This window comes from Phaseolus vulgaris, chromosome 6 (genome assembly GCF_051622355.1).
Source record: "Phaseolus vulgaris cultivar YP4 chromosome 6, ASM5162235v1, whole genome shotgun sequence".
Lineage (NCBI taxonomy): Eukaryota > Viridiplantae > Streptophyta > Magnoliopsida > Fabales > Fabaceae > Phaseolus > Phaseolus vulgaris.
Window position 1 is genome coordinate 35,231,309 of NC_143503.1, and position 50,634 is coordinate 35,281,942.

The following is a 50,634-nucleotide window of genomic DNA, read 5'->3' on the forward strand; positions in this document are numbered from 1 at the left end:
TATATATATATATATTAACTTTTAATGCATGTTTAAATTATAACATTCCTTCTCTAAAAAAAAATTCTGAATATTTACTATATTATATCACTATTGGAAATTTTGGTAATTAAACATTTAACTTGTCTAGTGAAAAATTCGTCTAAAACTTCAATGAATAATGATATGTTGAATTTCAACGTGATTAAGTTTTTTTTGGTATTAATACTCGTAGTGGTAAAGTTTTTCATCTTCTCCCTATTAGATGAGAGTTTTCTTTAGGCTGGGTTAAAATTAACATTGATGGATTGATAGGGTATCCTGGTCTTGCTATTTTTGGAGGTATTTTCTTTGGGAGTATGTGAAAGTTTATTGGTGTTTTCTCTGTGTTTCTTGAAGTTTAGACTGTTATGAAATTATACATGTCATGGAGGAAGCTCAAAAGATGAGGTTTACTAATGTCTGACTTGAATGTGATTTTGCCTTGGTGTTATGCTTACGCTTAGGATTAATGATTAATGTTTTGTGGATCCTTCGTAATCGATGAAATACTGTCTTAATTACTGTGGAAAAATCAGGTTTAGGGTTACTCATATTTTTTGTGAAGGGAATGCGTGTGCTGATAAGTAGTTGGTTATTTATGATTTATTCATAGATAATCATTTCATTGGTATAATATATTAGGCTTTTACCTAATCTGTTCTTAGAATTCTCTATGAATAGATATAGTCTATCTATGTATCGTTTTTGTTAACATATGAGTTTTGGTCTAGTTTTCCCATATTTTTTTATTTTCTTTCTTGTTTTTTTTAATAATATTTTTTCATGACAGATGGTTTCTGACTGATATGTCAAGTTGCATAGTGATATCTAACATGAAAACTTTTATATAAAAAAACTAAATTAAATAATATTTTAAAAACTAACAAAAACTATTAGTATCTAAATTAATTTTTATTATTGATAAATAGTTTTTAAATTAGTATTTAATTAGTTACTAAAATTTTAGTTATTAATTTATTTAAGTTGATAACTAAATTTTTTGGTATGCGACTAATTAAATATTAATATAAAAATTATTTATCAGTAATAAAAATATAACTAATTACTTTAAGTGATATTTTATTTAATCAATATAATAATTAATTTTTTTTAATTTTTTTCTAATTAATTATCTTCTTGACGCGTGTATATTTTAATGTAAATAAAAAAAATATAAAAAAAACATCACATGCATGTTCCCAGGATGCATGAACTGGAGCATTTTTGTTCATTTATAACATTTGTACTTATATTTCTGAGGGAAAAAACTACGTCCTCATAAAAAGAACATTAAAATAATTGATTGAAGTTCTGTTTGGTTTATTCTACCAAACCAATATGAATGGTTACAATCACAAACTCACACACGTTTTGCAGTCAATCAATTTCAAACCACATATTTCATCTACTGATATTTATTTTCTGTTGTACTCAACGCTTTCCACGTTTTCATAGCTTTTCATGTTTTCATAGTTTTCACTAATTCAAAAATCTCACAACCACAATAATTAGTTTACTATTAATAAACCAGATATTTTTCCTTCTATGAATATTTTAACTGTTTTATCATTCTAAAAATTACTTCACAGTGACACTAATTATTATAAAAGTAAATAAATTAATAGAAACAAGCCCTCACTTCTCAGTCTTTTCGATTATGTAAAAGTTAGAGAGATAATATCTTTAGACTATAAATAAGATATTTTCTATGAAAATATCGATAAATTGAAAAATAAAAAAATATATAAATTATTATTGATCTTAAATGATATTCACTATATCAGAACAATAATCGAAATTCTTGTTTTGTTAATTACATATTTTATTATTATTTTATTATTTTTACTATTTCAACTCTAATCCACTGTTAACAGTAACATTTTCTAAAATTAAATTTTGAAACTTTTTTTGCAATTAATTATAAAATTTCTTTAAATTAAAAAAAATTACAAAGATCATCGAAATTCTAGATCAGTTAAAGTATTTTATACACACAATTCTCGGTAGAATTTCATTTACAATTCTAATATTTAAAAATATCATTGCTTTGCTTCAAGTCCATTGCTTTTCTAAGAACCATTATAAAAGTGGAATTCTAAAAACCTTTTTTTACATATATTTTTATTACTAATTATAGAAAAAAAAATTGGTGCTTGGAATGTTCGTTAATCCATAACTTCTAATGAATATATGATGTAGGTGTTAAAAAGAATTTTTATCTTTGGAAATACTTAATTATTAAACTTCTAACGAATATCTTTTATCTCCATGGCACAATTCTGATTTAATAGTTTCTGTTGTAACTTTTTGGGCAGCAAAATATGTAGACAAGTCAATTTATGTTTTTTTTTAAATTCAAATTATGTTTTTAATGGCCACATAAATAACTTTAGATTTGTACTCTGAACTCTTTCATCTAGTTTTTTTTAAAAGGTTGAAACATCTCTCAACTGTTTTAATTAATTTAATTCATTTTTTTATAAAAAAATATTTAATATATAAGAATAAATGATATTACATATAACAACATAAAAGCTACACAAAGTTGGAGAAATATTTTCATAACGTATATGTTTCTATATTCATAATTTAAAATTATCACACATAAAAAAATATTTATAACACATAGTTTACATTTTAGATTTATAATAAATATTTTACATTATGATACAGTATATTATTTTAAAAAATTTAAAAGTATGAAATTAAGTTAGACTTCAAGATATTAAAAATGATATATTAAAAAGTTAAGAAATCTAAAAATATTCTCATTAAAGAATAATAGTGACGTTCTTGTTCAATATAACTATTTTAATTTTTATATATAACGATAATTTGAAGCTATTAAGTAGATCAGGAGGCATGAATTACACGTGTGTTATTTACATTTTAATAAAAAAAAATCTGGTTGTATTTTTGTCTACTTTCGCCATCCAAATAGTTTTCAATGTAATAAAAATGAAAAAAAAAAAATAATTGGAAAAATGCATTATCTAAAATTTAAAACATAACACGTAAAAAATACAATTTTATTTTAAAAAACAACTATTTTAAGTGCTTATGGAATCATTAAGAAAAGAAATAATTAACATTTATATCTAAACTCTAATTATGTAGGCAAGACAAGTATGTGATGTTGTTATTAAGTGAGGGGGTGAAAATAGAATCTGAGTGAGAGGTGTAGTTAAAAACATGTTGGGCTTAAAAGTGAGTTGAAATATGACTTCTTCTTTCTGCACCTCCATACCTCCTATTATATTATTTTTTGCTGATAAACAAAAAATAGTAGATAACACTTAAAAATAAGTGAATTTTAAATCTAACTCAACCATATAAAATTTACTTATAAAGTGAGGTTCTACTTATCTATAGTGATTGTGAGATATCCGATAAAACTTTCTTTCCTTGTGAAATGTAATAGTGATTGTGAGATATCCGATAAAACTTTCTTTCCATGTGGAATGTAATAAAGTAAAAATTAAAAGATAAATATTAAAATATGTGACTCTTATTTGTTGTTTTACAATCCTTTAAAATCTAACAAATAAAAGAGAGCCCAATGATTGCACATGAAAACCCCTATAAAAGTGAAAAGTGAATAATTTTTTGGACTCTCTGAATAGGAGATTTTCTCTATCAAAGATTCAAGACATTAGACAATCCTCTTCCATTTCTCCTACATTCTTTTATCTTCACTTTACTTTCTAAGCTTCTCGGGTTAGATCGGGATAATTTAAACCTCTACTTGAGTCTCTTTTTCATCCAATATCTTTTTAAACACACACCTATTCATTTGAGTCTTATCATGCTATATATATATAACTATATATATTTACATTTAACTTTTCTATATATATTTTGAGTAAACCTGCGACTTTTCGATTAGACATCTGAGATACCTTATTAAGATGCGGAAAGATATATTCAAACTTCTATTTTAGAGCTAAACATTAATTGATTATGTTGTATCGATTTTGATTTTATTTGGGTTAACAAAGAGGTCAGATATTGGAAGAATGAAGATAAAAATCTGTAAAACTAATGTCAAAATAAATAATGAACCAAAAGGCAACATTAATGGTTTCGGAGGTCAAAACGAAGGATAAAAATGTAAAATATTAAATGTTAACTACTTTTCTCCTTCTTTCAGTTTACTTCAGTGAGGGCACTCAAAGTTCTTTTCCTCGTTTTTCCTTTTTCATAAATCGTCACACATCACCCAAACACAAACTAAAATAATCTTTGTTTTTCAGTCCACTTCAACGTGAGATCCAAGGTAATTAACAGACTTGATGGTAGAATTAGGTGGAAGAAAGAAGCCCTGCTTCATAAAAGAAAGAACCAAGAAATCAGAGGAAAAACCCTAACGTGGCACCGAAAAGAAAGAGATAGAATGTGACAGTGATGAATTGCATTTGCAACAAAGAGAGAGAAAGAGAAAGATGTATTTTCTGTCACATGCTCGAAAGGTACAAGAGTGTATATAGGTGCTGGAAAGTAATAACCGAAACCCAAAAGAAAAAAAGCCCAAAATCCAGGCCTCAATAATAGAAAAAACAGAAATAAAAAAACACTACAAGTAGGACATCAGAGATAAGTAGAGTGATTTTTATCTTATAATTACATAAAATTGATTATGACTTTGACATTTGAACGCCTTATACACACACTCAACCGGGAGAGGAGAAGCTGAAAGGTGCAGTTGATCCAGCCCAGCTTAAGAAGCTTGCCAAACTTAGGTTTAACCTGAAGCAGGAGTTAAGAGTCCAATCCGAGAAGTCAACGCATTCTAATTGAAGAGAGTTTCTGACTCCTTTTGCAAGAACAGTATCAGAACAATTTTAAATCTATACTAACATTGTTTGTTAGACTTATCAGACCATCTGCTATCGAGCTATTATCACAACATCCATAATAATATATTGGTAGTCTGGACGTGAGTGATCCCATATGGAATAAAGATTAACTCAATTCTAAATGCTCAATAAAAATCATATGAAGATACATATTTTGGTAGAATTATTGTAGTTATAAAATATTCGGTCAACCAATGGTTGTGTAAAAGTCCACGCTGTCTACACCGACCTTCTTTATGCGTTAAAGCATTACGAAGCCTAGTGGTTCTATAATTCATTGGAATGATTATTTTAATAATAGTGGAGGCCCAATTCTAAACCTACCTTTCACTGTCTTTTCCTTACCCAATTGCAACTCAGAGTGTGGATGCACTAACTCGTAGGTTTAAGGGGGGAAATATATTGAATGCTAAGCTTTTCTCTTCAACAAACATTTTCTTTCATTTCCCAATGCAAAGGTTGTGACCAAATCAAATTGCTTCAAATAACTAAAGGAAAGTCTAAAATTGTTTTATGCTCTCTCACAGCTTCCTTAACATGATGAATAAATGGATCCTGAGAAGCTTCAAAAGTACTTCAATGGGTGGGGGTAGGAATAGAATTCTGATATGTAGCTAATTTCCTACTAATAACATTTATTTATAAAGTATATCTTCTTTAGTGCTAATTAAAGTATCATCTTAATTAGAAATTAAGAATATCCCCTTTTAGTTATAGACAATAAACAGCCAAACTGGGCACTTTTGTAGCAGTAGATATTGACAGTGTCTTTTGTTCTGAACCATTATTTATTTACCATGATAGATATGAAACATATTTTGTGGGCCATGATGACTGACCCTTTTGGTGTTGGACAAGTCCTCAAAATCTTGCAACTATGATCTCTAATTGTGTTATTTAACAGCAAGAACAGAAAGTTAGCATGAAAGGATGACATCAAATGGGATTTACTTTTGACAAGCTTGATGATATTTTAAAGAGAGTTTCAATTTGGGGTGTTGAACAGATTCAGGATGAGCATGAAAGCATTTCTTTGATGCACTTTTTAGGTGATGTTTTCCCCACAAACATTTACGTTGTTGTGATTTTAAAATCTTTATGAAAAGCACTAATGTGAAAAATCCCACCACTGATATGCAATATAGTGGTTCAATATTGGGAAGTAGCTAGAATAGTTCCCTATCCACCTTCATCGGTTACCACCTCTCCATTCTCATATGAAAATGCCGCACAAACACAAGAAACAAAACTGACACATACACACCCATTTCACAAATAATTTATTCTAATGCTGCACAGATGGCTCAATCGTGTTCTAAGTCTACACCAATGTGGAGCTTTCACCCGATTCCATGTGAAATTTGGCATCATATTCTATAAACTATATTGCATGCCACGAAAAAAAAATGTTACACAAGGAGGAATAGTCTCTGAATATTCCAGCATGTAGCAAAAAATCTCTATTAATAATAACCACTGGCAATTGGTGCAGATTGGCCTCGCTGGTTGTTTAATGCAGGGAATCCACTATGCAAACAATTTAATGCCAGAGACAATTTAGAGAAATTCAAAACTGAAGACAAATTATACACTGTAGATCCGTACAAGTATTTACTCCAATTGTGTATCAGAATAAAGCTGCTGTTAAAGATGTTTGATTCCCCCATCTTAATTAAAGAGCTGTGATAAAAGTAATACCTTGTGACAAACTACAAGTCAGAAAGTTCTTACATGTTCTTAAAAGCTCTGGAGTCTGAACCTCTGGTGACAGAAGCATTGATGTTTTTCCTAATGAAATTCAGAAGTATGAATGAAACTTGTGACCTATGATTTGATTAAGCAGAGATAGCATTCTTGTCTAGTGAGGATTATACTTTGTAATGATATAAAGTACACATAAGCTAGATAAGTCTGAAGTTGTTCTCACTTTAATGTTTATCTTCTATTGATATTTTGTAAACATTGACTTGGAGCATCTTATTAGGAACACCAGTTATACTTTTTAACACTTACCTAATAAAAAAGAACTGTAGTTTATGCCTCCATGGTTGACCCCAAGCAATCACAAAATATAGGACACAAAGCATGCAAATCAAAGTGGAAAAGGAAGTGGCAATATGAAATGACTTAAATCCACCCAACTGGAAAAAAGGAAAAGAATAAGGTTGAAATTTCCATATGGACATAGGAAGCTAGGAAAAGTGATAAGGAAGTTGTTTCCGAGTACAATAGACACACATTATTTAAGAGTTTAGGCCAAAATTTATATATTTCTTTCTTCCTAAATGTCTTTGAATTCTAAAGTAAATTTTAACTTGAATCTGAGGTCGAAACATTTGTGTCGGATGTGAAGATTGATCTAGCTATCACGAAGAATAAAAATGTATGTATTTTAGCTTTGATTTTGGTAGATAGTATCTTAATTAGTGCGGTTAGGGAAAGTCACATTCCTTGAACGCTTTTAGAATTAGAGAAGGAAATGATGTTGTTTTTTGGTTGAGTTAAGGCATCTATAGAGGCAAGTTGATTGGGCACTCTATTGAAGGAAAAGAAAAAGGTAAAGAGAGTTGTGTTTCTGCCAACATTCCTAAAGAATCGTTTCCCTTTTGATCATGCAATGCAATTTTGAAGAACAAAATATCTGTGATTTGACCGTGGAAAAGTAACATTTTTGTAGGATATCCGAAAGAAGAAACTTGAGATAAGCTTGCTTCATGGCTACAAATTAATCCTATTACGACTGCATCACTGTAACAAATAAAGAGATTATTTTAAAACAATTTGTTTATACTTATTGGATAGAGAGAATAACACTGAGATTTAGTGATTCACTTATTCCTTTTTTTAATGTCAAAATGCTTCTTTTTTTTAAGTATTATGTCTTAAAAAGGAATAAAACCTGTGAGATTCTAAATCCTCGTGTCTACCCTTTCACCACTACTTTTCTTTAAATGAATCATATTCTATGAATATGATTATGATAAGCTTATCTAATGCATAAATTATATACTTATATATATTCTATTTTATTTGAAAGAGACAATGAAATTAATATGTGTATCATGGAATCGTTTGTTTACATTTCTTCATATAAAAATCCTTTTTTTAAATATACTTTTGAAGTTTTCAATATGTTTATTCAAATTTTTGAAAAAGGTTAAAAAAATAATAATAATTTTAATTGGTTTTTTAAATAATATTTGGACTTAGGATGACCACTTCATAGTTGACGATCAAATGTATTTTTTTTTTGGATTTATGGTAATGAATAAAGTAAAACTACTCTATTGCTTAATATTTATATAAAAAAAAGGAATTATTTAAACAAACTCAAAAACGTGTTTACATTGAGAAAATATTTTTGTTTTCATTAAAAAATATTAAAGTATTTCCCTTACATTTTCTGTTTCTAAAATTTTCACGGTGAATCGTCATGTAAACATAAAACAAAAGTAGACTATCTTGATATATTATTATGAACAATAAAAATACAATGAAAAGAAAAGTTCTGTCCACGCAAACATGTTGAAAACTGTTGTATTTCGTGGATCTTAAGATTTGTTCTAATCTTAAGTTTCTCTTTGTGTATTATGCAATCAATGGAAAAATCAATTTGAGGAACAACATTCTATTATTTTAAAATAAAGTATATTTTTTATCATATTTATATTATTTGATATAGTGGTCGTTTCAATAAAATTCTTAATTATAATTTAATATATTTTATTATAATAAAGGTCATGATGAAGAAGAAAAATTGATCATATAATTATTATGAAAATGTATATATAATAATATTTATAAGTAGGTTTTATTTATTACTTTACATACATGGATCATGGATAATATACGAATATGATGTTTGATATTCTAGATTGGGGTTAATTGGAGGGCAAATATGTCAGTACAAGTAGTTTTTTCCCTAGAAAGCAAAGCAACCATTGGTTATGGTAGTCTCTTCTCTTTTGTTCCTTCTGTCCCTTCTCGTCTTTTTCCCAATAATGAAGTCCTTTTCCTAAATTGGGAAAGTATTTGGTCCCAATGAAATACACTTTAATTAAAATGTCAGACTATACCTTTTAATGTAATTTCTTAAAATCCATATTACAAAATATTTTGTTAACATTTAACAATTTAATATTAACTTAATTCAGTTTCAAATCAATATTAATATGTCACAGTATTACAGATAAATGAGTCGAGATGTTAATATTTTATTCTGGAAGGTTTTTTGTTTAATTACTCCAGTAAAACATGGCAAAGTTTAGCTTATTTTGTACGACAACAGTATCTATGTCTGACACTGTTTGTTTTCTAATATTATTTTGCTATGGTTTAGTTAAATAATAAGCAGTGCTATTGGTTAAAACAAAAAGGCAACATGTACCATCCAAATCTAAACTAGTTCCCACATCCTCTGGAACAAAGCATTTTCATAAGAGAAAAAACATGTGCATGTGTCCCTGAAAAATGGTTCCAAAACTTGGTGGCGGAGTGGATGATGGAGGGACTGGGCGTGGAACTAGGCCTATCTGAACATCACCCACCTTTTCAAACTGAAACCAAGCTTTGGGATTGACCCTTTTCAGCTTGTTATGTTCAGGATTCTGTTTCTTCGTTTTGGAGTTTAGAGTCATGGTGTTTCTTGGTCTTGGATCTTCTATAAGTGTGATATTTCATATGGTCCAACCTTCTGTGTAGTGCAAATGGTATGGTACTGCCCCTTGCCTCTTCAAACTCACCGTTTTTTTCTTGTTACTCTTGGGTTGGATTACTTATTTATTGGGGTTAATAGATCAGGTGTTTCTGTGTCAATTCTAAACTCATTCTAATGCTTGAACTTCGGTTTTTGAACTTGTTGGATTCATATTGTTGTTTTTCATGGAACATGATTAAGTTTGCAAGTCCTTTCATTCAAGTAATGTTTTGTCCTTTTCCAACTAATAGAAGCAACAAAGTTGTGCTTTTTTTTTGTTCTAAAAAAATTATCAGTTGTTTGATGAACATAGACTTTATTTTTCAATTTTTCATTTTTTGGGTTGCGTGTAATAGCCACCTTACCATTTGACTTCTATGTTTGATGCTAGAATAGATTTTATGCTTATGCAGAAAAACTGACTTGCACGCACCTTATGTGTATGAACCAATCTTCAGAAAATTTTTCTTGCCTCGTGAATTAGCATGATTTAATTCAAAATGTTGCCATCTTAATTATTATAACTGCTATCTCATCATGCAGTTTTTCCATTCTCTTTTTATACCGAAACTGATTGGAGAAAGTATTCACTAGTCTACTTGTGGCAGGTTTGAAATAAATTATCTGGTAACAGAAGCTCTTTTGCCTTCTGGCAATGTCAAGTGTCTTTCAAATTGGACGTTGTTCTTTCAGACGAGTCATCTGATAGCGTCACCTTGTTGTAATCAAGTAGCAGAAAGTATGTGCTGATGCAACAAAATAAATGTGTTGAATGATTCTTCTGTTGAAAAACATTCCTGTTAGACCACACCTGTTGTTTTAGCTTCACTGTTGGGCAAATCTCCTTTGGCAGCATAGCTTCCAAGTTCCAAACTTGACGAGGCAAATTTATTACCTATCTGGAATTTGTTTATGTTTGAAGACTCAGCTATATTGGGCAACTCTCCTTTGGCAAGTTACTTAATTTCCTTTGGTTGGACTCCTGGCAGTAAACATATTTTACACTAGGAACTCCTCACTTTCACCAGGGAAAATCTACTTTTACATCTTTTTTAATTATCTTGGTAAGCTTCCTCCTACTACCCTGATTTTCCATCCAGGCAATCACAGAGAAAGATCTGACAATAGTCGTTTCTTGATACTAGTTTTAGAAGGACTTTTCAAAAGGTTCTCTCAGTGGATTTTTCAGTTTAAACTGGGCAAATCTCCTTTGGCATTTCGGAGTCTTTGATAGACTCTTGTTACCCATCAGGTAAATCTCCTTTGGCGTTTTGGAGTTTTTGATCGACTCCTGTTATCATATCAGGCAAATCTCCTTTGCCACCAACTTTCCAGTTTCAGTGATCAAGAAAATATTTTGAAGAAACTGGCTTACTATCTGTGACAAACATCACTATCAATCAGACACAAATATCCTTTGAAGTCAGCATTGACATATCTGTTGTGGATCACAATAGCCCCTGGATTTCAATGTTTCTGTTTGCTTGAGAAGGTAAGGATCCTCTTAACTCCCTATCTACTGTAAATGATTCTTCATAGTCTATGCGGGATGGGCCAGCCCGCATTGTCACCCCTATTCATAGGTTCTGGTCGACTGACTAACAATTCTTTATTTGTTGTGTTTTGAAGTTATTTTCTTGTAATTATGTTAATGATGTTACCATGCACACACAATGACAGGCATCTACTTGATGGATGCTCACATTACTGATTTGGATTGGGAGACTTCCAGTGACAGCAGCAGCAGCAGTGAGGATCAAGAGGATATTGATTTTCAATATGGTGGACAAGCTCGAAGCATATTATCGAGTTTAGAGGAAAGCATTGGGAAGATTGATGATTTTCTGTCATTTGAGAGGGCGTTTGTCCATGGGGATGTGGTGTGTGCCTCCTCAGACCCATCCGGACAGATGGGGAGGGTCACAAGTGTTGATGTGTTAGTGGACTTGGAAAGTGTTCAAGGAAAGAAACTAAAAAATGTGAACTCCAAGAAACTTACGAAGATTCGCTCCATTTCAGAAGGCGATTACGTAGTTAAGGGGCCATGGATTGGTCAGGTTCAAAAGGTGGTAGACAGAGTGATTATATTGTTTGACGATGGAACTAAATGTGAGGTCATTACCTTGGAAAAAGATCAGCTTTTACCACTGACTCATAATCTTCTTGAAGATTCACAGTATCCGTACTATCCAGGGCAGAGAGTCAAGGTTAAGACCTCCACAGCTTCTAAACCAGCTAGATGGCTTTGTGGCACCTGGAAAGACAATCATGGTGAAGGAACTGTTTGTGCTGTGGAAGCAGGTTTGGTGTATGTTAATTGGCTTACGTCTGTTTTTTTCGGTTCCAATTTAAATGTAAATGCTCCTCTATGCTGGCAAGATTCAAAAAACATGACCTTGTTGTCCTGTTTTTCACATACAAACTGGCAACTTGGTGATTGGTGCATGCTTCCACCACCTGTGGACCAAAAGGAACAGATGATTCAAGATGCATCTCCATGTGATCCTCATAACGAGCATAATAAGGCTAGAGGATATAAGACGAAAAATCTTAACTCTAACATTGGGGAATTATTTATTATTGAGAAGATAAAGACCGAAGTTGATATTGTTTGGCAAAATGGTGAACAGACTTTTGGATTAGATCCGCTTAACTTAATCCCAGTGAATGTAATAAACAGTCATGAATTTTGGCCCCAGCAGTTTGTGCTGGAAAAAAGTGCTTCTGATGATCCTCTCAAACCTAGCAATCAAAGATGGGGTGTTGTTCTTTCCATGGATGCAAAAGAGCATACTGTAAAGGTACAATGGAGAACTGCTCCCACATCCGAGACAGAAAATTTGACTGGAGATGCAATGATGGAAACTGTGAGTGCCTACGAACTACTCGAGCATCCAGATTATTCTTCTTGTTTTGGTGATATTGTGTTCAAGGCGGCTCAAAAGCAGCTTGGTGACCATGCTGACAAAGATAATATGAAGTCTGTGACCGATGTGAATGTAGAGGCTCCTCTGATAAACCGGGACCAAATCAGTTTTCAGAATAAATCTGTAGATAACAGTTACCTCTCCTGCATTGGTAATGTTACTGGTTTCATAGATGGCGATGTGGAGGTCAAATGGGCTACTGGTTTAACAACAAAGGTATGGCATAATTTTTTTTTTGTATTCAGTATATTGTAGTTAACAATGCTAATGACTTCGTATGGAAATGTAGAGAACTCTTGAGGTCAACACTTCCCACATCCACATCCACATTATCTAGATAAACTATTTAATACATAATGATAGATCCTATTAGTTTAATGATCCTGTCCTCTCCCCCAATCCTGCTTGTACATGTAAATGTGTGGCTGTGTGGCTATGCTGTGAGGAGAAAGTCTTTCTTAGCTGAAAATAATGTTTGTTTGGAGCAGCAGTTTGTTTTGTGTTGTTAAGGTTGATTGAAAATAACCCTTTCCATTCTTTTGGGATACAACAATAGGACATTGTTTTCTTTCTTTGTCAAAATCTTGATGTAGTGATAATTGGTAAATAACAGTTAGTTATTATGACCACTGAACTTGGACTATGTCATACTTATTTGATAATCCTACTTTCTTTCCTAATTTATACGCTACTTGGTAACCTTCATCTACAGGAAGTTATTACAAACTTATTTGTGCCCTAACAGGTTGCACCTTATGAAATTTTCCGAATTGATAATAAGCATGAAGGTTCAACTGAAACTCCTGTTCCTTATGAAGCAAATGTTGAGGAGTTCTCTCAAGAGATGATTGAACATAGAAGTCCTCCATCAGACCAGAAGGGAAAGGTGAGGGCAAGAAATTCGCTGCATGTCTTGTATCTATGTACATCCACATGTTTCTAATGTGTATATTTGTATAGTAGTCTAATATTTATGAAGATTATTTGTTGGCACATTGAAATACAAAGGTCTCATCTCGGAAACTGTAGTGAAAAGTCAGGTAGCTAATGGCAAGAGAAAATAAATAGAACTTTTAAACTGTTCAAAACTATGGATCTATTGTCATCATAAAACTGCGTTTTTGAATGACAATATAATTGTTGAGTTTACCATTGATTTTCTAGTCACTGGCTGAATATCACTTTGATGACAGACATTGCTAGATTGTAATGGCGATAGAGATAATTGTGAAAAGCATCCAGGAGAGAGTAGTTCCTCATCCCTTCCTCAAGCTGCCTTCGAACTTTTCTCCAGCATTAAAGCCGGCATACTCAAAACACTTACTGTAGCATCATTTTCTGGAAAATTCTCCCCAATCCCTAGGTTTGAAGAGGGAAATGAATCTAACTGTCTGGATAAGAAAGATTTGGACACTTGTGACTCTGACACTGAATCACATTTGGTGAGCAAGCTGCAGTCTTCTGAAGGTGTAACTCCATATTGTGTAGTTATTGGGACTCATGAGAGGAATGACTTCCCAGTTTCTTTAGACAACAAAAGTTCAGATCAGTTGAAGCAGTTTGATCTAATTGATAATTGTTCAGACCACTTTTTTTATGAGGGGAAAGGATTTTCGTTATCTCAGGTTAGAAATTGACACATCATACTCACGGTGAATTATACTTGCATTGAAAGGATTTGGGGCAAATTTGTTTTCCTGTTTTTGTTCTTTGTTAGGTAAAAAAGGATTGGGTGAAGAAGGTACAACAAGAATGGAACATCCTGGAAAAAAATCTCCCTGGTACACACTTCATCTTATTTATTTTGAGCCATATTATTTTGTATGCTTTGCAGCATACATTGTTATACAATGGTTAAACTCAAGCTAGAAATTATATTTGGACTGGGATTGGGATTGATAGTGCTTTTAACTTCTTCAGCCATTTTGATCTGGAAGGAAAACACCATAGTATGTAACAAGTTTCAGTTTTAGGAAGACCAGTACCTTTAGATTTAGTATATTCTTTGAAATGGAAATTCAATTGGTGGTTGCTATATAGATGAACAAACAGTTGTCAGAATTCCATTTTTCAAAGTTTAATTGAATGTATTATCCAACCGAGTAAGCTGTATTGGCCATTAAATTTTAACCTTCAACTGATTTTGAAAAAGAGTAGTATTTACTTGACACAAGAAAATCTCTATAACTGTTAATTTTCATCACACCTATCTGCAAAATTCACTTACAATCTTTATTTTCACAAACAGAAACTATTTATGTCCGTGTCTTTGAAGAAAGAATGGATCTCATGAGAGCAGCTATTGTCGGTGTGTCTGGGACACCATATCATGATGGATTGTTTTTCTTTGACATACATTTTCCTTCAGAGTATCCCAGCCAACCCCCAGTAAGCTTTTGAATGTAGCTTTGGTGTGCTTTTCTAAATTCTTTTCATTTATGTGCATGGTAACTCCCTTTACATAGCATCTAGCATTCTTACAAGCAGCATATTTATGACTTTTGCAATCCCATGCAGATGGTGCATTACATTTCTGGTGGACTACGATTAAATCCTAATTTGTATGAGTCGGGTAAAGTCTGTTTGAGTATACTAAATACGTGGACTGGTACAGCTGCCGAAGTTTGGAACCCTGGAACTTCCACAATTCTTCAAGTCCTTCTTTCTCTTCAGGCCCTTGTCCTTAATGAGAAGCCTTATTTCAATGAGGCTGGATATGATCAACAAATTGGTAGAGCTGAAGGGGAGAAAAACTCAGTTAGTTACAATGAGAATGCTTTCCTTGTCACCTGCAAATCCATGTTGTATCTATTAAGAAAGCCTCCCAAGGTAAAATCACTGCTTCTCTACTTTGGTTTCTCTCTGATTTATTAAAATGGAATCAATAGCTGTTAAGAAAATGGTGGCATCTGAATCTTAGATTATGGGAACATTGACTAACTAAAACGACTCTTACTGCAGCATTTTGAGGCATTGGTGGAGGAGCACTTTAGACAACGTTCCAAACATATACTTCTGGCTTGTTCGGCATATCTTGAAGGAGCTCCTATTGGATGTGCTTTTGGTGGTGGAAATACTCAGAATGAAAACCCAAAGGGAACTTCTACTGGATTTAAGATCATGCTTGCTAAGCTCTTCCCCAAGCTTGTGGAGGCATTTTCTGACAAGGGAATTGATTGCAGAGAGTTCGCTGAGATGCAAAAGTAACTACTCTACCTTTTCACTTATCTGTATAATATCAAATGTTTGATAAAATAGCAATATCCCTTCCCAAAATAAAACAAGGGTGAAGATGTATTGATAATAAATACCCTGTGGGGTACGCGTGTACATCAAACATATATGTATAATGGCTTGATGATGTGAAACTGTGAAATAAGAACTACAATGATTGGAGTGCTTTTGTTGATGTGCCCTTTTATCCCTTTGATGATAGATTTCAAACGTATCAATTGAAGTATAATTGATCACTTGACTAAATCAATTTGTGTGGGTTCAGAGGGTTGAAAAATGTTTCTTTTCAATTTACAATGAATACTTTGTTTAGATTAACACGATGATTACTAGGAAGTCAATAGCAATGCAATATAAATCACTTCAATTTGATGTTGCGTGTAGTATATGAAATGTGAACCTAAGATGAATGAGTTAAAACCACGGTTTCCAGGATCTGTCACTGTTGTGTTGACAATGAAAGGGTTCAACAAAAATTAAGTTGCAAAAATAAGTCACTGTAATAATAGGATGTTGAGTAAAATAAGGATAAGTATTATTTTATTATTTATTAGTTAAATAAAAATAAAAATCAGTAGCAATGTATTTTTTAATCAATTGTATACTTAATAATTGCCTTTTTATTCTGTTATTTATTTATTTTCTTTAGTCTTATTATTAATAAAAATGTTGATCTAGCTCTTTAAGGTTGTAATAATGAATCGTTTAATCCTAAAATGGTTGACCAATAAGTATTCATAGTTTCAATTTATAGACTATTTATAAAACTACGTTAATTTTAGATTATCATTAAGTAACGAGAATTGATGGATGTTTAAAAAATGATTAATTGCGTTTTTAGAATTGAAAGATTTAATTGAATAAAATAGAATAAATAAATAAATATTAGTAGTAAATAGATAATTAAGTATAAATTTGAACACGTGGAATTCACAGAGAAACTTGGTCCTGCTGAAACAAACCCAAGAAACAGTGTATACTATGAAGAAGCGGTTATTTTGCTGAAGACACTCAACCAATTCACGTTGTTTGTTTGGAAGTAAGTAAATCTCAATTTGGAATTTCTAAAACCCTAGAAATCGAAATCTCCATCCAAATGTGACGCAGATTCAGCAATGGAAACTGTATCACTCAATCCTCTCTTCATCTTTCTTTTCTTCGGCCTATTTTATTCCTCTGTTTCTATTGATCCTTCAGATTTAGCTTTCAGCTCCACCTACAGCCGCCTCTGCAACCACCTTGTCCCTGCACCGGCGGCGCTTTCCGACGCCGGAAACGTCCCCGGCGTTGCCGACGAGCTCCGGTTCCAATCCGGCTATTTCTCCGGCGGCGATCGTCTCTTTAACCGATCCACCGCTTCGATGCATGCATCGTTCCGCGTGACCTCCGTTCGCCGAAGCGGGAGCGACGGTGTTTTCGAATTGCACGGGCAAATGCTTCTCCAGCAGCGTAGAGGAGCGGCGCCGGAGCCCGGAAGATTGCTCCGGCGAGTTTTTTCGTTCGGGAGAGTGACGCATTGGATGCGCGTTTCCCTGAATGGATTTTGGTCTCTACATTCCGGTAACCTTTGTATGTTCGGAATAGGATCTCATGTTAACCTGCGGAATGCTAATGTTGTTCTTAAGCTTCGTTACCCTACAGATTTGAGCCTTTTGAATTGTTTGATTAGTGGAACACTAGAAAGTTTTGATGACAAGAATAGTTTACAGTACTTTGAGCCTATTTCGATATTGGCTTTGTCTCAGAGTTCGAAATACAAGTTTACAGTGGCTGGTGATGAAAAGGAGAAAGGTTGTGGAAGTGGATCAGTTAGGGAGGGTTTGTCCCTTAGAAACTTAAACCGGGGTGCTTGCACTGCTTTTCTTGGACACACGAATAGGTTTGAATTGGAATATGGGAGTCAGTGTACTAATGTTAGTTGCAATCCTGTTAGTGGTAATGGTAAAGAGTTGCCTGGTTATATGTTTTTTCACGGCACTCTTTGTGCGGAGAGGCAGAAGGTTCAGATGCTGTTGGGTTTTCCTGATTCCGGCTACCAGGATGCTATATTTCCGTTTCATCCGAATACAACTTTGGTTTCTGAGGGGAAGTGGGATGAGAAGGAGAATCGGCTATGTGCGGTTGCTTGCCGGATCTTGAACTTCACGGAATCTTCGGTTAGTCCTTATGTTGGAGATTGCAAGATTAGGCTCACTTTAAGGTTTCCTGCAATTTTATCTTTGAGGAACAGAAGTACAGTTTTGGGGCAAATTTGGAGTGACAAAGTGGCTGATGAACCTGGCTACTTCGATAAAGTTGGATTCCAGGGTTCATCGAGGGTATCGAAAAGCCTTCACGGTTTCCAATACAAGTATGCCGAAACTGAGAAGGTGAGAAAATCCTGTGTGGAAATGATGAAAGCTGGAGGGAAGGGAAATACATATCCGAGTGGATATTCATCTGATATGGCATTTAGCATGTTAGTGACCAACAGCAAAGGGCAAGTGGCTCAAGGTTACACATCACCAATATCTGTAAATGATCAAATTTATAGTGCACAGTCGTATGGGGCTCCAATTGTGTTGACACCTGGAAAGTCAAAGGCACATGGAATTCAATCAGAAAACTACAATAATTTGTTGAATGTCAGCTATAAGATGAGTTTTAAACCCCCTCCTGATTTCAAGTTTGGTAGAGGTGTCTTGTCAACCGAAGTCAAAATTGGTGCTGAAGGGATTTACAATAAGAATACTGGAGTTCTTTGTATGATAGGATGTAGGCGTTTGAGATCAATGGACAAAATACTGATAAAGAATGAGTCTATGGACTGTGAAATCATGGTTAATGTTCAGTTTCCTCCTTTGAATGCAAAAGCAGGTGAAGCTCTTAAAGGAACTATAGAAAGCACACGACAAAAGTCAGAGCCTTATTATTTTGATCCCCTTCAGTTGTCTTCATATTCCATTTACACAACCCAAGCAGATGCTTCCATCTGGAGAATGGATTTTGAGTTAATTATGGTATTGGTATCAAACACACTTGCTTGTGTTTGTGTAGGATTGCAACTCATCCACGTGAAAAAGCACCCAGATGTGCTTCCTTACATTTCTGTTGTGATGCTTGCTGTTATTACTCTAGGTCACATGATTCCCCTGATATTGAACTTTGAAGCTTTATTCATGGGGAAACAAAGCGTGCAGAATACTTTTGTTGGGAGTGGAGGCTGGCTTGAAGTGAATGGGGTAGTTGTGAGGATGGTGACAATGGTAGCCTTTCTTCTAGAGTTGCGCCTTATACAATTGACCTGGTCCTCAAGACGGGGTGAGGAAAGCCATCCAGATATCTGGGGTTCTGATAAAAAGGTCCTTTATATGATTCTACCATTGTACATTGGTGGTGGATTGACTGCCTGGTCGGTGCACATATGGAAGACTTATTACCAACAAAAATTTAGACCATTTCGGCTTTCGCGCCACAAGTTTAAGCTTCCTCATGGGTATATATACCGACCTCCTTCCCTCTGGGAAGACTTTAAATCTTACGCTGGTCTGCTCCTGGATGGTTTTCTGCTCCCACAGATTCTGCTTAACATAACATTTAACTCAGAAGTGAAAGCTCTAGCCTCTTCCTTTTACGTTGGGACAACAATTGTTCGTACACTGCCCCATGCATATGATCTTTTTAGATCTCACTTTTCTGCTTGGTACCTTGATTTGTCATACATATATGCAAACCATAGAATGGGTTTTTATTCCACAGCCTGGGACATCATAATCCCTAGTGGTGGTATTTTATTTGCTGCTCTTGTATACTTTCAGCAGAAATTTGGCAGTCGGTGCATTCTTCCAAAGAGGTTCAGAGAAAGTTCTGCCTATGAGAAAGTACCTGTTATTGGCAATGACGATTTATGAAGGCCTCATTGATTGTGTTTTGTATAATGATTGTTATCCTTCTGACATTTTTTATTTAGTTTTGGAAGGCATAAATAGCAATAGAAGGTATACACTTCAGGATCTAGCAGTAGAGGAGGATTTTGCTCATATAAAAAAGCCGTCTGAACCTCCTTTCAGAGATGATAGACCATCGTTTTTCTTTGGGAAATTTTGTTGAGAGACAAACACATGTTGAGCAGCTGAGGACTTGTTATCATTTTGTTTAAAGTACATAAGTTTTGACCAAGGTTTTTTCCTCCAAACATCACATTTTATGACTAGACAATACAAATTCTTTCATAGCTTGGGTTAATCCCAAAGTTCAAACTTCTATTGATGAAATGAAAAAAAAAAATCTTTTTACATTTGTTAGTTAATAATTATAATTGCTTTTTATCCTGCAAATTAAATCTACCAAGCTAAATCATCCTTCAGGTATATTATTATGATTATTTGATTATAACTATGACTCTAACCTTCGTTTATTGAAAAACCTGTTAACAAAATGTCCAGACTCTTTATCCTGAAAAAGTATTTTCTAAGAATGACAGGGGAAAAAAAGAATCAAGGGAATAAATTTACGTAAATAACAAGAAAAATTGATGAATCTCCCGGAGAAAAAAAAAATGTATTGTTTTGAAAAAGAATATAATTTTCACTCTCTCTATATCTCTCTATATATAGAAAGAGAGAGATATTATAAATCAATTAAAAATTTCCTCTAACATAAATTTAAAAATAATTGTTATAAAATTAAACAATCATATTATTCAGGATACTTGATAATTAAATAACAACATTCAAACTTAAACTAGTAATATATTTAATTTAAGGTCTTTAGAAATGACTTTCCTTTCTAATATATTGCTAAATACGAGGTATATGCTATGCTGATCAAAAAAAAAAAAACGAGGTATATGCTATCTATATGAAGAAAAACTTCCCCAAAATAAGTTTTTTCTTAAAGGGAAAATCTTTCCGGTCACTGGAATTAATTGAAGAAAAAGTGTAATAAGTTTTATACTTAAGATTCATTTAGGTTATCTCCCATTTATATGATCTAATTGTAAAATTTAAATTCAAAACGACCAACAACACGCGTTTTCATCAAGAGGTGCTAGATGCTGAGTAACAATGTTAAGCCTAAATTATCATTGATTCAGTGGCAATGTGGTGTTCGGTTAGTGTAGGTTGCACTACATATGAACAGGATGTACAGCAACCGACAGACAGGCAAAACATCTGATACATAATCCTCCAATGCTAAACTGCAGAGACTCACAACTTGCCTTGGAGGAAAATTACAAGGCAATGGGAGTGCCACTGAAAGAAAGCTAAACCTCCTTTTTCGTTTTCACATAGCATAACCTGAAAATAAATACCCACATTTGAATCAGAATTAAAAAAAATTCTATGAAGTACAAATATGTGATTATCAAGGCTACTGTAAAAGAAAGATAGAGATACTGATATATCCAACTTTACATAGTAATCAACATTAACATTAATGTGAGAAAGGCATGTGCATATTTTATCCAACTTTCACAAATATTTGCAGCATGCTAAAAAAACACTTTATAGCAATTAACAAAGAGAGAACTTGGATGACCCAAAATGGACAACTTTTGATACACTCGATAAAACATTGACTCTATTAAAAAATAATCAAATATTTAGAGTTACATGGATTGCTGCTTTTAAATTGTATTGTAATTGAGTTAAGAAACAATTGTTTTGTTTTTTATGTGTACATACACAAGTTTATCTGTAGGCATCCATTTGCCACGCATACAACGAGCTTTGACTTGCCATTAGTGGTCCTCAACCTTGTGTTAGAAACTGGTAACTTGTACATCATGTTGATACTACCACCTGGGAATATACAGAAACACATCTCAGCAACTCGGCACAGTAGCCCTTTTTTTTGGGTCGACCTGCACATGCATATTATCTCACAAATGCATGGGTTAACTCTACCAAACTGTTTCAAGGATTAACTTCCCAATCTCTATGCACCATGGTAAATTGTAGTTTACTTGGTATAAAATTCAATCTCAGTGTTACTAATTACTTAGCAACTACAAATATCCTGGTGTCTTCATATTAAAATATTATAAAGAAAAAGAACATGATGTAAAAGTTACCTCCAATCACCACCTTAAACAGACTTCTTGCCACTAACTATTCGAGATATCTGGAGACCCCTGCTGAAAGCTTCATTAAAGAGAATTCTAGTTTGCATTGACTGAAATCCAGGTAACCAAGAGAATATAGCCATTGGAGCCATAACAATTATGCCAAACAGCAAATCATATAGACGAGCCAAGGAAACAACAGTTTCCCACACTTTAGTTGTCTGCAGAAATGGCCTAAGCACCTGGGCTATTAAAATCATTCCCCATCCTGTTGGAATGAATGCCAACAAGCTTGATAGGAGATCAACAAATTTTAAATGAGCGAACTCCAGTAGGAGGACAACTACAAGAACTGTGACTAGAATTACAAGAAGCTGAACTGATCGATAATATATGTGCTCCTTTGTAGCATATTTATCCCTGGCATATGCTATGGTGATATAAATGGCAACAATCACAACCATGACTATCCAGGACAACAAGTAAACAGCTATACTAGTATCTCCACCTGCAATACCTAGCTGATAAACAATGCCATACTGAAAGAAGAAGAATCGAAGGTCTAAAATGATTTCCAACAGCTTTCCCCATATACCGGTTGTTTTTAAATGGTCTTGCTCCTCGTACCACCATGTTTCCCAGCTAAATTCGGCCTTTTTGAAGGGCCCACCTGGATACCATATCCAATTCATAAAATCTTCGAAGTCATATACAGTCTTCAACCAATCAAATCCAGAGGGGTTAAAGACAAAAGGAGCCATTATCCATGAAACGACAAGAAACCAGCTTGAGATAGTCATAGCTATGTACACAAAAGTATCCTTAGCCAAGGGGCTATGAGCCGCATACACAATTAAAATAAGCCCAAGTTCGATACCCTTCACAAAATGGCTTCGAGCATATAGTCTATAGTTCTCAGCAAAACTCTTGTGTGCCACAACAAAACCACGACCAGTGGCTCGGTACTTTGCACCACCATGAAGTATAGTCCGACCAAAGAAATGTGTGCGGGTTCCCAGAGAGAATGTGTAGAATAGTGACGCAAGCTGCAATTGCATCGTCAAGAAGTCCCAAACAGCTGGAAGGAACCCATGCTCCAGAGAGTTTTCAACAATCATTGGGAGTGCAGTGAAAATACCAACCTGGATAGCAAACTGCTGATTTAGAACTGCACCAAGGGCTTCATTGTTGGTAGCATTATCCATGGCTGCACCTTCAATTCCACTGAGAGCCATATAAAGGCGGCCCCAAAGGAAGGCATAAACCATCAGTACAATAACCATGGAGTTAAAATAAAATCCTATGGTCGTGAAGAACACTGAAAGCATGCGAAAGAAGTCTAATCTATGGCCTAGACGGTACACATCTCTGCTCAGGACCTGCTCACCATTGCCACTGGCAACCTTGGCCTCAAACATGGATATTTGATTCAAACCAACATCTCTTCCTTTGCCTACCTGTATATATTCGTGATGTGTAACATTGCCACCTCGCAGGGTACAATTGAAACCTGCAAAAATATCTTCACTGATATTGATCACTCTGGAAGCCTTGCTAACTCCACCACGACCCAAGAACCAGAATCTGTCAAACACATCCGGATGACCATAGTGCATTCGTACTTTCAAAGGGTTTGCCAGAACACGCTGACCTAGTGTCACAAAGCTTGTCTCTTGAGCTGACATGAACCATGCAAGTGAGGAAACCGATCCTGTAAAGATATTTTCTCGGACCCCTAAAATGGTTGGTCTGCCAACACCATAGTTCTCATTGAACTCCTCTAGCAGATTCCGCATTTTGAGAGCTTCCTCAAAGTAATTGTCTTGATTCATATCAATGGTTTGAACTGCATCACCACGTGTAAAGATTATGGCATGATTCTGATTTTCTGGTTTCCCTTCTCCGAGTTTTAAAGGACCAGGCAGCCGAATTCGGTAAATCTCAACCTCACTCTGCAACTGCTGATCATACTTCACAAGAACAGAGTAATATTCAGTCTCCTCCCTCCCTACAGAAACCTCATCAACATAAGCCACTCGAAGGGCATCATTTTTTTGCATCAAATACAATATCTCATCAGCACGGGGATTCTTGTCAGCCTTGTGGTGCCCATACATTTGGCATGCCACCACATACGAGAACTTCATCAGTGCACTCCCATATTCATGTCCCTTGAATAACATGGACACACTGCTATCTGCCAGCCTGAGATTTGTCTGTAAAGATGAATGCCCATTTGGGGATAGGTCATTTAAGCTGCCATTTTGGTTTGTTGAATCATGTGAAACAATATGTTCTGATTCCTGTCTCACGTCCATTTCAGATGCTTTATCAAGGAAGGCTAGCACCTTAAGGGCCCGATAATAATACATCATCCCCCTAACTGTGCGAGACAAAGTTTGACCTCTATGAGATACCCAAAGGCGGAGATCCCTGGCCTTTTCTGTAGTCCAGATATCATCCTCATCTTTCAACCCTTCTCTTTGCATCCTTTCCATAAAATTTTTCCATTCATCTTCATAAATCTTTTGCAGATAAAATAAGGTAGTAATACCATCCTCATTCTCCTTTCGGAGAGCCTCTTTGCTATACAATACTTCCTCATCATAGTATGGGGTCAAAACACTGAAAGCCATCATTTTCTCAACATGGGGAGCACGGGGCATGTTCATAAACAAAGAATTGGTAAAGAAGGCAATTCGTCGTCTTGCCTCAAGATTCAATGGGACATTGTACATTGAGTCTCTAGAAGTAAGAATTGTATGCAATCGTCTGAGCTGCTCAGAAAAGACTGCATCTCCAGCATCAGGAAAAGTTATAGCATTCTCAAAGAGCAGTCCTTCATCATTTGTTGAACTTTGTCGTGCCAGACCATCCTGACGTAACTGGATGATGGTCTTCTTTGCCTTCGGGAATTCTCGAACAAATAATTCGTACAAAGCTTGCAATAAATTTACAGCCTTATTCATTTCTCTCTCTGATTGTATCAAAAGCTGAACAAATTCACTCACCTTAGCATGTATCTGAGGTAGCCGAGACATCTTGAATACTTCTGTTAATTTCCCCATCTGAATGTAGCTGTCTATGACCCTGAATATATTAGTCACAATTGAATATTCTTCTTTTTCATGTTTAAGAACCATGGAAAACAAATATTTAATACTGTCATAAGCTTCAATGACAGCACACCGACGATACTCATTCTTGCGTATTTTCAACCAAAGAGACCAGTCAGGCTCATTTTCTAGCTCTGTAGCCTGACTGACAGCAAGCAGTAGCTCATTGCAGAGAAGGGAACATGGCCATCGAATAACCCTAATATTCCAGCAATTTGGCGGCAGTTTCAAGAGCTCAAGTTCTCGATAGCTGATGATATCTTCCTCCCTAAAAGTTAGCATAATCTCATTCCAAATTAAGGCAAATCTGGTAGCATCCACTTGGCTTGATTCAATCTTTTTGAAGGGCTGACCAAGTCCATATCGCAGTTTCAACCTATGGATGGCTTCGTAAAGCTTCTTTAACAGTGTAGCTTGCGGAGTTAGCAGCTTCTCCTCTGGCATTAGATTGAACTGCATGGCACTGGCAAAGAACTGAAATCTAAGTCTGAGTTGTGTTATATTCCGAATTTCACCCAAATGTGAGAACAGACCAATTATTGCACCATAAAAGGCAGAGAAAATTGAATACCATATTTGCAAATCCATGAAGTATACAAGAACAACTGGGAACCACAGAAAGACAACTGCTACCCTGTTGGTGTTGTTAAAAAACTCATGCCATTTGTAAGAAATGCCCCTAAGATTCAAAAGAGCCTTTGTTGGAGCAACTAGAGGCTTGATCTGAACAAAGTAACTGAATGAAAACTTCGAGGCTAATACCGCTACCCAGAATACAGTATACTTTACATTATCTATAAGCGATTGTCTCACACCCCGACCCACGAAAATCCGGGTATGATACCACCACGTCAACAAATATACTATGCTCCAGTCTGATTCCTCAATGGCGTTCCGCAACCATGGCACCACGAACAGAACCAATGCCAACAACTCTGGGATAAGAAAGAAAAGGACAACTTTAAGAAATGTAATAATCCTCTGATTGGCTGCATCAGACCAGATTGAACTTGAACCCTTCTCGATCCAAATCATTCCATAAAAGACCGAAAACAAAACAGTCCACGTTATGGCAACCATGCTCTTCAGCGCCATCCTCACTCCAAGCCAAGTTGTCTCTCTAGTAACCAAGCTATACTGTGTCCCGGCATCAAGCACAGATTGAAGCAACCTCAGAGCACTCCAAGTGATAAACACAGTCAACATCTTCACCTGCACATCCCTTCTCTCCAAGGCCTGCCACGGATAAGTAGTACCCTCCCAAGAAACAATAAGCGCTGCCTGAAAGAACAAAATCAGCATCACCCAAAGCCTATCAAAACTCTTGTAAACGTTCCAAAACGACCTCTGCTCCACAAAACCAGTCTTCCCTACGCGCTTCTCCTTCGGTGTAGTCCCGAAGAAATTACTCTCAAAATTCAAAGGCCACCCCAGCCTCTTCAAACACCTCCTACTCCAAAAATACTCATTAATGTCATCATAATTTCTCCATGCAGAGTGCGGAGCCTTTCCATTTCTGCTACTACGAACCTCAACCTCAATAGTATTATAAATTGGCATAATCACAGACTTCAAAAACCCTAACTCACCAGAAACCGTAGGCATAAAAGGACGACCAGTATCAGGATCAATGTGTTCATCGATAACATGATTAACTTCCTTCGCCATGAAATGGTAAATATAACATAAGCACTCGGGAGTGAAGCGAAGGTTACCGGCCTCTCCCCAAACCAGAAGGTACAGCGCAACGTAAACCAACTCGCGGCGGAGATCGGTCGGGTCGCGGCGGCGCGAGAGCAGCACATTCGACTTCAAGCCGAGGAACGAGCACCATGCGGAGTAGTTGTGTAGCAGCTTCCGCCGAAAGCGCTTCAGCACGCCGGCGTCAAGCGCGTCGAGGATCGCTGGCGGCGGCTCGAGGCGCATCTGCGTGTTCGCGAGGTGGAGAACCAGGTGCTCCCTCTGGTTCCGCGCGTTGTCTATTTGGAACCCGAACAGCAAGCGGAGCCAGTCCAGAAGGTCCATCTCCGGCTCCCACCGCATGAACTGATGTTTCGGGAAGTCTCCGACGGCGCGTAGCGCCGCCGCAGCCGCGCGTACCTCTGGATATCGGAGCGACGGGTGGTCGTTCAAGAGGTCGTGCACCGGGATAATGTTGTAGACGGAGTTTACCGGCGGCGGAGGGTTACCAGCGCCGCGCCGCGGGGCAACTGGACGCTGTCTGAAACTCATAGTGACAGAAGCGGAAAAGGAAACGAGGAAGTTGAGGTTAAACCGTTAGTTACTTACTAAACCGTTTTCTGAGACATTTTGTTTCTTGAGGTAATCGCGTTTTATTGCTTTGTCATTCATTTTCTCTTCAATTTGTCGTTGGGTTTAGCTATGAAAGAAGCGGTTTCAGTTTCAGTACACTCCGAGGAGTTGGAGCGAGAAGGAGATGCAAACGTAGACGAAAAAGAACTGAAGCTTTTGTTCTCACTGTTTGTCTTTTTGGCTCTACGCGATTTGGAGCACGTGTGGCTCACGCCCCAATGACAGTGCTTTTGAACTCGGATTCAAATGTCTGACCCACACACACTAATGTCTGGTGGGTCCCACACTGCATTAGAACCCTTCTGTGATGATGAGTAGACAACGGTTGCGATGTGTCCCACGTGAGCAATTTGGTTTTTGAATTTATCTGGATTCTAGTAAAACGACACCGTCAGTGAGAATCTCTTCTTGCAACTTTTTTATTCTGATGATGGGTGACAATGTACTATTATCTGCGCTCTACACGGTGGCACATGCAGCACGTGCCCTGCATCAGATGTAGCGTTAGCCCAAAAATGGATTGTATAGTGTCCCTTATCTTGAAAGTGTCACTCCCACTTTCTTTCATTTCCTTATGACAATCATTTTATTACAACTTGGTCTTAATCAGACTCAAATGGTAGCATTCCATTTTCTAAATAAGAATCTTGTTTTCATTCTTATTAAATTAACTCATAAAGCACAAAAGTTAAACTATGTAGATCTCCTCAGCAGTTACAAGTATCTGAGTCTGAATTTAAAAAATGGTTTTGCATGGCATATCATAGTAACTATCTCATAATAAATTTAGTCTTGGATGTGAAATGCGATTAGAGCATAAAAAGCAAAAAATGATAGTGTTCCATTCCTAAGGCCAAACTTGTTCTTGTCTCATTCTTGTAATACACACAATGCAAATAAGACATTAAGAAACCTTATCTTGAGTTGGGCCACATGCTCTAATTTAAAGTTGCATACATTGAATTCTATGCCAAACAAACATTACATCTACGTACGCAACCTTTTTATATAACATTCCCCACATACACATCACGCATCTTACCTTACCCGCACGCCAATATTAACATCGCCACCCACATTTATTCTCATACCTCCAAAAGACGTATAAATCAATTGTACAAATTCAATCATTGCAAATATCACCCGCATCAATAAATATTCATTATTACTGCTCTCAAACATTGCTTGCAGTTGAGCTTCTGATCCCCTCACAGTATCTTTTATACAACCATAACACATAAATCTTCAAGTAAAATAAATTATAGAGCATTAAACAGTACTCGTAAAAAATTATGAGTTTCCAAGATTTGCACATAGTGACATCAAATAATATTTATTGAAAAATGAGGAGATTGGATAAACTCCGTACATACAACGAAGTTGGAAATTACGTAATTCACTTTCTCAAATTATACTGGGATCTCTCCGTTCCTATATGTCTATATATCAAAGGGAGAGGAGGACTGTGTGAAAATTCAAAATCCCCCACTATAAAAAAGTAACCTGCTTCCTGGTTGGACCCACCCACTTGCCAAAGATTCGGAAGTTCATGTAATTAAAACGAAAAATTGCACATCAGGTCTTCACTGGTGTTCAATTACCGATAAAAATGACAAGTCTTGTCTTGCGCATGTAAGTTTGCACTAACCAGGGTAGACATGATCACTGTACATGTGAGCCGTCATATTTAAACCCTTAAGCATTGCTTCTCCTCTGACATTGAAGTTGAAGACACATAGTCCACCATTGTTGATATCAATTGAACGAAACCTGAACATTATGACAATGTTATTAACTGCAAGATATGGCAGAGAAGAATGTTGCCTTCATGCAGCACGTGCAAGAGGTCTTGACATTTCAAGAAAGATATTCAAATTTAAGAAGTGATAAGCTTCAAATTTTCAATCAATCATTTATTTATGTTATCTCCATCAGACTATTCGTTGACGGCAATGATTAACAAAATGGATGAGAAATATTTGGTAAGATATCATTCCATCCAATAATATTATATCCCAATTTAATGTAATGATCATTTTTCTCTCATTATCAATTCCATATCTGGCATTATTTCAGAACTTTTTGCAGCATTATATTCTAGGACAATATTTGTACATGTGCTATTATTAGGGAAAGAATGTGGGCGTATATTTGACCCAGTAATATAGGAATTACAATAGGACAACTACAGGTGTATTCTAGGAATAATAGGGGATTGTAATATCCCCTTATTGATGTGTGAGTGTATGTACATTTTGATCAATGAGAACATTAAAATTACTAAATTACTTTAGCATGGTTTAAGAGCATCCTTAGCTTCGATATCCAAACAATGCTGAGAGGGAGTTTTGCATCTATGTGATGGCGGAAGAAGGAAAGGAGAAAACTCAGAGTGATGGAAGAGATCTTTATGTGCTCGAAGTAGGGTTTCATAGATGGAACCTGCAAAGAACTGAAAAGGATGCACCTGAGAAGGAGGATTCTCGCCAGTCCAATCCATGATCATGTGCTGGATATTAAACATGATTGAAACAAACTTGCATTCCAATATGATGTATGTGGAAAATGCAAAAGACTTTTGAGAAGATATTAAAGAACATTTTTCAGTTGTAAATAGGCCAAGAATCCAACAACTAAAGGCAGAATTGGCAGATTGCAAACAATGGGGATTGAGCATGGTAGCCCAGTGTGGTGAACTGAAAACATTGTGGGATGAATTGGCCAATTATGAGCAAATCCTGCAGTGCATGAGTAGCGGATGCAAATGCGATGTGGTGTCCAAAATCGGAAAACGGAGAGGAGGAGAAGGTCCATCAATTCCAGATGGGGCTTGATGATGCCAGCTATGGATCAGTGCCTTCATTGAATCAAATCTATGCAATTATGGTGCAGGAGGAGAGAATGAAAACCATAACCAGATTCAAGGAGGAAAAGGGAATGGTTGTGGGTCTTGCCGCGCAGGCAGTATCTAAAAGCAAGGGTCCAAGAGAGGAAAAAGATCATACACTGGTGTGTTCTCACTGTGGAAAACAAGACATGATCAAATGGGTGTTCTAAAATTATTGGATATCCAGGTTGGTGGGGTAATTGACCATGAAATAAAGCAGGAAGCAATGAACGAAGTCAAGAACATCTGGACAGAAGGTAAAGGAAGTGTAGCACATGTTAATGTAACTCAAGTTTTCGGAGGAAGCTGCAGTACCCGTGGCACGAAAGAAGGAATACATGAGTTAGCAGGATAGAGCAACAAGCAATGGCAAACGTTGATGACCATGATAAAATCACACAATACAAGGAAGACTAAGAAAATGACTGGTTAGAAAGAAAGCCTGTGATTGATGGATTGTAGATAGTGGTACATCTAATCGTATGACGGAGTTTCGAAAACTTGTCTGAAAAGAAAGTTATACAAGATTGTCCAGTGGTATCGCCCGATGGGAAAATAGTGTTTGCAAATAAAGGAGGAACAATACAGCTTGATGGAGGATTTGAACTTCAAAATGTCTTATATATATGCACAAATTGAAATGCAACTTGATATATGTGTCACAGTTAACAGATGAAGCACAATGTGTGACAAAGTTTACTAATAAACTGTATTTAGCACAGGACCTCTCTTCGAGAATGCTGATTAGAGTGTGTGTGACTGAAAAGATGGGTTCTACATATATCGTGCTCAACAGCAATACCAAAATAAAATTACCAATGAACTCATCAAAGCTGAAAGCTTAACTAGAAGAATAGCCAGTAAAATCAAATCAGAAGTACATTTTTCACTAAGTAGGTCCAAGATCAGTTTAAATATTTTAATTTCATAATCAACACTTGAAATTTCAAGCAAGCTATACATGGCTGAGAATCAATGTCAACACAGTATTGCCATTAAATCACTAGCCGTTGTTATATATAGTAAGGTAAGTTTGTTGACTTTTATAATAATTATTTTAAAGGTCATACTAAAGATTTTTTATTGGTTAATAACTAGTAACAGTGCATGGTATTTAAACTAAATTATAATCAAAGTACATTTTTTACTAAGCGGGTCTGAGATCAGTTTAAATTTTTAAATGCATAGCCAACATTACCTCTCTGGGTCAAGGCCTAAAGCAGTGCAAACTAATGCCCTCAGTATAGATTTGTGAGTCACGACCAGAAAGCTTTCTCCCTGTAGAATAAGATAAGTATTGTAATTCACTTTCAAAACAAGCGAAACTATGTGTCAACTACCAAGAAATCTTACAGGCGACAACAACATTTCCTTCCAACAATCTCTTGCAGTTATCCAGAGATCTCGTGCAGGATATCTACCATTCATGATAAAATTGGCTGGATCTTCTCTCCAAATTGTATACTCTTTGGGATATATTCGCTTAGCATCCACTGCCTCCAAATGAGGAACATACTGATTTAGTTTAATTATAAAGAATGGTGGGAATGATACAGATAGAAACGTGATGTAAAATGAAAACAATTTCAAAACTCGATAGCATTAACCAAGTTGAAGTTATTTTCCTATCGAAAGGAACAAAAGTTAACAGTAAATAATAATTATAATAATCAACTGAAGCATCTTAAGTTCTCAACAGGCAACATTAACATGAGAAATGCAATGTAAACTATAGATTTGACTCCTCTAAATTGAATAGGTGTGTAAAATGACTAAGTAAAGGTGGTTCCACTCTTGATTCAATGTGGATTAAGTTTATGTAGGACTTTAATTCAGATAAAGGGTGGATATATACTAATATTTTTACTTTCTCATTGCTTTAGACATGCCAAATCCATGTTCCTATAATATATAACTAAAGCCACAGGCATATTAAAAGATACTTTATCCGAATTTTCAAGTTGAGCAGAGGCAGTCTCACCATTTGTCATGCCTTCGAGGTGATATAGAGGTATCTCTCTAAGTGAATCAAGATAAACCAATGGCTTTTCCCTGCCTTGCCATACAATTTCAGCAGTTTGCTACATCAAACAACCCAAACCATATTAATAAAATGATGAGTGGTATTAGCCAGCAATATTAAAATTTTACTGGCCCTAACCTTGGCACGAGATATTGGACTTGCAAAACATTGGTCAAAGTATATATTTTCCAAGGCTTTCTTGCACCTTTCTGCTTGCTCTTCTCCAACTTCAGTTAATACAGACAAATCTGAGCTTCCCTGGGCACGTACAATCAATTTAATGACAGTGGATAGCAGATGCAGAAAATGATGTTGAATGCAAAACGTCTAAACAACAAGCAAAACCTTCCGTTCTAAAAAACAAGTAGCTCTCAGTACAGTTTAAATGATAAGAAAGCATTTCAGAATGAGAACATAAAGGAGAGCATAACATAATCACCCATGCATTTATAAACCAACCCCACCATCCTCCAAACCCCAAAAGCTAATAAATTAAAAGTAGAATGCGAACCTGAATTCTACTTTCTGCATTCCAAGTGCTAAGACCGTGCCTTAAAAGAGTCACTTTCTTTGGTGAAGAGATTAACTCATTCGTTAGTGATATTGTTGCTTTTGCGAAATCATATGCACCACCAGTTACAGAAAGATCAATACTAGTTGTCGGAAGTTTATCTGCATGAAGGCAGCAGAAAATAAACTCTAATCAAGTTGGACCAAAAGGTTAGAAAATTTTCTGGGGAGTGTTTTTGAAAATTACATCTAGAGTCAAAGAGAAGTCAAAAATACCCTCCAACTGATTGAGATTCTATTGCCAATAATTTCTTTTTACTCTTGATATCAAGTTCCAAGGAAAGATAATTTAGGAGAAAGGTTCATTTTTAAAAATAAAATAGATTAAATGACATTAACTAATTTTCTTAATTAACATAAAAGTTAGTTAAATATTCTAATATTTGAGTGGTAATGTAAGGCTATAAACCAATAATATAATCATTCTGCATATTCCCTTCTTGATAGTTCCCCTGCCTCTCCTTCACCCTCTTTTGCCTCACACTGTTAATCTTCCCAACATGGCATGACCCATTCAGTTATAAACAAATACAACTAGTAGAAATACAGAGAAAATAACCACTCTTCCTCTTCCTAACCACACACAACAAATTTAGCAACAGTTAGAGAGTTAAGGAAACAAGTCAGGTCTATTATTCCTATCGTATAATTGAAATGTAAGAAACACACAATTACACACACAAAATTACGAAGGGAAATCTGAACTGAAGCCGTTATACATTAGCAAATATAAAACTTGGCAACGACCCATCATCCATGGGCTTGTTTGTTTGGTGGGTTTTGATGAACTAGAAAGTGGGCACAACATAAGAAGTTGAAAACTCATAATTCCTTCACCTGGGGTAAGCTCAGGAATAGAAGTAGTGGTAGAAGAAGACGAAGCTGAGGAGCGAATTCGGGGAAGAGGAAGAACGCGTGACGAAGTCCGAAGTTGAGGGAGAAGTGGGCACGGCCATGGGCTAGGGAAGGAAGTAGAATTGGAAGGTGAGCACAAATGTGTGGTCAACGAGACAATACCTGAAGTGCCCATTTTCCCTTAACTGGCACACAATACAAAACACATAACGGTATATGCTAAGAGGTTGAGGTTGAGGTTGTGGTTGTGGTTGTGGTTGTGTTTCGTCCTGAGCTATACTCATTCATTCTCTACTTATCCATGCTCCACAAGCTTTTCTTCACTACCTCTCTCTCTTCCTTTTACACTCCTTCGTCATTTTCTTCCCGCACCCCTATAATTCTTCAAACCCCAATAATACCCTTATGAATCCATATTTTTTTAATTTTTGGAATGTGAAATATGAACATTTTTTTGGATTACACGATTAGTATGCTTTTTCTAAAAGCGCTCCTAACTAAAAAAAATCGCGTTTGACCATTCATCCTGGCATTGCGTTTGTTATTTACATGGGAAGATGAAGAAAGTGTATTGTGGATTTTTTATTTTTTTATTAAGAATCAAATGAAAATTTCACTACCTATGGAGGTGCAAGAAGAAAATGCCCACCATTAAGGTGTTAAATGATTCGGCATGGACTGTTTCTTCCTGCAACTCCATATGTTCTTCTGTCACCCTCATACATAACGTGAAAATATCTTTTAAATCTTATTGTGTTATCTCCATATAATAGTTTCTGGATTATGTAATCCACACACGTATTTGAAAAAAGACTTATGGATTATGTAATCTGGAAGTTAAAAAAGGCTTTAAGATTACATAATTCATAAACTAATCATGCATCTGAAAAAAAGGCTTCCGGATTATGTAATCCAGAAACTAATTACGAATTTGAAAAAAAACTTTCAAATTATGTAATCTGAAATATTACAGAGGGATATTTTTGGAAATATAAAAATTATGGATGTGGGAGAAGAATATATGGAGGTGTAGGAAGAAACAGCCTTCTATGTGAATACACTATCTTTGGACTCAGCCCATCAAGTTATGGCCCGTGTGCACCATCCCTTTGAGACATCTCTTACAAATATGTTGAACTTTATTTTTGTTCTGAACTTTATAAATTTAATTTGTTAAATGAAGTAACTCCACAATAAACTCTTAATATGCTACATGTGCAACCAGCGTCATGGGTTCAAGTGACATTAGTTTTGTATGTAGAAAAAACATGATTCAGAGATTCATCCTTAGATTTTGTAGACTCTTCCATCAAACAATGGATAAGGTTCGTTATATTTAAAAAATTAAATATATACTATATAAATAATTAAATCAAGTATATTTATTATAAATGGTAGATTTTATTATATTAAACCAATAGTATAATAATGATATTTACTTTTTATATAACGTTATCTTTGAATCTATGTGAATATTATTCATCTGAAGGGAGTTTGAATGATGCACGTCGTTTGTCGTTTGTATTTATGATTTGAGATATTGATGAGCGTGAAAAGATAATGATTGTTCAAAATGGATTACTGGTTGACACATGAAGAAAAGATTGAAAGACCAATAAGTAATGACATTTTACATTTGCACCCTTATTATTTATGTGAGAGCAAAATAAAATTGTGACTATTTGCATAAAAGATTAATCAATTAAGTTAGTTATGGAACTAATTTGTCCCCACAAAAAAACATCAAACAACAATTACGTAATTATTATGGTTGATTTTTGTATGGAACATCAATATTTACATTCTCACAGTTGATATTAATTTAATTTTATAGGAATAATTGATGTTTGTTTGATCATGATTAATATTGTCCTATTTTTTTTATAATGAAATCGACTAGTATCTTTCGATAATCAATATTTAAGATATTTTGTGAGAGAAAAACCTACAACTTAAACCTTAATCATAATCATATTCTAACTCAAAAATCATGTCCTACCGTCCCTAACAATGTGACATAAACCTAACTATAAACCCTAACCCAAACATCACAAACTTAATCATAACTATAACTCTAACATTTTTACTTCAACTTATTATAATTTGTTTTTATGCAATTAAATTTTTATTTCGAAGGGAACAAATTATTTCATTCTTAATCATTGATATCTTTTCATATATGTTTTATAATTTTGTCTATGTTTTTTACTATATTTACATTATTTTAAATAATCTTATTTTCTTTTATATTTTTTCTAAATCATCTTAAATTTCCATTTTAATCAAAACAAAATATAAAAGGTGGTGTTATTAGTTATAAGATACAACCTTATTTTGCAAGAAAATTCGTTATTTTACAAAGTTCTATACTTTTAACTAATACAGTTAAAAAGACCATCATGACAGTTTTGTAAACATTAAAACAATTTAAAATCATTATTCAAATGGTCAAAGATATTTTCAGACTTTTCACATTTGTGTTTTGTGCATCTTTTTACCACGTGGGTGGATCTATATAAAAGAGGACGTCTCAGAAAATATCTAGGACGAAAAATAAACATATCCATAGATATTTATAAATTAAATTATCAGATCCAACAGATAGGAGTGAGTAATAGGATTCAAATATTTTCAATAATCCTTTTATTAATGAGACAATGGGTATTATCATATCTAACCCACAAATAATTGTTATTTATTTGTAGTCAAAATTTTTAAATAATTGAAATATATTTGTTTTTGAAATTTCTAATTTGATTTTATAAATTTAGGGTTTTTATTATGATTTATGTTGGAGATCCAACATCGACTAGACATGAGGACAATTCATTACATATAAGTGGGTGCAAACCTCAACCTCATGAGTATATGGTTGAGTTAGACTTAAAGTACACCAATATCAATCATATGAGTATTTGTTGGGTTTATCAGGTCACCACCCATAATATATTATCTCACGCACGAGCTGTCAGTCTCTCTTGACGTGAGGGTAATAATTTATGAATTTTTGTAGACTTTTACTTTAATATAAAACTTATTTTTTTTTAGAGAAACTAAATGTATGTATATAATTTTTACATGGTTTGATTGAATTACACTCTAAAGTTAATATTTTAAAATTTATTTTTAAGTAATGTTATTTGAAATGAAAAAATAAAGAAAACATCTAAATAGAGTATTTAAAAAAAGTGGAACAAAATCATTCACTTATTTTGTTTAGTGGAAATGTGGAGTTTATGTCGATGAGCGAGTCCTCTGCCCTATATAAGAGCAGAGCCTACATTCGTAGATCCTTTCTGAACCCGAACCCAAATCCCCTTAGCTAGGGCTTTTTCACTGTCTTTGCCTTCTTTCTTTCTCTCTGATTCCAACCAAATAAAACGGAACTTCAAAACCTTAATTAAACGTTAATCTTTGGAGAGTGAGTGAGTGAGAAAGAAGAAGAAACATGGATTTGGAAGAGGAACAAGAGTACGATCAGCAAATGATGGAGGAAGAAGACGACGAAGACGATATCACGCAAGAAGATGCGTGGGCCGTTATCTCCGCCTACTTCGAAGAGAAAGGCCTTGTTCGTCAGCAACTCGATTCCTTCGACGAGTTCATCCAAAACACTATGCAGGAAATCGTTGACGAGTCCGCCGACATCGAAATTCGACCCGAGTCGCAGCACAATCCCGGTCACCAATCTGATTTCGCCGAGGTACCTTCACTCTACTTTACCTTCCTACTTCTGTTATGTCTTCTACTCTGCACTGTTTCTAGGTTAACGAGTTCGTTGCGTTTTTCGTAGACTATTTACAGAATCAGCTTCGGCCAGATTTACTTGAGTAAGCCCATGATGACGGAGTCCGATGGAGAAACCGCCACGTTGTTTCCCAAGGCTGCTAGGTTAAGGAACCTCACCTATTCAGCTCCTTTGTATGTTGATGTCTCCAAGAGGGTCATCAAGAAGGGGCACGATGGTGAAGAAGTCACCGAGACTCAAGATTTCACCAAAGTTTTCATTGGCAAGGTGTGTCTCTTGATTCTTGATAAGGCTAAGTTTGATTTCGTTGTTGGTGCTTAAATCAAATGACTAATTAGTGATTACTCTTGTTTTGTTGTTGCTGTTACTTGTAGGTTCCTATAATGCTTCGGTCTAGTTATTGCACGTTGTACCAGAATTCGGAGAAGGATTTGACTGAACTTGGAGAGTGTCCATATGATCAAGGAGGGTATTTCATTATTAATGGGAGTGAGAAGGTTCTGATTGCTCAGGAGAAGATGAGTACCAACCATGTGTATGTGTTTAAGAAGAGGCAGCCGAACAAGTATGCCTATGTGGCTGAAGTTCGGTCAATGGCCGAGTCCCAGAACAGACCGCCCAGTACTATGTTTGTGCGCATGCTCTCTCGGACTAGTTCCAAAGGGGTAATGTTAATTCTGCAGTGTGAATTTCCTGCGGGCAACTTGCTTTTCATGGTTATGGGTTGCATCTAATGTTTGAGTTTATGATTTTCCTCCTTCAGGGTTCTTCAGGACAATATATACGTGCCACTCTTCCTTATATTCGAACTGAAATTCCCATCATTATTGTGTTTCGAGCGTTGGGGTTTGTTGCTGACAAAGATATTCTCGAACATATATGCTACGATTTCTCAGATACTCAAATGATGGAGTTGCTTCGTCCTTCCCTGGAAGAAGCGTTTGTTATTCAAAATCAACAAGTGGGTTATGCTAATTTTATATATTACATGCTTGCAGCCACTGTGATCCTGCTTTTTAAGTCTAGAACTATAATTTATAATATTTTTTATGAGAGCATTTTAATGTCTCCCAGCCCACTTCAATCTCTGATTTATTTCCTTGCTCGGGCTCAAATAATCTTCTTTTCCTATTATTCATTTTTTTGTCTTCCAGCTTGGTGATGCCTTCTGTCTGCTTATTCTACCTTAAATTCTTTCCTTTTATGTGTTTTTTTTTGGTCTAATTGCACTCGATTTCATTTGATGCCATCTGATTTTGCAGTGGAATGTTTATTTCTTTTTAGTTTCAGATATTTCAAACTTTTATTATTAGTGAAATATGGTGTCCTTCTATACGTTTTTTAATTATACTCCTCCATGCACTTATATTTAAGCAATTTAGTTTTATTTTCTATTAAATTTATCTCAACTGCAGGTTGCACTTGACTACATTGGGAAAAGAGGAGCAACTGTTGGTGTAACCAAGGAAAAGAGAATAAAGTGAGTTGAGCTAGATTTCTATAAAACATGAGGATGATCTGTGTTCACCCTTTATTGAGTTAGGGCTACATTTGTATCATAATCTGCAGGTATGCTAAGGAGATCCTCCAAAAGGAGATGCTCCCTCATGTAGGGGTTGGAGAGTATTGTGAGACCAAGAAAGCCTACTATTTTGGGTTAGTTTACTTTTTTTATATCGTATGTTTTCATGTTGATGACTTAGTGAGTACTTATTATACTATCATTGCCCCTCAGATATATCATTCATCGGCTACTTCTGTGTGCACTTGGACGGAGGGCTGAGGATGATAGGGATCATTACGGGAACAAAAGGCTGGATCTGGCTGGCCCTCTACTTGGGGGTCTTTTTAGAATGGTTTGTATCTCTCAACATTTATATAATTGATACTGGTCGTAAATCAGGCACTCAGTGCCTTGTCTGTGTAGTTGTGTTTTTTTTAATTAGAAGTGAAAATTGGTGAAGAGATGTAAATAACTGCCATGATTGATAGGAATTTTTTATAATAATTGGTGTAGTTGAAGGTTAGTTTTTAGAAACAGTTGTAGGATAAAATAGCCTAAAAGATGTGTACGTGGATACATATCCCCTTTATTAGCTTAGATTACCTAATTTGTATGTCTTTTAACGTAGTTAGTAACTTTCTAATTAGTGAATTACAGGCTACTGTAACTTGTGATGCAGCTATTCAGAAAGCTAACGAGAGATGTCAGGGGATATGTACAGAAGGTTTGTACCGGCTTCAAATTACATCTGTTGCCGCATTCATTTTGTGCTGCCTAAACCTATGTACCCGTGAATGTGTAGTGTGTTGATAACGGGAAAGATGTCAATCTACAATTTGCTATCAAAGCAAAAACCATCACAAGTGGACTTAAATACTCACTAGCTACTGGTAATTGGGGACAAGCAAATGCTGCCGGTACCAGAGCTGGAGTTTCACAGGTATGAATATAAATTACAGCATTATGATTCAAGTAAAAATAGTTTTGCTATATCTTCCATAGAAGAAATGATACTAAACATTTTGATATTGTGCTTCAGGTGCTGAATCGTTTAACTTTTGCGTCAACTTTATCTCATTTGAGAAGACTGAATTCCCCAATAGGACGTGAAGGTAAAATTTCATGACTATCCACCTGTGCAGTGCTTGCATAAGTTAATAGCATTAAGACAATATGGTAATGTATTCTCAATTATTTCTTTATATCCACTCAGGTAATGTACTATTGCAATATTGGTTGTTTGTCTAAGTTGTAATTTTTACCGATTTCTTCCTTCCCCATTTTATTCCAGGGAAGTTGGCCAAACCAAGACAGCTGCATAATTCTCAATGGGGAATGATGTGTCCAGCAGAAACACCTGAAGGACAAGTGTGTATTTTGCTTTCCAAGCATATTGCTATATTAGTACTTGTTGTTAGGAACTCATCTTTCTCTTTGGTACTTATGAGTGTGATTGGGCTATTGCATAGGCCTGTGGACTTGTGAAGAATCTGGCATTGATGGTCTACATAACAGTTGGTTCAGCAGCATATCCTATTCTGGAGTTTTTGGAAGAATGGGGCACTGAGAATTTCGAGGTTAATGGCTTTCCTGCAAAGTTATCTTGTTCATCTATATGGTAATGGTATTCAGTGTTTAAAATTTGTTTATTTTCCTTCCACATAGGAAATTTCTCCTGCAGTGATTCCCCAAGCTACTAAGATTTTTGTAAATGGTTCCTGGATGGGTATCCATCGTGACCCTGATATGTTGGTGAGAACATTGAGGAAGTTGAGACGTCGGGTAACTATCGCTTTGCTTTCTGATTTTGTTTGACAACCAATTTTTTTATTGTTTGAATGAATCTGTCAGTAAATGGCAAATAGCATATAGTTATCGTATAAGATGAATCACCTGACAGATAAGATAAATCATGATGGTAGTTGATATGAAAATCCAGAAGCATTATTTTCCATTTTACTATTATTATTATGGCACTGCAATTTATTAATAACAACACCAGATTTGGCTGCTTATTATGAAATATCACACATGTTTAAGGGTATTCATTATTTGAGAGACCATAGTATTGGTCAATTTTCAAATAGTTGCTTTCTTGATAACCTCATCATAAAGTCATCTGAGTAATCATTGTTTGTTGTCTTTTGGGATTTGATTGGTTCAATTTGCTTAGATGTTGTGATGTGTGATGTTGTTTTAATTGTGATCCGGTTTTTATACCTGATGGGCTCTTCATGTGCTGCAGGTTGATGTTAATACTGAAGTTGGGGTTGTCAGAGATATCCGTCTTAAAGAATTGCGCATATATACAGACTATGGTCGCTGCAGTCGTCCGTTGTTCATTGTAGATAAACAAAGGCTTCTCATAAAGAAGCGGGATATTCATGCTTTACAACAGAGGGTGAGCTATTAGTAACTATAGTCTCTCTTAGCAGCTGATATCGTTTAAGTAATTTCTTAACTTGCTATTCAATTGCTTCAGGAATCCCCTGAAGAGGGTGGATGGCATGATCTAGTGTCCAAGGGCTTTATAGAATATATTGACACGGAAGAAGAAGAGACTACAATGATTTCCATGACAATTAATGTTAGTTATAATTCTTGTTTTGAAAATTGTACCCTTTATGCAAATTAAGAGGTTATAAAGCAACAAAAAATGATTCTTGAATAAATTTTACAGGATCTTGTACAAGCTAGGCTCAACCCAGAAGATGCATATTCCGATACATACACTCATTGTGAAATCCACCCTTCTCTAATTTTGGGTGTCTGTGCTTCTATCATACCATTTCCCGATCACAATCAGGTAAATATGGTGGTGTTGCTTTATTGTATTCATTCTGATTAATACACACTATTCTTCTCACTTACCTTTGGTTGGTGTAATCAGTCCCCACGTAATACTTATCAGTCTGCAATGGGAAAACAAGCAATGGGAATATATGTTACCAACTACCAGTTTCGAATGGTACTGTTTGCTTGTTTTTTATTAATATGTGCCTGCCTTTTTTCTGTTTGTGTATTTTACTTGACACTGGATTTTACTTTATGGTTTTGCTCAATTACTTAGGATACCTTGGCCTATGTTTTATATTATCCACAAAAGCCACTGGTCACTACAAGAGCCATGGAACATCTTCATTTCCGCCAACTCCCAGCTGGAATTGTAAATTCTTCCTTCTTTATTTATATCTTGTTAGCATTATGTGGATAATTAAAACATTCTAACATATTTACCCCTTGTGTATTAGAATGCCATTGTGGCCATTGCCTGTTATTCTGGTTATAATCAAGAAGATTCTGTCATCATGAACCAATCATCAATAGACCGTGGATTCTTTCGATCTCTTTTTTTCCGATCATATAGGTATGTTGCTGCTTGTAATTAGATATTTTTTCTTTTGATTGGTGTTTATGGTTTTTATGATATGCTGCATTCTCAACTTTTACAGAGACGAAGAGAAGAAGATGGGAACTCTAGTCAAAGAAGATTTTGGCCGTCCAGATAGAACTAACACCATGGTGAAAATTTGTGTTGTTGGAGAATGATTCTTCTTGTTTTGCAATTTTTATTTGAAAACATCAGTTTCTTGTTTGTGGTTTATTACCGAGTTTCATTTTGTTGCAGGGCATGAGGCATGGTTCTTATGATAAGCTGGATGATGATGGTCTTGCACCACCTGTAAGCATATCTAAGTTTATGCTTTGTTGCCTGTTCCCAAGAAATTGAACAAGAACTAATTTTTTGTTGTGAAATAGGGCACAAGAGTATCTGGTGAGGATGTTATTATTGGAAAGACCACCCCAATATCTCAGGAAGAAGCACAGGGACAAGCTTTACGTTACACGAGGCGTGATCACAGCATAAGCTTACGTCATAGTGAAACTGGAATGGTTGATCAAGTATGTTTATCACATTCATTTAATTTAATATGTCACATGTTGAGTGGTGGTCTGAATGCTTAATGATTGGAGGTTTTAAATTTTAATTATTGTAAAATAGGAGTTGCTTGACAAAAATTAAATGACTACCAAAATCTGGAGTTCTGAGTTTTTTTCCTTCCATTGGTGGATTCTGATATTTTGCCTATTCTGTAGGTTCTGCTGACTACAAATGCTGATGGATTGAGATTTGTGAAAGTAAGAGTGAGATCTGTTCGTATACCACAGATTGGCGACAAATTCAGTAGTAGACATGGTCAGAAGGGAACAGTTGGAATGACTTATACACAAGAAGACATGCCCTGGACTGTGGAAGGCATCACCCCTGATATTATTGTCAACCCACATGCTATTCCATCCCGAATGACAATTGGTCAGCTTATTGAGTGTATCATGGGTAAGGTGGCCGCCCACATGGGAAAGGAAGGAGATGCAACTCCTTTTACAGATGTTACTGTAAGTAGCACTCTACCATCCACTTTTCTCTCTCTGTAACAATATATACTTGCTATAAATTGGAAGTGCTGACATAAGTAAGCTCCTTCCAGTCGCTCCTATCTGATCTTGTAACCCATCCATTTACACTATAATAACTATTTGACTGTGTGTTCTTGATTTGTGGTATGTATTGTGAGTAAGCTGTTATACATGAAGAACTGTCTGCTAAGAATGAAACAATTTGCTATTCACTATTTAACTATGAACCTAATAATGTATTTAGTTTAGACCAAAGGACAGGTATCTGTTGTGTGTAAAATTCTTGTTAATAGGTTTATTTAAAGTCAAATGTGATTGATATATATTGTCTATGTTTAAATTTTTATCTTTACTTCTGTAAATCAGGTGGATAATATCAGCAAAGCTCTGCACAAATGTGGGTACCAAATGCGTGGGTTCGAGACTATGTACAATGGTCATACAGGGAGACGTCTCAGTGCAATGATTTTCCTTGGTCCTACATATTACCAAAGACTGAAGCATATGGTTGATGACAAGATCCATTCTCGTGGACGTGGTCCTGTGCAGATCCTCACAAGACAACCTGCTGAGGGACGCTCACGTGATGGAGGTCTCCGATTTGGAGAGATGGAACGAGATTGCATGATTGCTCATGGAGCTGCTCACTTCCTAAAGGAGAGATTGTTTGATCAAAGTGATGCATACAGGGTCCATGTGTGTGAGCGCTGTGGGTTGATAGCTATTGCTAATCTCAAGAAGAATTCTTTCGAGTGCAGGGGTTGCAAGAACAAAACGGACATTGTTCAGGTGAATGATCATTTATCTTTTTCTGCTAGTATACAGTCAAAGTCCAAGGTTTTCCTTGTGCTGAATTCTTTTGGCTTTTATTGTCCGTGTAGGTTTACATCCCTTATGCTTGTAAGTTGCTCTTCCAAGAGTTAATGGCTATGGCCATAGCTCCAAGAATGCTTACGAAGGAGATCAAATCTGCAAAAGACCAAAAGAAGAAGGGAGCCTGATTAACATGTTTGACGTAAGCCACTACTCTTATATCCTGACTTCAACATCTCGAGAATATGAAACGCTCATCATTTCTGAATATACCAATTTTATTTTATTTCATTTTCCAATTCTGAAATTAGAGAAACCTTTCAATGTCGGATTCTTCAAATTTCGTTGTAATCCTTGAGAGCTACGGTTTATTGTATTTGTAACAACAGATCCTACAACACCAATATTTAAGTTCGATTGTTATACAAGTTAATGAAATGAGAGAATTTATTTGACAATTTCTTCAGCCCTATACTTCTGAGTTCACTCCATATAAGTTTGATACAGTGCAAATAAAGAACACATTTTCATCATGGCTTGGCTACCAGTCTTTTGAAACCTTCAAGAGAAAAATAGGGCTCTTTTTTCCTGCATCTTCATAATTTCTCCTGACTATTGGTCAAGAAAAAGATCATTTTATTTTAAAAAATACATTTTGAATTTTATAATCTGTATTTTTTTTTTCTATTTACACCTTTTAAATTGTATAATTCCGGAAATACCTTTTTTATTATATAATCTGAAAAAAAAAATCTTTAAAAAAATACATTTTGAAATATAGAATTAAAAAATATTCGAATAATTTAAAATGTATTTTTTAAAGAAATTTATTCTAACGAATCCTATAATCTCCAGTTTTTCTCGACCTCTAAATTAAAAACATCAATAAAATAAAAGTTATTTTTAACATTTTAAGAAGTATTCAAAAACTATAAAGGTGGAGGAAAAAAACAGCAGAAAAATAGGCTTTTTTAACTTTTATTTCGGATAAGGTCACTTGTTCACTTTATTCACTGTACGTTAGATCACTTTTTTTTCTTACGCAGGTTCAAACTCCTAAAATTAATTTATTACTTGAACAACACGAGATCAATATTTAACTCAATTATTCTTTAAAAAAATTAATCCACACATAATTTTCAAAAAAAATATTGAGACTTCCTCATCTTAGGTTGAATAACTCTTTATATTCCTTTCTGATTCTCTTTGATGAAAAAAAAACCTTTCTCTTTTTACCCTACATAAAAAGTCCTATTAATTTATAACATAACATCTTATATTCTCACTGTAAAACTCCTTTGATTTATTAATTACGGAAGTTTTCGTAGATAAAAAAAGACAAAGTTCGCAGGTAATTCAAACTAAATTCAGATAAAGGAAAATTTAATTTTACACACTTAAAAATATTAATTAATTGGACTTTTTAATGAAAATAGTCCAATATTAAAGCTAACTAGATAAATTTGTATGAGAAACTTGAAACGGCTAGATTTGGTCTAAATTATTTGAAATTTCTCTTTTTCTTTAAACAAAAATGAATAAAATGGAATTTTAAGAAAACAATTTTAAAACCTTTTCATTTGTTTTTTTTTCTATGTTATCCTTTATTTCAAACTATACTATATAAACCAGAGACTTTTAATGTTAACATTAAAGCTTTTATTTGAACTTTAACATTATGTACTTTTTAAAGTCAGAAATTAAACCAAATACTACATTAATGGTCATAAAAAAAAATTAAATACTTTTTTTTTGTGAATAGAAGTTTGAAGACTCAATGATTGAGAAGTTCCACTGAGTCAATTGAATTGGTATGTAATTGAAGAGATAATGATGTACCTTTAAGATCTTTATTTGCCTTACCAACCTATTCATATCGTTGTGTCAGTATCTCAGCAAAGTTCATATAATCAACTTTAAATTAATACTTGTTCATGAATTTCATTCTAATGCAGTTGCAATGTATAAAGCCTATGCAGGGTAAGTTATAAGTTATTATCTATTATCTTCTATAATAAGATAACAAAAAAATTATAAGATAAAGCATAGGATTTGTACAAATACACAATTAGTTTATACTAATCCTTAAAGTGTCGGCACAACATACAAATCAACCTTTAATTTTGATAACGTGCTCCCCTGCAACTTAAGTGTATTAATAGGTCAATTCAATTTTATGGCAATTGTTATAAAAAAATATGTTATATCTATATATTATAAAAATAAACTTTTACAAATTCCAATTGCAAACTTGATTTTATACACTTTAATCCGAACACAATCATTTCTAAAATACGTAGAGACTACAAAATAAATAATTAAATAATATTTTTGTTTTAATAATTAAATAACTTTTTTTCAAAAAAATTAGATTAAATAATTTTTAAATATTAATTTATAAACTTATATATATATATATTAATGTAATAAAAGTATGACTTGACATGCGTTGTGTTTTTCTAATGATGATAATTAATAGCTTCCCACTGGAACAGATTTTAAAGAAAAATATCTCAAGTTCTTTGACTTTCACACATATATATATATATACTAGTTCTTCCCAACCGGCGTGTACTCTCGCACCCCGTCTACATCTCCAACGAAATTTCCCACAGAGGCAAAGCTGGTTTCTTTTTCATCTGGGTATGTAATTTCCTCCTTCTTTTCCTCTTTGCTCTCTGGGTTTGTAAAATAGTGTTCTTTCTTTACCATCACCATTCACTTCTTGTGTTTTTTCTTTGCAATTTCTTCCTTTTCAATTAATGGGATTCTGTGCATGCTCTCCTTTCACATAATTTGTACTGGCTAGATCTTGTGTTTTTACTCACTTTTCTATATTCATCTTAAACTCTGTCATTGTTAAGATTCTTTTACTTTTTGAAATGTCTGGGATATTTTTCCACTCAGATAAGAGGTGTGGCCAATTTTTCCTTTTTCCCCTCTTCAATTCAAGCCCTTTTTTTCTTATCATTATTAGCATCCCTGTTAGGAATATGCAGAAAAGCATGTCGGGGCTTCCTGTTTCTGGGTTATGGACATCCCGCACTTAACCTGTGTGTTTAGTGAATCCTTGTTAACCAGGATTTGCTTCTTCATATGAAGCAATTTAGCCTTTGGATTTTCACTGCATCTGCATACCTTGGTTTATATCCTAAAAGGGTAGTTTCTCTTGCACCTTTGTGGGTTTTGTGATTTTGTCGCATAGCTTGTATGCCTATGTGCATAATTGTATACCTTTGGGCTTCGGGCATTTATTTTACACTTTTGGTAAAAAATATGTATTATATCTGTCTGATTGCAGGGTGATGCATTTGAGTTGGTGTATTTGTTGCTTTTGAATTTTTATGTTTTAGGTATTAAGTTAATCCGATCACGCGTCCTTGCTACCTTCAACTACATTTATCTCATTAATTGTTGTTCCAATATGGATAGTCTTCTACTTATTGACATTTTCTTTGATGGACATCAATTTGGTTTTACTTTCCTGTCCCACTGTTAGTTTCAATTCTGCTTGATTTCACCCATCAAGTTAATTCCCCACTTTTTCTGTCTTTTGTTTGTTTGTATTAAAGCTGTTTTTTCTTGGTGTTTCCAGGTTTAAAGAAGCTGTACTGACCAAACTTGTGTGAAGGAGTTCCTTAATTTTCATGGCACTTGAGCACTACATTTCCGGGGATTTGAAAACCATCCAAGATGCTGTGACCGAGACAGAAAACTCTGATGGTTGTTTTGATTGCAACATCTGCCTAGACTTTGCACATGAACCAGTGGTGACCCTGTGTGGCCACCTCTACTGCTGGCCATGCATCTACAAGTGGCTAAGTGTCCAAAGTGATACTCTTACAACTAGTGAGCGCCCTCAGTGCCCCGTTTGCAAGGCTGTTATATCCAACAGCACAATGGTTCCACTCTACGCCCGTGGCCATGCCACAGCTGAAGGGAAAACATCTTCTTGTGATGTTTTGATACCTCCAAGACCACCTGCTTCATGTGCTCAAGAACTTGTGGCAACATCATCTCAAAGGGGTCAGCAGCGCCTTCCATATCGTAATCCTTACCAGGGTCACTACTTCAGCTCTCGTCCGTACCAAGAAGCGGACTCCACTTCACGAATGCTGAATCTTGGATCGTACCACCACCCTGTGACTGGGATGTTTGGGGAGATGGTTTATTCCAGAGTGTTTGGCAACCCAGAAAATTTGTATGCATACCCCAATTCTTATCAGCTGATGGGAAGTTCTACCCCTAGGTTGAGAAGGCAAGAGATGCAGGCACACAAATCTTTGAACAGAATCACTATTTTTCTCTTTTGCTGCTTCCTTATTTGTCTTCTTGTCTTCTAAGTGGGGCACGATGATTATCTTCTTTCTATATTTATTGTATACATTGTAAAAGGCAAGCTTTAAAAACTTGGTAGATTCATTGAGTGAATTATCATAGGCTAAAGAGCTTGAGAGTTTATATGCACAGAACTCTGCTCCTAAACCTCTATTAGTTCTGTTATACCATCAATTTTTAAACATATCGCAGTAATGGGAATTAAACCTACTAGTTATGACCTTACATAAACTATCTATTATCTTTTATCACTCGACTGAACTTAATGAAGTTACCCTTTTATCTGTCTGCCACAAATATCAAATTCTCTGCATATTTCCACCAAGTTTATGCAATGAATTACTATTCCTTTGTTGTTTATAAGTCTCACAACAAACTAATGTAATTTCTTCTTTGTGAATAAAAAAAAAATCTCACAACAAATACACATTCAATGCATTTCACACGTTTGCATTTGCTGTACCTTGCCTTTTCACGTCGGCAAATACTCATTGACTTTCTTTTTTTAAAGGTAAATAATTTAACTAATAAATTGATGAAGTTTATTCAAAGAAAATAATTTATGTTTCAACTAATAAAGTTTGAGAGTGATAAACACAAAAAAAAAAAAGAGACTTACATTAGTCTGGGTGAGTTAAATATAGTATTAGTATACTTGTTGGTGATTTTTTTTTATGGAGTAGGTACCAACATTCTTGTATTCCCCATCCTTCATTAACATTCATGGTTTTCCCCTATTATTTCTTTATGGTACTAGTTGTTTATTACATGTAAAATTATGATTCAATGATACTGCCTTTTCTTTTTTATGTTCATCCTCCAATCATAAAAATTATTATTTTATTAGGATATAATATTTTATTAAAAAAATAGTTATAAAGTATATGGTTTTAATGAAGAGTGGTGTCTAAGATATATTTTTTCTTATTTTTCTTCCGTTACTGATACATCTGCAAGCAAGTACTGACCCAAAAGGTATATTGTAAAATATCTATGAACAACCATTTGCCAATGTAAGAGACAAGAAAGAAAGGAAAAGTGTAAGTGATACAATGTAGCCGAAAAGAAACAAGGAAGATGTTAAATTTCTTACTGTTTGATGTGACAAACATAATTTAGCTGATCGTATAAATCACTAATCTACATAATTTTTTGGTGAAAAAAAAAGTGCACTAATTATTGTTGAAGTTCTGTTAAATTACATAATTTTTTTTACCTTTTTATTATAATTTTACACTAACCTCCTTTGATGATTTTAAAAAATGATACCAGCATCTTTTATATATTATAATAACATTTTAATTGTTTGAGAAATATTGTACCTCGTATTTTTATTAAAAAAGACAGCAAATGTTAAAAAAAAAAAGAGTTGATCTAATTGAACAAAATATCTTAAATTATTCTTTTGATCTTGTATAGAGAATTCATATTCCTATAATACTGATTAAAAATAAAGAAAAATAAAACTAAGATGGGATAATGAAGAAGACGTGTTAGTTCCCCTAACGACAAGAATTTGCTGTACAACACCACAACACTGAATAGAATTAAAAAAATAGAAAAAAAAACGGAAATGGATAAGATGAAATCCCATGTGATGTGGACCCCAAAGTTATATTCGCATGTCGGTTTGGCGAATAGTCAATATTTTATATATCCTTGTTTTAACGTAAATTAACGTTAATTTCAGAGGAACGAGGAATAGAAAGAAGAATGAAAAAATAAAATATAAAAGAAATAAGAATAGTATTGAATAGAACATAAAGTGGGCGTGTTAGAAAATGAAATGCTCTTGAAATTGAGATGTAGATAGAGCCGAAAGCTTATCCAATAATTGGGCCCCTCGTCAGAATTGGGCCCCTCATGAGAAGGAAAAGGTACAAATACTTTATGCACCGCAAATCTTATCCTCAAACCCCAAAACAAAACGACATGACCCTCAATGCTGTCACGCCTCATCATTTTGTCTCCTCCCTTCTTACCTAACACCCTAATGTCCTATAATGTTTTTGCTTTTAATCAAAACAAAAAGGGATCAACTTTAATTTTAATTATTTATCATAGTTTAATCAATAATTCATTCATTATTTCTCCTTTATCCCCAATATTTTGCATATGTCACTTTTTTATGATATTTAATTTTCATATATTTAAAATTAAAATGATTTATTAATTTCACAAAATTGCATGTAACACCACTTTTTGCATCTCCTTGAAGTGTGATGTTGATTGAAACGTTGGAACGCGCGATTGGGTATGGGCTTTGTT

General features: G+C 34.8%; 6 protein-coding genes, 1 non-coding gene and 1 pseudogene across 16 annotated transcripts; 4 read left to right on the forward strand and 4 right to left on the reverse strand.

Moving 5' to 3' along the window:
• The first annotated feature begins 9,072 nt into the window (after positions 1-9,072).
• Positions 9,073-15,903, forward strand: LOC137832589 (putative ubiquitin-conjugating enzyme E2 24). 6 transcript variants are annotated; one of them, XM_068640817.1, is made up of 10 exons: positions 9,073-9,586; positions 10,182-10,637; positions 10,719-11,065; positions 11,254-12,716; positions 13,246-13,386; positions 13,694-14,125; positions 14,218-14,281; positions 14,749-14,888; positions 15,018-15,329; positions 15,462-15,903. In XM_068640817.1, exons 4-10 carry the CDS (start codon positions 11,265-11,267, stop codon positions 15,705-15,707), a joined length of 2,787 nt encoding a protein of 928 aa, XP_068496918.1. In that variant the 5' UTR covers positions 9,073-9,586; positions 10,182-10,637; positions 10,719-11,065; positions 11,254-11,264; the 3' UTR covers positions 15,708-15,903. The 6 variants fall into 6 exon arrangements, with proteins under 6 accessions (XP_068496918.1, XP_068496917.1, XP_068496920.1 ...); XM_068640819.1 differs by having other exon boundaries at positions 9,230-9,586; positions 10,168-10,637; XM_068640820.1 differs by having other exon boundaries at positions 9,248-9,591.
• A 770-nt stretch (positions 15,904-16,673) lies between these two features.
• LOC137832587 (DUF2921 family protein, putative (DUF2921)) lies at positions 16,674-20,013 on the forward strand. Its single transcript, XM_068640814.2, has one exon. It carries the CDS (start codon positions 16,850-16,852, stop codon positions 19,622-19,624), a length of 2,775 nt encoding a protein of 924 aa, XP_068496915.1. The 5' UTR covers positions 16,674-16,849; the 3' UTR covers positions 19,625-20,013.
• Positions 20,014-20,770: 757 nt separating this feature from the next.
• Positions 20,771-27,414, reverse strand: LOC137832588 (callose synthase 11). 3 transcript variants are annotated; one of them, XR_011084599.1, is made up of 3 exons: positions 21,790-27,414; positions 21,401-21,517; positions 20,771-21,013 (listed from the first exon to the last, which is right to left on the reverse strand). XR_011084599.1 is itself a non-coding variant. In XM_068640815.1 (2 exons), exon 1 carries the CDS (start codon positions 27,126-27,128, stop codon positions 21,804-21,806), a length of 5,325 nt encoding a protein of 1,774 aa, XP_068496916.1. In that variant the 5' UTR covers positions 27,129-27,337; the 3' UTR covers positions 20,771-21,013; positions 21,790-21,803. The 3 variants fall into 3 exon arrangements, 1 of the variants encoding a protein (XP_068496916.1); XR_011084600.1 differs by having other exon boundaries at positions 21,401-21,579; positions 21,790-27,337; XM_068640815.1 differs by lacking the exon at positions 21,401-21,517 and having other exon boundaries at positions 21,790-27,337.
• LOC137833789 (small nucleolar RNA J33) lies at positions 24,088-24,166 on the reverse strand. Its single transcript, XR_011084836.1, has one exon. It is a non-coding gene; the product is annotated as a small nucleolar RNA J33 (small nucleolar RNA).
• A 1,114-nt stretch (positions 27,415-28,528) lies between the features above and the next one.
• On the reverse strand, positions 28,529-33,912 carry LOC137832590 (putative 2-carboxy-D-arabinitol-1-phosphatase). 2 transcript variants are annotated; one of them, XR_016521522.1, is made up of 7 exons: positions 33,527-33,912; positions 32,631-32,791; positions 32,258-32,377; positions 32,078-32,177; positions 31,450-31,593; positions 31,295-31,374; positions 28,529-28,979 (listed from the first exon to the last, which is right to left on the reverse strand). XR_016521522.1 is itself a non-coding variant. In XM_068640823.2 (7 exons), exons 1-7 carry the CDS (start codon positions 33,717-33,719, stop codon positions 28,853-28,855), a joined length of 921 nt encoding a protein of 306 aa, XP_068496924.1. In that variant the 5' UTR covers positions 33,720-33,912; the 3' UTR covers positions 28,529-28,852. The 2 variants fall into 2 exon arrangements, 1 of the variants encoding a protein (XP_068496924.1); XM_068640823.2 differs by having other exon boundaries at positions 31,450-31,589.
• Positions 29,358-30,210, reverse strand: LOC150027393 (uncharacterized; annotated as a pseudogene).
• A 2,829-nt stretch (positions 33,913-36,741) lies between the features above and the next one.
• On the forward strand, positions 36,742-44,486 carry LOC137832591 (DNA-directed RNA polymerase II subunit RPB2). Of its 2 annotated transcripts, none has more exons than XM_068640824.2 (25): positions 36,742-37,247; positions 37,338-37,559; positions 37,667-37,957; positions 38,056-38,253; positions 38,708-38,772; positions 38,862-38,948; positions 39,028-39,148; positions 39,476-39,520; positions 39,599-39,736; positions 39,836-39,908; positions 40,088-40,164; positions 40,266-40,373; positions 40,462-40,578; positions 41,042-41,197; positions 41,279-41,383; positions 41,477-41,602; positions 41,687-41,764; positions 41,867-41,962; positions 42,048-42,163; positions 42,249-42,318; positions 42,425-42,478; positions 42,556-42,699; positions 42,895-43,194; positions 43,582-44,004; positions 44,097-44,486. In XM_068640824.2, the coding sequence occupies exons 1-25, from the start codon at positions 36,993-36,995 to the stop codon at positions 44,214-44,216; spliced, it is 3,585 nt and encodes a 1,194-aa protein (XP_068496925.1). In that variant the 5' UTR covers positions 36,742-36,992; the 3' UTR covers positions 44,217-44,486. The 2 variants fall into 2 exon arrangements, with proteins under 2 accessions (XP_068496925.1, XP_090159569.1); XM_090303443.1 differs by having other exon boundaries at positions 36,763-37,247; positions 39,454-39,520.
• A 2,047-nt stretch (positions 44,487-46,533) lies between these two features.
• LOC137832592 (E3 ubiquitin-protein ligase RMA1H1) lies at positions 46,534-48,591 on the forward strand. The gene is made up of 2 exons (XM_068640825.2): positions 46,534-46,671; positions 47,624-48,591. The coding sequence occupies exon 2, from the start codon at positions 47,676-47,678 to the stop codon at positions 48,369-48,371; it is 696 nt and encodes a 231-aa protein (XP_068496926.1). The 5' UTR covers positions 46,534-46,671; positions 47,624-47,675; the 3' UTR covers positions 48,372-48,591.
• Positions 48,592-50,634: the final 2,043 nt, after the last annotated feature.

Excerpts from the sequence above, each read along its gene's own strand:
- LOC137832590 (XM_068640823.2), bottom strand. The coding sequence starts at position 33,719 with ATGGGCACTTCAGGTATTGTCTCGTTGACCACACATTTGTGCTCACCT. Across the intron at positions 32,792-33,526 it reads TATTCCTGAGCTTACCCCAG|ATAAACTTCCGACAACTAGT; the intron begins GTGAAGGAATTA and ends GCCTTCATGCAG. Across the intron at positions 28,980-31,294 it reads TTAGGCCTTGACCCAGAGAG|GTTTCGTTCAATTGATATCA; the intron begins GTAATGTTGGCT and ends CATAATGTTCAG.
- LOC137832591 (XM_068640824.2), top strand. The coding sequence starts at position 36,993 with ATGGATTTGGAAGAGGAACAAGAGTACGATCAGCAAATGATGGAGGAA. Across the intron at positions 38,254-38,707 it reads TTGTTATTCAAAATCAACAA|GTTGCACTTGACTACATTGG; the intron begins GTGGGTTATGCT and ends TCTCAACTGCAG. Across the intron at positions 40,374-40,461 it reads GGGGCACTGAGAATTTCGAG|GAAATTTCTCCTGCAGTGAT; the intron begins GTTAATGGCTTT and ends CCTTCCACATAG.
- LOC137832592 (XM_068640825.2), top strand. The coding sequence starts at position 47,676 with ATGGCACTTGAGCACTACATTTCCGGGGATTTGAAAACCATCCAAGAT.
- LOC137832588 (XM_068640815.1), bottom strand. The coding sequence starts at position 27,128 with ATGAGTTTCAGACAGCGTCCAGTTGCCCCGCGGCGCGGCGCTGGTAAC.
- LOC137832587 (XM_068640814.2), top strand. The coding sequence starts at position 16,850 with ATGGAAACTGTATCACTCAATCCTCTCTTCATCTTTCTTTTCTTCGGC.
- LOC137832589 (XM_068640816.1), top strand. The coding sequence starts at position 11,265 with ATGGATGCTCACATTACTGATTTGGATTGGGAGACTTCCAGTGACAGC. Across the intron at positions 13,387-13,693 it reads CATCAGACCAGAAGGGAAAG|ACATTGCTAGATTGTAATGG; the intron begins GTGAGGGCAAGA and ends CTTTGATGACAG. Across the intron at positions 14,889-15,017 it reads AGTATCCCAGCCAACCCCCA|ATGGTGCATTACATTTCTGG; the intron begins GTAAGCTTTTGA and ends AATCCCATGCAG.